The sequence below is a fragment of the Metopolophium dirhodum genome, chromosome 4 (assembly GCF_019925205.1).
Source record: "Metopolophium dirhodum isolate CAU chromosome 4, ASM1992520v1, whole genome shotgun sequence".
Taxonomy (NCBI): Eukaryota; Metazoa; Arthropoda; class Insecta; order Hemiptera; family Aphididae; genus Metopolophium; species Metopolophium dirhodum.
Genome location: NC_083563.1, coordinates 27,086,279 through 27,158,367, shown reverse-complemented (window position 1 = coordinate 27,158,367; position 72,089 = coordinate 27,086,279). Strand labels below are relative to the sequence as shown.

The following is a 72,089-nucleotide window of genomic DNA, read 5'->3' as shown; positions in this document are numbered from 1 at the left end:
CTACTATTTTTTATTCCCATTGTCATTTAAAATAATATTTATTCGTGCATATAAATTAGGAACACACGTTAAAATAATACATGTGTAATACGTTGGCTGTCAACATTTTACTATATTTTTTTTATCTTTTATATTGTTTTTTTTAAATTTCTGTATTATCTAATAATTTTGGGTCACATCATTGGTATTATAAGAAATAAATAGACAAATAACTGTATGAAAACCGTCTTGAAGATGGTTATGCAACTATTATTAATATTATGCGATGTATTCGATGATTATTGAAAAAAATAGAAAATATTGGAACTCTGTACCTGAGCTCATTCTTTATTAACAACAAACTCAACTGTTCTAATATTTGTTCTTTATTTAACACTATTATTGTACAGAATTAATACAAAACATTTTATTGAAATTCAAGTACAAAAATATATGTACATTTTAATATTGTAATATATATTGACTTATATGATGATCGATGTTTTATATTCAACACATACATTTCAACAAAATATTAGGGGAAATAGTAAGTTCCTACACGAGAGTAGCAGGTAAACAATTATATACCTACGTTAGTTCCTATACGGACATATGTAAGTTCCTACCCGGTAAAAACCAGGTACGTATGTTAGTTCCTACACGGAGGAAAAAGGTACATAATATGTAAGTTCCTACACGGCGGATAAAGTTAAATATGTACATACGAATTAAAAAAAATAAATATATGATGATTAAAAAATATAATAAAAATCGCATAATGCAAAATTTTATATTTTATAAAGCTTTATTTCTATAACTTAAAAATTTAACATCATCGTATTGATTAATTTTGTTTGTTGTATAATCTGAATTTTTTTCATTTATGCCACAGCACCAACAGGCGTATCGTTTTAATAATACTCAGTCCAGCTGTAGCTAACTAATATACAGTCAAATATACTTCATTTAAAGCAAAACATATACCCATGAAATTACGGGAAAATACGACAAGCTACAAGCTGATAATAGTATCCCGACTCGACGTAGGGCGAAAGATAAAATATCTTAATATCTATTTTTTTTGACATAAACAATATATTTTATGACTTTTCATTACTTACGAATAAAAATGATACAGAACTTGATTTTGGTTTAATAATCTTATAATTCGTTATAACTATAAACACAGTTAAAAGTAAATCTGATTATTTCTCTTAAGTTTTGTTAGTATTGTTCGAAACATCCGTGTGTCCGTACATCCGTATTTATCCGTCACAATGAGCGAGAATGTATCATTCATGTTGAGTAAAAAAGGCAAACAACTGCTAGTTTTAAATTTTTTAAGCATCATACATCTAAAAAAAATTAAAATACGTGGCGTTGTGTAATGCGCTATGACGATTTTTTTATATTTTTTAATCATCATTTTATTATATTATTTTTTTTTGTGCAATGCGCTATGACGATTTTTATTATAATTTTTAATCAACATATTATTGTACTATATTTTTTTTGTACAATGCGCTATAACAATTTTTATTATATTTTTTTAATCACCATACTAGGTATATCTTATTTATTTGTGAAAATGCTCTATAACGATCTTTCTTATATTTTTTAATCATCACATATAAATTTTTTTAAATTAAACATATTTAATCTTTTCCGCCGTGTAGGAACTAACATACGTACCTGGTTTTTACCGTGTATGAACTTACATATGTACCTTTTTCATATGTATTTTGTGTACCTGCTACTCTCGTATAAGAACTTACATTCGCCCAATATTAGGTACCTACGTATGTAATGTTATTATTTAATAAAAGGTTTTCAAATATCTAGATACAATATTTTGTTCATTAATATTGATCTGATGGATCTTTATGGATAAATTTAGCTTTACAAATTATATCATTAAATATTACGAATATTCTTTACAATATATATTTGATATTGTTGTGTAATTTGACTTCTCTATACAGCGCTTATAAGTTATAGTATATAAATATAACCATATACAGTGGCGTGTTTTCAAATATTTTGTGTGTGTGTGATTGAGAGGGGGTTACAAATTAAGTAAGTGTATAATATTATAAAAATACATATGCGTAGAGTTTAGGACTAATTGTTGCACAAAAATGGTCAAAATATCCAGTCTTAAATAAATGCAGCTAAATGTTTATATTACTTAAGAAAAATACATGAAACATATTACAATTTTGGAAATAAAGAACTCAAAAATAAGTATCTAGGTTAGTCAGTAGTAAAAATAATTTATACACGGCTTACTGATTCGAATATAATATATTGATTCATATTATGTCATTATTGCATGTTTTAGGCATTTTGAAGTTTGAAACTATCGTAAGATAAGGCAACTTAATTTTTAAAAATCTGGAACATTTACTGGATTAAGGAATAACGAATAACGTGATAAACGAACACGTAGGTATCTATACTGATTTTTATTTCTTCGTATAATCTAGAAGTTAATTAGTTTTACCACAGTTTTGTCCCAAAGAGACTCATACAATCTTAAGTACCACGGTACGCGCAAATAGGAGGAGATTTGGGAACCAAGACTCCACCATCAATTTAAACCACCTTCCAAAATATTTTCAAAATTTTTTTTAAGCTTATTCAATATAATAATAGTAGGACTTCAGCGCCCAATCTCAAACGCTATTTGCGCCTATACTACCTACCCCAACATAATTAATTTTAAGAAATTTTTTTTGAATGTTATCCAAATATCATTTTTCCCGACAATTTTACGCATACAAAAATATAAAAAAATGCAAAATATGCTAAAAACTTCTAAAATATGCAAAGATATGCAAACTCCAATTTTGCATTTAATTACATAATTTCATAAAACAAATTTATAACTCACCTAGAACAATCTACGACCACTACAAAAAAAACATGGATACGTCCGGACATACCTGGTTATTGCACCCAACAGAAATTTAAAAATCAGTTTTATCATTTTAATTTCATTACTATTCGTTGGACGTATTCAGTTATTGCACCGATCAATAGCGATTTTTTTCTGAATATTTCTATATTAAAACATGATTTTTGAAAAAATGTGGACGTATCTGGTTATTGCACCGGTGTCTTCAATTAATCAAACTTGACACGTTAATATAATATAATGACACGAAAAAATCGTAATAAACTAATATCGAAAAACTGTTGTTAATATGTTTGAATGTAACTAATTCTATAATAATAAATTTAACATGCAATCGAATTTCGTGGCAACGAAATATAATAATATACGAGGTCCGTGACAACTTCACAATGTCTAAATGTTGGCTCCAAATTTTGTCAATAATTTGTAAGTCATTTGTACAATTTGGTAATTTGTAAGTACAGCCGTTTTAAATTATCCTCAAAAGTTTAAATCACGGCTAACTTCCGCGAAACTTGGCCGTTTTGGCATTTAAAAGTTTTTGACTACCTACTCCAAATCGTCATGCGCAATTTGTAAGTATTTGTAATCACGAATTTAGAATTTTTAAGTCATCCCTTCCTTAATTATCCCTAAAAAGAAGTTGGCCGTGATCTGTCGAGATTTTTGAACTTTGACTGTTCCAAATTGTTATGCGCAATTAAAAAAATTAAAATTGAGTTCTTTTTTTCGCGTTTTTTTTTTCGTCATTTTCCCTTCGTTATCACTTTCGCCTTATCATATTATTCGTATTGAACGAAAATTTTACCTTTTTTTTTTTTTCAAAATTCGAGTTTTACCCCTTTCGAAGACGTCGGACCTTCCCCTTGATGACTTAATCGCGTTCCCCGCTAAATTTATTGACCGCCTGCGGCTGTACTTCGTTCGTGAACAGCGAGATTGGACGGCGTCGTTATTATTATATACAGGCATATATATATGCGTCGAAGCGTTCGATTTTATATTTTACAGACTTTTGCCTACTCGGTCTCGGTGACGCCGTTAGCTACTCATATCGGTATTTATATATTTGATACACGATATAGCCACAGAAGGTACTGTAGGTACATGCATACTTAATAAATAAACGCCTAAATGTTAAGAGTTGATACGGTGGTTGGGTTAGTTGAATTATATAATAATATCCTAGTTCGAGTAGACGATGGATGTGACGGAAACGTTCGAATACTTCAACGCAGAGTGTATTACAATACATATATCATTATTAATCGATTGGTCGATATGACTATACTACGGGTAGGTATATTTTGTATGCTACACTAAATTTTTGTTTACCAAATTTGACTCACCTAAAAACTGTAATATATTATTTACCTTTTAATTATCTATTTATTAATTTGATTTTATGCTCATGATTAAATACACAGTACTTACCTATATAAGTAATATCAAATAGTATAGCCATATCATTATACAATTTAACTTTAAATTTATGATTACCAGTTCTGACTCACCTAAAAACTGCAATATATTATGTACCTACTACATAGTAAAGAGCATAAAATCAAATTAATAAACAGTTAATTTAAAGGTAAATAACAAATTGATATACACAGCTATTGCTTTTATTATCTACATTTATTGAGTAATATTTATTGGGCTCGATTATGTGGTTAAATATTAAATATGAAATACCTATACTATGTAGTGGGTACATTATATATTACAGTTTTTAGGGCAGTTGATTGTTTGAGGTAATATAATTTGCTAATTATAAATTGTATGTATGATACAAAGCTGCTGCAGATACTATATAATACAATAATTATTATAAACTTATAGATCTACTTGTATTTAATTAAATTGTGGCAGTTAAATTGTATAAAGATATGGCTATACTATTTGATATTACTTATGTAGGTAGGTTTAGTTGTGAGTATTAAGTGATCAATTAAACTATTTGATAAATAATTAGCTACATTTATTAAGCATCGTTTGATATGTTCAATCATTAGCATAAAATCAAATTAATAAAATATAACAAATATACACAGCTAATGCTTTTATTATCTAATAATAACTAAACTAAATGTATACTATGTAGTACCCACTTCATTCATTACAGATTTTAGGTGAGTCAAATTTGTTGTAGCATACAAATGATGATACAGATTTTAAATAATACAATATTAATAAATAAAATAAAAATGTATGTATTTAATTAAAGTCTGGAAATTAAATTGTATGATTATATGACTATATACTATTTGAAACAACTTATATAGGTAGGTTTAATTATGAGTATTATATGAAATCAACTATAGAATAGACAATAATAACAAAACTAACGTACATGTATACTATGTTGTGCTTAATATACTACAGTTCAAGTGATTGAGGTAACTTGGTTATGAGGATACTATATAGGTAGGCCAGCCTAATAACCTCAGGAGTTGAAGGCTTATTTAAATAAATAAAAAAACTAATATATAGGTAGGTTTTGAGCCCATGTCAAACGACTATGTGGTTAAATATTAAATATATAATAAAATATTACAGTTTTTAGGTGAGTCAAATTATGTATATTAATAGACAAAATATAACTTATTATGTATTTAATTAAATTCTGGCAGTTAAATATTGTATTATGATATGCCAATACCATTTGATATTGCTTATGTAGGTACGTGTAGTAAATATTGTTTTTAAATAAGTAATTGATGAACAACAATAATTAATTTAGCGGCGTCACGTCGTTATTACTATATACAGGCTTGATTATATGCGTCGGAGGGATAGATTTTTTTGCGCATTACGGTTTAAGAGTCATAGATTTGCCATCAGTTTTCAACTCGATAGGTAGGTAGGTAGGTTTAGGCGTATGTGCGGAAGACTTGCGGGTCGTGGTTTCGATGCCGGTCGCCGGGATTGTCGTTAATTTGCGGCGGCCGTGATAATCCATATTTTTTTTTTCGTTATTTACCTATTGTTATCACTTCCGCATATATTATTCGTAATTAACGAAAATTTTACGATTTTTTTCAAAATTCAAGTTTTACCGCCTATTCGGACTCCGTACAGTTCCGTTGAAACCTTTTTCGCGTTCCCTCCTAGATGTATAGGCCGCTCGCGGCCGCACTTCGTTCGCGACGAGTCCGTAGGCCGATTGACATTGCGGAGAGCTCCGCCGTCGTGTCGCTATTACTATCTTATACAGGCTTGAATATATGCGTCCGAAATATTTTGAATTTATTACTTAATTTTGTGTTTTCGGTGACAGGAATGAACGCTGTCCGCGATTCGACGCAGTCGGATTGCATACCTGACGACGTGACCCAAACGTCGCACATTGCCTACCCGCACCACTGAGGTGACTGACCTGCTAGACACCCTAAAAAGACGGTGGCTATATGATTTGCATAAAAGCCCGAAATGTTTTGCATTTTTTTCACGTAATTTATTACTTATTTTGCGTTTTCGGCGACAGTAATGCAATCCTACCTGACGAAGTGACGACGTGATCCGGCCGTCGCAAATTGTCCGCTATCCGACTTCGACGAAGTCGGATAGCCTACCCTTATTACTACGGCGAACGTCATTCGAGGTGACTGACCTGCTAGACCAGCTAATCATAACCAGTGACAACGGATTATGGCAGACATCGTAATATCACGTACATGAAGCTGGCCCCCCCACTTTCACCTATCGACTCCGGATAAATTGTAAACAATTGTAAATCCATTATAAATAATTGTAAATATATTCCCCGAATTTGTAAAGCACCTGAATACTTAGAAATCAAAAAACATAATGAGGGGGCCAAGCTTACCACCCCCACAGATGAAACAGATAAAATGAATATGCTTATGTATTTGTGCCACTGTTGTATACTTACAACCACTTAATTTGCTCTTTGAAGGCAGATTTTTTTATATCACATCGAATAACATTAAAATAAAAAAAAAATTATTGTATTTTAGAATTGTTACCGAATTAATTTCGTAGGTACCTATCACAATGCGGTATGAACCAGGAAAATCGATAAGAAAATTGTCGATTCGTATATTACATATTCATCTTCAACGTCTAATGAATAATGTATAAAGTTTCTTAATCATAGGTAACATCATCAAAATTGTAATGAAATATTGTGACCAGCTGTAAGTAATCACTCATTGGTTTATCATTTAAATAGTATATTATGTGGCAAGGGAGGAAATTACCTTCCCGCACAAATCACACATACTATTTTTTGTTACGCTCCGCATTCAATGATCTCGTCATCACGATTCACGGCAAAGGTAATTCAGGCTGGCATCTATGCAACAACCAGACTACTAAATGAAAACAGTTTCATGAACGAAAAATTACCATTACAATTTCCATTACCATCACAACTTTCATCACCATAACTTTTTTCCTATTTTCCATTTTTATCACCGTTTCCAGTATTATCACCGTTTCCAGTATTATCACCTTTTCCATCACCCTTTTTTTCCAGTTCATCATCTTTTTCCAGTTTACATCACCTTTTTCCAGATTTATCACGATTACCATCACCCTTTTTCCAGTTCTTCACCTTTTTTTGTTATTTTCAATCACCTTTTTTCCAGTTTCCATCACCCGTTTTCCAGTTCATCACATTTTTTCCAGTTTAAATCACCTTTACCCAGTTCATCACTCTTTTCCATCACCTTTTTTTCCAGATCATCACTTTTTTCCACTTTTATCACCCGTTTTCCAATCACCTTTCCCCATCTTGTTCACCCTTTTCCACTTTCCGTCACCTTTTTTCCAGTTTCCATCACCTTTTTCCAGTTCATCACCTTTTCAAATTTCCATCACCTTTTCCATCACCCTTTTTCCAGTTCATCACGTTTTTTCCATCACCTTTTTTTCCAGTTCATCACCTTTTCCATCATCTTTTTCCAGTTCATCACCTTTTCCAGTTTCCATCACCTTTTCCATCACCCTTTTTCCAGTTCTTCACCTTTTTTTGTTATTTTCAATCACCTTTTTTCCAGTTTCCATCACCTATTTTCCAATTCATCACCTTTTCAATCACCTTTTTTCCAGTTCATCACCTTTTCCAGTTTCCATCACCTATTTTCCAGTTTAAATCACCTTTACCCAGTTCATCACTCTTTTCCCTCACCTTTTTTTCCAGTTCATCACCTATTTTCCAGTTCATCACCTTTTCCATCACCCTTTTTTCCAGTTCATCACCTTTTAGTAACTTTCAATCACCCATTTTACATCACCCTTTTTCCAGATCATCACTTTTTTTCACTTTTATCACCCGTTTTCCAATCACCTTTCCCCATCTTTTTCACCCTTTTCCACTTTCCATCACCTTTTTTCCAGTTTCCATCACCTTTTTCCAGTTCATCACCTTTTCAAATTTCCATCACCTTTTCCATTACCCTTTTTTCCAGTTCATCACGTTTTTTCCATCACCTTTTTTTCCAGTTCATCACCTTTTCCATCATCTTTTTCCAGTTCATCACCTTTTCCAGTTTCCATCACCTTTTTCATCACCCTTTTTTCCAGTTCATCACCTTTTCCTGTTTCCATCACCTTTTTTTCCAGTTCATCACCTTTTTTTGTAATTTTCAATCACCTTTTTCCCAGTTTTATCACTTTTTCCCATTTTACATCAGCCTTTTTCCAGTTCATCACTTTTTTCCTTTTTTATCAGCCGTTTTCCAATCACCTTTCCCCATCTTTTTCACCCTTTTCCACTTTCCATCACCATTTCAACCACCTTTTTTCCAGTTTCCATCACCTATTTTCCAGTTTTATGACCTTTTCCATCACCATTTCCAACACCTTTTTCATCTCTTTTCCACATTTTTTTCGCTTTATTAATTCCCCTATTGACGAATTCTTCACCATTATAACTTCTTTATGAATCAAATTATAACAACAATCAATAACATGTCCTTATAAATTCATATTAAAAAATAATATTTTTTACGAAAAGTGCTCTTAAATATATAAATTTGTTAACAATTTCGTTAAGCTATAAATATCAGCTATTGCGTACATGCAAATACAATTTGTCGGGCACAGTTGTGACTGTAAAAAATCACAACACACCTCTTTAATTTCTTTTAATTGCAAGAGATTTGCAGCTGGTAACAAAACCTAGAGAAATAAAAGTTATAAAGTATAAATAATTTTTTTTGTATATAACTAATTTTAACTATTACTTATTACTTGAACATTATCTTCAGTGACCAGGATTTTTCCCGAATAAATAAAGTTTACCATCAGCTGTAAAGTGGAGGAAATCGTTTTCGTATAGTCGACGAAGTCGGATGCCTACCCGCACCACTGAGGTGACTGACCTGCTAGACACCCTAAAAAGACGGTGGATATATGATTTGCATAAAAGCCCGAAATGTTTTGAATTTTTTTTCACGTAATTTATCACTTAATTTTGCGTTTTCGGCGACAGTAATGAACGCTGTCCGCGATTCGACGCAGTCGGATTGCATACCTGACGAAGTGACGACGTGACCCGGCCGTCGCAAATTGTCCGCTATCTGACGAAGTCGGATAGCACCCTTATTACTACGGCGAACGTCATTCGAGATGACTGACCTGCTAGACACTCAAAAAAAGACGTCGGCTATATGATTTGCATGGACGCCCGAAATGTTTTACATTTTTTTTCACGTAATGTATTACTTAATTTGCGGTATCTGCAGCAGTAATGAACACCGAGACATATAAGTCCAACGTCGAGGTAGGTGACTGACCGGCTAGACCCCAAATGGCCCAAATAAATCGAGGTGGCTATATGATTAGTTGGGCAGTCCGAAATATTTGAATTTCATTACTTGATTTGGCGTTTTTGACGGCAGTAAAAAACTTACAGCTGTCCGGTTAACTAATTTACCATCCTTATCACATATCCACCGTTCATATCATAAATCAAAAATCCTTTTTACTAATTTTTTTCACAGATCCCTATCACTAGACCTCTGCATCACCCATACACCGCGTCGGCTTGAGTTGACGACCAGACCACAAGATTACTGCGGCTTCCGACATCGACAACACTCCTCACCAACCTCGGGGGGGTTGGGGGTCTCCCCCAGCGACGCTCGGAGAGCTAGTTATGAATATAAAACAAAAATAATATACTTTTAGCTTATATATTTTTGCACGCTCATATAGGTACACCAAACGGCGTTATATAGAAGAAAATAAGAACATATTATACTATCTGCGTTATAATTGTCGAGCTGTAACAACTTGTTTAACCATAAGTGACATTACTGAACAGATTTAGTTTTAAGTTTTGAACCAACTCACAAAGACAATTAATACAGTTTTAATGTATGCGTATAGTTCATATTTTATATTATGTGTTTGGTAACACGCAGAGTAGATAATTAACTATAAATAACTTTTGAGCATATGTAAAGCAGATGGATTACAATAAACAATAGGGAATTTACAGACTAAGTTCAAAGTGAAACCTAGATATTATTATCTAGTAGCTGCTATTATATTAATCATAGCACAGACAGAGTGTAATAGTAATATATTACTAATCAGTATTACCATTCGCTGTGGAAGTGAAATTAAATTACAACTTAAATACTTTTTATAAATGTTATATTCTATATCTACATTAATTATTTCTGACGGATTATAATTTATAGTTATAGTATAGGTAGCATATTAGCTAGTTAAAAACTGATGAATATTATTGGAACCATTATTTGATACACCTAATTTGTTTAAAATCGTCGTATTTAAAATATAAAAAAAAAGACATTTTTAATCATAATTTAGAACAATGATAATTTTTAAACTATGTAGGTAGTACTGTATTATAATTTATATAAAACTTTTTAACAGCATTGTAAACTGTTGATAGTTATATCTATAAATATACTGAAACTCTTGTATAATATACAATATTTTAGTGGCATAGTGCACTGGATTTTGAACTTGCAGGTCAGCAACCTGTCACCAGACAATATAAAACTTTAATTAGAGAAAATGTATATGTACCTACTCATATATAAAGGTAAGAATTTTAAACTTTGTAGATAATTTACCGTTGAATTTAGATTAACACAGTTATTATAAAAAAAATCAATACTCGAGTATAAAAAATTATAAAAAAATGTGGTGTTAATTATTAAATTGTATTTGTATGTACCTATATATAAAATGACTTAAGATAATTTAAATTATAATACATTATTTTTTTATAAATTGATTTCTGTATAGGTTTACCCATTTTTTTATAATTTAGTCTTATTTATATACGTGCGTTAATATTTTTTATATTCTGAGAAAAATACTGAAGCGTGAATGTAGCTTTTTTGTATTTACTTATTAATCAATTTTCTTTTTTCTGTTTAGCAAATAATATAAAAATCGATCTCTATTAATTATTTGCTTGTTGTTCGTCAATATATATCAAGCAGAAATGATTAAAATTCACATTATTTTCCACGAAAACTTTATAATGGAATGTTTATTTTCTATTTTTATATTCAATTAAGTTTTTTGTGATAATAATTTATGTATACCTAAAATCAAAGTAAATTGAAATGAAATGATATATTTACGTTTGATGGTTAGTGATTTCATGGAAAAAAATGCATGTAGAATTTGAAATGTCTTTCAAATAAAAAAAACTTTCCTACGTATTTCTTATTAGTATTACTAATAATATGCGTAATAACTAATAATTTATTTCATTCATTGTAATTATTGCAGTATACAAATTAAGAAATTAAAAATGTAATTTACAATCATTACAATATTAGTTATAACTAATATTATTATATTATATAATAGTGTCTTATATAGTTATATTAAAAATTAGGTCTCAATTATAAGTAATACATGATAACGCGTAGATGTTTTTACGGCGCCGTGGAGGAAAGTAAACTTGTTTTTAAGCGAATTGTAGCGTAGTAAAACAGAAATCATTTAACTTTTAATACTAATTTATAGCGTTGAAATTGGGGAGGTAGATAAGTGGAAAGAGACACGAAGAAATCTTAATGGTGACCGAAAAACAAACATATATAACAAAGTGTTTAATATAAGAATATATAGACTGAAAACAAGTTTGCTCATTTCCTTTCAACTATTTATTCAAGAATTATCCATCTGCTCAGTAAATACAACAAATTAACTGTCGAAAATAATAGTTAAGATGTTATTCTATGTAAAATAGCAAACCATACGAATAAATTGGTGTGTTATTTGTACTGTTATTAGAACACGATCTTATATTAGTAAAGTTTAAAATATTGATTGCTAATTTTATTTCTAAATAATATTATTTTATTTTAAAAATTATAAACTTATTTTTAAAATGTTTTTGATATCTATAGGTTCGTCGTTTCAAATTTTAACGATACGTGTATAATCGTTTTTTTTAAATTTTTTAGTTATTCAATTGACTTGTTATAATATTATTTAACAACGCGTATTATATATTATATTAATATTTATGTAATGTTGATAATCATTTATCAGGTATATATTTTTTAACTAGGAACATAAAAAAAAACGAAACAAAAGTCTCTATATAAAATTTAATATTTTGTGATAATAATTTGAACGACACTTTATGTTGCCTGTCTGAACTTAAAAAATGTATAATAGTACCTATGTAATAAATAATATTATAACTAATTTACTTTTTAGTTGGTTTAAACTTGATGATCATAAATACATTTTATAAATGCATGAATGATTATAATCATTTATTGGTTGTATTTGTATACGAATACATGCATATTATAACATACTATATTATAGTACTTACCTTAATAAATAAATCTATTGTTGTAAATACACCTATTCAACTAAATACCAGATTTTTCTACAAACGCATGTATATAGGTGCATAGTACATAGTACATACCTATAATTAAATGAATTCAGAAAATCCCCATGTATATAGGACTACAGAGGTGATGGCTTGATAGTTTATGTGATCATTATCATTTATCGTACCTATATATAGTCGTGTACGGTATACCTACAATTATTATTGAGGGAGTTACTCTAGCGAAAATGCTAATAGCAACAATGTAATATAGTGAACATTGCTGTTCTAAAACTTTGTAGATATATTGTGTAACGAATCTGTGTCAGACAATTTTAGGTAGAGTTCACCTGCACGCTTAAGGTATAATATATTCGAAAGAAAATAGCTCCTGGTAAATAAATCCCTTGTTATCCGTGTACAACTATCGTTGTAATGAAATAGCTACAGTGTTTGGGAAGAAGTAAGAACGCGCGTTCATCGATTTCATGTTTGTACTATGGAAACTTCACTCACTTACTTTATACCTACCTACCTGTAACCCACATCAAATAGAACGTGAACAACGAAATTGGCTTCGGTTTCAATAAACTTGATACGTCGCAACGGTTATATTGGATACAGGATAATATAATATAAGTAAAGGTATTTTATTTTATAATTGATTTTTGTTATCATAATAATAGTCCAATTGTATGTACCTACCTACTTCTATAAAAGAATAATTTAAATGAACAACCAAATAAACGTGTTTTTTTTAAAAGAAAAATCAACTTTCCGAAGACGGTGGAAAAGTAATAATAAGTAATGATAATTAATACTATATTATGCTTTATTATGAGACTAGAGATTTCTGCAGTTAGTATGAAATACGAAGATCAATTATTATTAATTTTAGTGGTTAGAATAATAAACCAACTGTTGAAATATTAAGAAAAAAATTCAACCCCCGTGGAAATAGAACTTAGGTATACATAATATTATATAATACGTACATAATATAGAATAGCAAACTCAAAAAATTATTTTATTTCATAATATTAGATTTTTGGTTATCAAATAGTTAACTTCGGGCATTGTACGGTCTTATATGTACATATATTATAATTATTATTGTTAGATATATATAAATCGTATAAAAGCTGAGTGTACAACGTCCATACATCAACATTTGATATTACTTAAGAGCTAAGTAAACATAATGTAATAGTTGGTTAATGTATCTAAAGTCAATGAATTATGGATATATTCACAGACCCTCATAGCTATTATTCATATACTTCACTATTAGAGGGAGTAAATCATTAGGTAAACAAATATTATTTTGAAAATATGAATAAAACATCTTATTTTGTATTTTTATTTAAAATAGCTATTGATTTAATATTTAGAAATCATAAACAACATTACAACATATATTTAGTTTTATTTGTTGGTAGTACCTGTGTTTTTTTTTTAAAACACTTTATGTCTATAAATGTTTTTATTTGTGTTAGAAAATTAAATTTGTTCTGAAAATTGTTTTTTTTTATTATTATTTCTTAGAATAGTGAATAGAAAATATCTCTTAGTTCTGAGACTTTTAATAGCATTTTATTAGTTTTATAATAATGTGTTTATCTTTAAACACATTTTCAGGAAGACGCGAAGTGCTTTAAAGTACCAAAAGTTTCATATAGAAGCCCATTTTATCTTTATAGTCTTTAGATATTAGATTGGAAATTCAACACATATCTATACACGATTTTATATTATTTAGAATTCATAATTTATGTAAGAAAACTGTAAAAACACTGTTACCAGGGACGGATCCAGGGGGCCTAGGGGTCCAGGCCCTCCAGACATATTTTTTTATAAATATAAATATTAAGTAAATAACAAATTAACAAAATCTAAACTTCTTTTCACATTGTTGTTTTATATATTAAATAATCAATAATATATTAATCACATTAATTACCTATACCTACTATTATGACATTTTTAAATTAAGAATAAAGTATAATATTTTATTATAATTATATTTGTGTTGTAAAAAAAATGTTGTGACTGAAGCCAACCATCACGCCACATCAGGCCACATACTATATAATTATTGTAGTAACAAATAATAACTCTCCCATAAGTGTTATTTATATAACAGTTACTTGTTATAATTAAACTATAGTACTATATACAATATATATATACTATCATATTTCGTATGCATAAAAAAAATAAACCTATTCAAAATATTTGGCGAAAATGCATTTAGTCCTAAAGGGAATAAATATTAATTACGACTCAATTATAATATGAAGAACTTAAGTTTAAAAACAAAATTAGCAGGCACCAGGTACTAATATTATGCTTTAACCATTAATAATTCATTAATGTAGAACATCAGAAAAAAGTTTTTTTACGACTAAAAATTTCATAACTTTATATGATGACAAATCGGTAGTAGTCTATATTTTCGAGTAGGTATTAATCGAGAGATTATATTAAATATTTAACATAGAATTCTTGATTGAACCCACAAGTTGAGCCCCATGAGCATATACCGCGTTTCCGTAAAAATAATTAATTCGTGGACAAAAAGAAATGTATTTTTTTATTTTGGTCATGCGTTGTAGACCCACGGGACCAAAGACGCCTCGACACAAATTCATCACCGTAAGTGTTCGCGTGTCTCATATAAAAACAGTAAACCGAACGACGGTAACGCATAAGCTATATACATTTTCAGATGCATATATAGGTAGCAATATAATAATAATTGATCAACCAATAACAATGCATACAGTTTTATACATAAATAGGTACACATAAAAGTTATACATTTTAGCTGTAAGCAAGTGCAGAGTTTCTTTTCACTACCTGTCGATAATAGTTATAAAAATAATTGGATGGTTTATCCGTGTCCCGTGACGCTTCCAAATCCTGAACTTTATACAATACACCTATACAGTATACACCAATCGACCACTGTATAAACCAATAGTTCTGGTGAGAAGAGCGGCCACCGATGAAATATGTGACAAGTGTATCTTTGAACCGTACACAGAACGTAGTTTGCACACAGTGCGATAATGACCTTCCGTGGTCACTGGTGAGTGGCGTTATTTTAGGGTGGTGAGGTACAAGTCGGGGGTAAACCGTTTTCACAATACTGCATTAATACTGCGTACCCCCATGCAACATCGTTTATTGAACAAAAAAAATTCAAGTCTTGGTCATAGACACCTCAGACGTTTGGTCGGTCCAGTATCTTTTGGCGCTGTCTCGTTAGTTCTTCATTTTGTTTCGAAGACATTATTGTCTCTACCATGTGGTAGAATAATCTGTATGATTCTTCTACGTCAACTAGAGCCGTTGCTTTTTCCGCCTCGTCAGTTGGGAGGTCTTCGAGGGCCGGCTCACAATTAGTGAGAGGGCGTCCCAGGCGAGTATAGATTTCCGACCTCACTGCGTCCCCCATGTAGGGAAATGAAACACGGTGTGTACAGCAGAGTCAGATATGCAAGGACAGTGCATGCACTTGGGGCTCGAGGCCTTGCCCATCCGATAAATATAGAACTGGAAGCATCCATACCCCGTCATGATCTGCGTCATATTGTAGGTGAGTGGTACCCTGGAGAGAGTCCGAACAACCCATCTCCCAACATCCGGTAAGGGGTGACGGGTCCAATGCGCTTTCGGTGAAGAACTCCACCTTATCGGCCACTGCGTTATTGTGACCTTTCTCTCCATGCTTTTAATTTTTTCGCGTGTTACCGAAGGATTTCCAGTGGGCAAGACGATGTTGAGCGCCGCTCGTATCCTGCACCTTTCAGCCGATAGGAGGTCCCCTAACATAAGAGCAGCATCGTCTGATACTGTCCTGTACGCCCTGATCATCCTTAGCGCGGCTAACTTTTGAGGTCTTATTATATCGGCTCTGGTCCTCGCTACTGATATGGGCATATGGCGGTATGGACCCATACTGGGGAGGAGCGAATTTGTTATTTTCCCCTGTCTGATTTTAAAAGCATCCCGATGATGGGCTGGTTGTTGGTTAAAATCATAATATTTTTTTATGATTTTGAGGAAATATATTATTGCGTAGTTAATACCGATAGTAGAAAATTATTGTCCCGATAATCTATATTAATAAAAGACAAGGTTTTTGTGTGTATATGAGTGATTTAATCGATCCACAGCCACGTCTATCACACTAATGGTCTTTAAGTTTGGCACACAGCCTCTGTAACACAGTTAATCTTATACCTACCCGAGAATTTTCACTGTTAAAGAGAAGCCCACACAGGTGTTTGTCAACTCACGAAAAATGAATATTTTTAATGTCATTAGTTACAGAATATAAAATAGTTATTATAATTGTAGGTAGGTACATAATTTTAGACCTGTATTTTAAATTTTACCAAAATCGTCCAAATGACTTTGTTAAACATACCTATGTGTATATTTTACATTTAACGGAGTTTAAGATAATAAGGGATCTACCCTACTGACATTATTTAATTTGTCACGGGAAACGCTGCTCTGCGCAGGACCAGCTTGTAATTAATATTTATAGTTTTTAAGTTCGAATAATACGTACACTCGTGGCCGTGTATTTAATAGTTATACGATGTGGTATAACATAATATTATAGTCAGGGGTATTCAACCCGCTGTCTCTGTATAGCATAGCATGTATTTTTTAACACATTTTTTTTTTATAATTTAATACTTACATGTTTTTATTATGAACGTGTGGGCGCGTGCATTTTTTTTAATTTAAGAATTGACCCGAAAAGGTTGAAGGCACCTGGTGTAAGTGGGCTGTGTTGTGTGAAGTAACATAATATTAGGTACAACTGCCTATATTATGTATTTTTTTGATTGAGAGCTATTAACCTAACCTAACTAGCTTTGTTTATTCTTCTTCTGTTTAACGGAAATAAGACGTAATACAGGTAGGTACGCACATTTCCAAAGTTTTTTATGCGGGCATAGCAAAAACCATAATATATTATAATCCCACGCAATTTTATTTCCAACATTACTTTTTTCATTCCAACGCTAGAAGCTAGTTTATAATATCGACTGGATACAATAAAAATTCTAAAAATAAAACAACCACTTAAATTTATCCTATAAACTTCCTATATAGGTAGTATTTGTAATTTTTCAGTTACTTACCTTGTAGCAGTAGTGTTTAGTATTGTAATTTATTTTGTTAGACTCTTCTCGAAAAAATTTAAATGATGCCACTAAAGTAGGTGGTTTCATAGTTATCACGTCTCCTGAAGTCTTTTACGCCATATAATTATGATATTATTGCCTATAATAATATAAAGAAAGTTATATAAGATTGTAGTTCTATTGAGATAAAAATGTAAGTATACAAAAAGTAACTTGTGAGCAAAGCGATCTGTTGTTTTTTTCAGTTATATAAGTGCTATTGGGCTGGTTAAAAACTTTTGCCGCTTCTATTAAAATCTGAGATGACGTCACAGGCCATGGTACCGTCTGTGTTATATTATTTTGTCGGGATTAATTTATTTTCTCCAACGCATATACAAACATTATATTGTGTTGCTCAGTTCTATACCACAATAACCGTAAACATTCTTTGAGTACGACCGACAAAGGCCGCGGCCGGCATACCACATCTACAGATTCAACCGGACTAAAAGTTCCGGCATCAAACCATGCCTGAATTCAGACGTAAAGTCAAATTGATAGATTAATTATAAGAGTAATTCATCAAGAGCTTACCCCAATATTTTATTTATTAATGAATATATTCAAATTCTGATTTTGAAATTTTTAAGTATACCTACTATAAGAGTATATTTTTTAATTTTTAAGATTTTTTAAAATTTTTTTAGTGTTCTGTACTCCTCTACAAACTTCTGTTTTTAAGACGAGAACCTTATTTTTTTACTGTAAATTATTTAGTTAGTTACTTAGTAATTATATGGTTAGTACCCATTTTTTTTATGTACCTAATTCAAAATTTAAGCTTATAGATTCTCAGTTATTAAAATATTTGTACTAAAGATAATAGTTCTTAAAAATGGTTTTACAAAAATATAAAATAAATTTAATATTGGATATTTGTTATACTTGGACCATTTTAACAAATTATTAATGTTGATGGATTAATATTAATAATTAAAATGTTCAAATCATTTTATCCCTCATATTTTGCAAACTCATTATCATGATTAATTATGAACCTATTATCCTTAGTAGGTATACTAACTTAAATAACTTAATAACTATTCGATCGAATTTTATTTAGATACGTTAAATTTTTCAAGAAAATATAGTCCGCAAAATAATCTACAATAGAAAAAGGATTCTTATTTGAAAAGTCCACAGGACTCTCCTTATGTAGTACAAAAAACCTTAGGAATTTTTAAAATATAGTCTTTAAGAAGTATATATTTCAAAAATTGCAAAAATCTGGCTTTGAATAACTGAATTATTGAAGAAGAAAACGCGTGAACGTACCTATAGTGAATCACTCTCTATATAACTAATAACACTGCTAATCTGTATGACGTACTACGTAGTAATGGCCATTGGCGCAACTAGGGCTGTGCTTTGGGCCTTTAGCACCCCCTAAAAAAAGGTTTACAACTTTGAAATGAAAACAATTTATAAATTTTTTTATAATTTTCGAATTACAATTATAACACAATAGCATTGTTCATAATATAACATTGTATCACACCAAGCATGAATTTTTTCTGTTTTTAAAAATAATTTGGACTATCCTGTGTGGGTCCAGAATTATGGTTTTTGTTTTGTTTTAGTGGTCGTGTTTACTTGTTTACATATAGGCAAATAATGGTGTTAGGTCCCATTGTGTCACAAGAAAACGTAGAGCTAAGCACCCCCTTGTTCAAATGTCTAGTTGCACCTATGGTAATGGCCGACGTGTAGTAAGCCCAGTGTTGGGAATAGATAACTAAAAAAATATCTAGATAAGATAATTTTAACCAAATATTATCTAGATAAAAATAAAGATAACATAAATGTAATTTATCTAGATAAAGATAAATACAACAATACATTTATCTATATAAATATCATTTTTTTACACTTATTTTTATTGTTTTTTAGTATTTTTGTAATATTAGATTTATATCAATATAATGACATAATATTTATAATAACAACGAATTGAGCCTTTGAAATACAGTTCTATGAAGTTAATTTTAATTTATTTTTACAATGGATGGGGAAATAAACCTATACCTAATTAATTTTAATATGCTTATTATGGAGGTGCGTCGAGGACGTGGGATTCGGTTTTGTGTAAAAGGGAAAGGGGTAAGAAAAAATGTAGGGAGGGTTCAAATGGGTACAAATCGGGTACAAAAAGATGAGATAGGTCCGAAATCGATCGATTGACTTCTGGTGTATATATTGCAGGATAAAAGTACGATACGTGTCTATTGAAAATGGTAGCAAAAATGACCGCCTCATTCGTCGTAATATTGGATGGTGTGATATTCGATCAACTTGATCACGTCTTCGGAGGTCAAAAATATAATTCCCGAAATATGTTATTTGGCTTAACACGCGGCGTGTCCTCGAAAACTGTTAAAAACGGAACTCCCGCTACATCTCGCGGATTAAGAATTTAAATATTTATTTAAATGTGTATACAGAAATGCCAATTTTTATTAGTTAATGCCAATTTTTTTATTCGTTGAATATACATATTTATTTTCAATAACCACAAAAAGGAGACCACCCCTCTGCGTAAAGACGCAAAGTTCAAAACGTTTGGACTTTTGGTGGATGAGAAATCACAAGACGTTTTTCTAGTTGAATCCTAAAAACACGTAATGCATGATAACATTACTCTGCAATACTGCATGTCTATAATGCACCGATTTGGCAACTATCGAAATTAAGAAATTTTCTTCTCAGAAACCTGATATGATGCAAGTGTTAGGTAATAATTAAATAAGTAGAATGACACATTATTCAATAATACATATTATTTTGATACTGCTTATCTAGAAATGACACATTCAGAATACTATGGAAGAAAAGGCTTTGCCTATTTATCATGTATAATCATGGAATTTTATCAAACGAGGCCATGTAAAAAAAAAACATTTAAATGTCATATTATATAAAAAAGAAAAATTATAATTGTATGCTTTGTTTCCTTTTATAGAGAGTTTTTACTCTGTATGTTCTGAAGTGTTGAGTAGGTACCTAAATTTATAGCAACCGAGTGTAAAGGTGTGAAAATAGCTTTATTGATCCGTTTTGAGGCACGGGAGGAAACATAATTCAACTAGCTAAAATATGTGACAAAAGTACTAATGTACTATATAAATGCTATAAAAAAAATACCATTTTCATAAATATATAACGCAAAAATATTACATCTACCTACTTTACTGTAGACTTGTAGTAATCGATTTTCAGCTAAGCATAATGTATATTATTAATTACCTATGTAGTATGTAGGTAAGTAGCTTATAATAATTGTAATATTCTGTGTTTGTACTTTGAAGTATTTGTGGTTCGAAAAAAGTTGATAAAAAAAACAAAATGGGACGTCATTGTTGTATACAACAAATAAACCTTTGGACCATCGGTTATTTTATTAAATATAAAATCTATAGACGGTGGGAAGAAGAATATCATCAACAATGTTATTATGTTTACCTAAAAATCTGAGTAGAAACATAGTTTGTACATTTTGTTCGGCTTAAATGTTAATTAGTTATATATTATATAGATCAATATTTAATATTTTAAATGTCTACAGTGTATACAGGTTGGCATCGAAATTGAGTTAAAGACATGTAAAATCTAAGATGTTTACATCAATAAATATTATAAAATACTGAATGTTATTTAATGAGGATAGGAGTATGGGACAGGGCCGACTAACCACCTTACAATTTATGTACAAATCAAATTTCTTGATTGTCATCTTTGTAAGCTGACCATAGCTGCACTCCACCACCTTGGAGAACTCGTCCTGTAGAGTGTCGTCTCCACGAGCCAGTCAAAACCCGTCCGTGGTGCCATTATAGGAGTGGAATATAAAAAACGTGGTTGGTGGCATCATAGACATATCGCACTTACGATCCGATATTCCTATCTTTCTTCTTGAACCAGTTCACAGACCACAAACTGCCACTCTAGAATATCCGTAGTCGACTTCTATAACCGGTAACCAACGTTCTGGAGAACCAAGTATACCATTACCTGCTGACCATTTGTCTGGCCCTTAATTCATCCTCCTCAGGCTCCCAATCAACAGAATTTACGTTGTTATTTTTATACAAAATATTGTATTTATAATATACCTATATGATGTAAATAAACGTATTACGTCTAAATGTTGTACCTTATTTTGTTTGTAAACTACATTCTTTATTTTGTAAACTCATAATAATATACCACTTGTAAACAATAAAACATATTGTTACCGAATTTAATTATATATTTTATAGTATGCATACATCTAAACTTTTTTTATATTTTTGTATACTTAGTTACAATAAAATGTTTATACTTGACATTTTTACTGCTAGTTTTTATGTGATTTGGTGACTGGAAATCACATAATATAATATTTTACATCCAGGTGATATAACTAGGCCTTAGAATGTTTCTTAAGCTATGAACTGAGTTGATTTGCATACAACTAAATTTTTATAATAATTATAACAAATAAAAATTGAATTTTCCATTTATAGCTAATTCTAAGTATATATTATAACATTCATATTGAAATAAACACACTTTAAAGCAAAATAAACTTTCAAAATTAAGTTTAAATTTATGAAATATATGAACTAAATTAAAAATAAGTAAACTTAAACCAAATATGAACATAATATTGCAATAATTACTAACAATTCAAAATGGTTATCATTAGCATATATTAAGACTATTAAATATGATTATACGCAGCAGCATCCCTTTCAGATATTTCAGCGTTTCTAGTTTATCTATTTATATAAAAGCCAAATACCACTCATTCACTCATCGCTACATCTCAAAAACTACAAAACGTACGAACTTAGAAATTGGAATAGTGGTTCCTCTTTAATGATCTAGATGTACAATAAGAAAGGATTATCCGATATTTGCATTTTGAAGAAGTGGTTCAACAGATATCTTGAGATTAGAAATTTGTTTTGCTTATAAATGGTTTTATTGGTTGCAGATTATAATTGTAGTGGTTGAAATAAATATTATTTTTTTTGTATATAAATCAGGCACAAGCATGCATGGAATTGTCCCGCACATGGGTAAAGAAACTAAATCTTAAAAGTTAAAAGCAAATGTATGCGCGTAGCTTATAATATACTCAAAAACTACTCAATGAATATGATGAAAATCTTGGAAATTGTTTTTAGGGATGACAGAAAAGTTTAGAGGGTATAAGTAGTTTCAACCACGTTAAAAAATATACCAAGTGCTAAATCCAATGCGTGACTTACGGTAGCACATCTAGGTCGAATTATTTCACAAAGTTTGGTACACTGACGACCGACGAGATACACCTATATAGCCATAGCGTATAAACAATGTAAAATTTGCCACAAAAAGAAAACTGCACACGGGCAAAGCCAGGACTTTCAGCTAGTATTAAAATACAATACCTACTATAATGGTGAAACTTCGATGCGTTTTGTTGATATTATTTATGTGTACTGTTACTAATAAACACGCAATATACCTGAAAGTTTCATCGTTCCACAATATTCCCATATATTTTTACAGTTATACACACGAGAACGGTGCACTTACGTCCTACGGCAATACGAGAAATGAGAAATTCTCATAACGCGCGTAAAATATAACATCATCATAATATATTCATATCATAATAATATAATATCTTGACAAGTGTCAGATAGGGGAACACCGATGATTGTGTATACTGTGTCGTTTCTAACGGCGGGAGGGAGGGGCGTGTCTCAGCGGACTTTTCCCGTTTTCCTAGAACGGGTACAGCAGTCCACGGTAATGACTCTTAAACCGTTTGCAGGGTCGGTCGTGTACGTTTTTAATTCGTTTATGTGTATTGCGCCCGTCGTTATATTTTATTACTGTACACATATAGTTCACAGATGTGTACCTTTTTCTCCGCGCTATAATAATATAGACATAACCGCGTAACGCCATGCAAGTCCGACGAGGGACCGAGGCCAACAAGTGGCCACCGGCCGATCGATACGCGTTTGCGAGCGGTCGCAGTGGGCGGCGAGGGAGGCGGGCGTTCATTGATAATGAACCGGACACCCACGCACACCGAAAGTTGCGCGAGCGCTCTTGCGTATCCCGAGAGCAAATAAGTACCTATATGTGTATATATATATATATATAAACAGTATATAATCCATGGTACATATACCTATATATATATACAATATACATAATATACCTATATATACCTATATATAGTGCGAGCGTAAAGGTGAAAAAAGCGGCAGTGGCGGAGAAAGGATTACTTTTATATACATATATATATTATATAATATATACAACTTGTATACGTGTATAATATATAGACGGTGGGCGGAGCGGTATATAAAAAAAGGTAACTGCGCGCATCGTCGCCCGGCCGATGGTAAGTCGCGACTGCGGCGGTCGCGGAGCGGTGGATGAAGAGGAGCGCTACGACGGACGGGGTTGTGGGAAAACGGGGAGGGAGGGGGAGGACGAAAGCTCTGCCGCCCACGGCGCGGACGAAAACAAAACATTACATCCAGTCGAACGTCGTCGGGTCGCGGACGTGCAACACATTTCACTGCGGTCCGGTGCGCCGGCACACCATGTAAATTACCCACATAATATTATTATATGAGCGTGCGCGTCGTCGAACATTATGTACCAGGTGAGTGACTGCATAATAATAATAATATTATAATAATTATTGGTCGTATATTTCAAACGATAATATAATATGTATTATAACGATTGTCGTGTGGCGCGTCACCCGTATACGCGATATTATTATAATATTACAACAGGACGTCCGTGTTGTGAGTTATTATAGTGTTGTAACGATGTCGTCGTCGTCGTTGCCAATACAATAATAATAATAACGATAACCGTTCTCGTGTCCGAACGACAGTCGCATCGATAGTGCACGTAATATTATTGTATTTCTGCGCACACGCACACCGACGTCGAGTTCAGATGGCCAGCCTACATAATAACATAGTGATCCTACCATATGGCAACGGCGGCGGTCTGAGACGCGCTACGATATCGATCCCGAAACCGATTTATACCATTGACAGTTAAATTAATGGTGCACTTACACCAAAACCCATTTTAGCCTCCTGAATTTTATTAATATTATGTATATATTTTTTGTTTTTTGATTAACCTTAGATCTGGTTAGTGGTTGGATTGATCGTAGTTATTAATACTTGGTTGATCAGATCAGAAATATTGTAATTTTTTCTATTCTCTCAAACATTGATTTACTAAGAGGTGACTGCCATATTATATTTTATGTACTGTACAGTATATCTTCATATTATGTATAGACATGTAGCCACTAGCCATGGTTATAATCGTGCGTATCGGTGGCCCGACCACTCGGTGTTATTTTCTAAGGGGCTTTAATATGAATGATATAATTTGAAGTGGGCCACCCAACCCCCATACGCTATTGTGTCTTATAATGTATGCACTGCGACTACCTCTCGGGCGCACCTGTTGTAGGTGCCGGCTGGTTATTGGTCTCGCACAACAACAATAACAATAATGTTTGGAATTATAAAACCTAGTCGCGAGTTCGGTTCGTTTTGCTCGACGGTTTTCGGTATATAGCTGCTGTTATCAGCTGAACTACTTCTACGATAGACGGACGCACACCACGGTCCGTTTCTGAGCTCCAAACGCTGCACGGCGGACCTTCCTGTGCTACTGTTGCGCGCATCCGGTAGAGATAGCCACAACGTATGTTGTCGGCAATTCAAATATTTTTCACGATAACTTACACGCCGATCGGACTTGCTATATTATCATTAGTTTTCGTGAATGATTTTTTTTACAATATGATACCTACCTATTTTTGATACGATTATGATATTTATCTAGTCCCTTTCGGTCGACGTGGTTTTTGTAACTGTAGTATATACTTTATTATTATGTATTCACTATATTTATATTCAATCTTAGTACACAGTGTACTCAACAGATTCGTAACCAAAACGTAGTATGAAAGGTTAGCACCGTGATCGCAGTGTTAACTGAAGTGCGTCAACAACGACCAACTGTTGACGTTAAACAGTACTGCGCAGGATTGGTAGTGTATTTTTTCATTTTAAAAATAAAACAAAGAAAAACTTTTTTAAATAGTTTTAACTTTTAATTTTTTTAAATCATTATATTATTATCACAAATCGCAAATTGTATATTATATCTATCTTTGATAAGATATTATGCTTCATTTTTTTACTTCATTTATTTTTCCATTCAACGGGAGAACTAAAAAAGTGTTTTAAATACCTACCTACCTTACTTACCTATTTAACTAGATTTTATACTGTTTTAAACAGTTCACAAAAGTTTAAAACAAATGTTTCAAGTATATGTTGTAAACATGTTTAAAATATAACAACCCTAAATTATTGCAGCACTTGAGTACTTATATATTATATTTTATAACATATTATAAGTTTGATAAAAATATTTATATATTTGCAAAACTATTAGCTTAACTCGTAGTACTTATAACGGTAACGGTATCGGTGGATACGGTTGCGGACTTCCAATAATAACAAAAATAATAGTGGCAACAATTATAATAATCGATCAGAAACACTTACATACCAAAATATTATTTAGAAGAGCTCATTATTTTATTGTTTACTCAGATTGTTCTTTTTCAAGTATTTCTTGTTGTTTTAGTTCAATCTCATAAATGTTATGAATTATGATTAACGGTTATATTTTATTATTTCACTTTTAGTGATAAATGCTTGATAACTAAACTCTCTTTTTGGTAGGTACAGAAACGAGCATTTTATGAAAGTATAGATTATATTATAATTTATTATAAATAGTTTATTAGTTATGCGTAAGTATAGATACTATTATTCAATTACTTTTCAACACTTGTTTGGGTTGAAATAATTAACAGTTTAATAAATGTTTAAACTATACAATAATATGCCGTAGTAAAGACAACTTTCATTTGTTGAGATTTAATGAAATCGGTTTCAATCAACATATTTAAATTATTTATTTGTGAGGTACAGTAAAATAATTTACAAATTCTACAGTAAGTTGTGTCAATACATTAATCTGGTCAGTAAAAAAAACAACTCTCTTAAGATTTAATAATTTAATACTAATAAACTTTAATAAATCATAATATTTTGTTATCTCGTCGGAAAATAGTATTCAAAAACAATTTGTTCATCGTAAATTCGTATAACTATTATTTAGTTGCATATTGATTTATCCAAAATGGTGTATTCGTTGAAGCTGATTAATTTTAATTTTTTGTTTTATAATGTATTTATTTTTATATCCGAAATCCGTACACTCTATATTATAAAAACTTTTGATGATGATCATAAATCTAAAAGATTTGTCTATCTTTTAGAGACTTTTGCCGCCCTATAATATGTATCTGTGAATTGTTCTGTTTTATTATATAATGCAGTTAATAAAGTGATATTTCACGAATAACGATTTGTAGATACACCGAAAAAATATCAGTGACCATTAGTAAACCATGTACCTATTGTAATTTATACTTAGTTAAATGTATTCTATAATCTGATAGCTCATAATGTATACCATTGTTATTTAGTTATTAAAAATACTAACTTTTTTTTATTTATTTACGCCAATTGTTAGTTGTACAAGTAAATAACCCAATATTACAAAATATATAAGTATTTAACAGAATTAAACTTAAATAATAATAAGTATAATATTGCAATTTAATGTATACAATAATACTATTAACAATAATGAATCAATATAATATAATTAATTATTAAATCTTTAAGATTAAGACAGATATTATGAAGTATAAAGGCTCATTATTAATGGATCAAAACTACGATATAGAGGATGAATAGGATGATTATTGATTATAGGCTATAGCATCATATTATTATTTTTATATTGGTCATGTGAGGTTGATTAGTTCAATAGAGTCATTGGAAGGTTGAAAGTAGAGGTAAAATGTGTATTGAAGAAATAAGCAAATGAAGTGAGTTGAGGTATATAATCGAAAAACTGAAGAAGAAATAGGAGGATTTTTAAAAATGGTCATTAAGAAAATGTATTTTGAGAACTTAATTTCAAGTTCATTAAAAAGTAAAATTAAATAAGAAAACTTATGCATTATGTAATAGGTATGTATCTATATCATATATAAGACTTAATTATAGAACATTATAGATAAATAGAGCAAACCCTTCTCAAAATATAAATTCATCCATATATTAATGTGAAAAAAATTGAGTTTAAGTTTTTAACTCTATATACTCTAAAGTTTCGTGATGGCCTCAATAACTCAGCATGAGTTGTGTTAATATATATATAAATATTAATATACAAGAAACTCAACATGACCATCAAATTAGTTCCTGGAAAGTTCAGTGATTTATACTGGGTTTTATACTATTATCCAATTCAAGTTTAAAAGTAGTTTAATTTAGTAGATACTAGATATTTTTATAACAAAAGTATATTGTATCTAAAGAATAAATTAAAATATATGATCAATTATATAAGTACGAGTACCTATTTATATATAAGTTGATTTTAACTATTTAATGTAGGTAACCGTATACGTTATATTATACTATATTACTATAATATGTATATTCTCAATTATCATACGAGTGATTATTTTAACGGTTAGAAATTAGAACTCATTATTAAGAAAAATATTAACTTTTTTAAAAAAAATTGTTTGTACATTTATTTTTGAATTAATTCATAGTAAATCAATTCTTGTTTGATGATATTTTTCTTTATATAATATGTTATCGGTTTTTTTCAATATTTTTATTTTTTTGAATGATAGCACACATTTTTTATTTCATATTCCGATTACAAATTATTTTCTTAGAATTTTGATGCGTAAAAATTTAATTTTATATGAGTAGGTAGTTCATTAGTTATTAAAGTTTAAATGAGCGCGAGTAGTACACCACATATTTAATGTCATTCAATAAAATCTAAGGCTTAACATATTATGACAATTTTCTTTTTAAAAAAATATTCTTGAAAACTTATTTAGATCAAGATACTTGAGAAAATAAGTGTTTACTATTAAAAAAATCACTTGTTTATTGAGAAGGATAAAAAGCTGATATTGTTTGTTTCATATGTGTGCTGATGTATGAATGAATTATCCGATACACATTTGTTTTTAAACTATAACGAGTTCAAAGACATCTATATACATTTATCCATTATTTCAATTGTCTTATCCGTCTCTATTCTCTCTGTCTTCGAGTAAACAATCAATCTGTATTGTATTCGTATTGTCCTCAAAAGTTAACATATACCCCTTGTCCCATTTATATAGGAAGTGTATGTATCACTGCGACAAAATCGATCAATATTGTCACACACATATATAATATATTTATATACAAAGAATATTGTCCAATTTCAATCGTAATTGGACAAATATATTGTTCTAACTTCGAACTGCTCGAAGCCATATTTCAGCATTGCTACAAATGCATTACGAAAATCAAGTGGTATTTTTTTGTTTATTATTTTAGGTGTCTGTCGAACAGCATAAAATACGTTTTCACATGTGAATTTATACATCCTCATTTATACTAAATTTTTTTTTATCCTGCAATGAAATCTATATTTTCATTAACCGTGTTCCAAGGGTATTCGAGCGAAGGATTTCAACGGAATGTAATAACAGGTGGATATTTCTTGCTCGGTTTTGGCTACATATCTTATCGCTACAGTTCAAAATACACACAACATTAAATGCGTTGTATTTTATATCACCGGTAACTTGCAGAACAAGAGCCTTAAGTTATGATGACATTTTGAGTATTTACGAATCGCAACCACATTGTTAATTCTTTTCACATTTGTATTTAACGTTACTGTTTATATTAACATTTACATAGTTAAATTTAGTAAAGATGCATTTAATTTAAAACTATCTACATATTTTGTTATTTTTAAAACAGCTATATAACTATGTATTTTTGATTTAATCCACTTTTTAAATTGAATTCTGACTTTTTAGAACGAAGTTGTTTGTTTATTGTAGACAGTAGACTGTAAAGGCATATTTTTTTAGCTGAAGTGACGCTTTTACAACATGTATATTGAATATTGAAAATCAGATAATATGAAACTCGTAAATTGTAAATCGAAAAAATGTAGACAATTCACTATACCTATACATATTATTCGTGCGTTCAAATGGGTTTTAGAAATCTTATTCACATAAACCTCAATACTCTTTTGAATAAGATTTTTAGGAATATATACTTTACACATGTTGAAATATTTAAATTGTCTCAAAAAAAATACTATTTTAAGTTATAAATACGTAAAATTATAATAGAAATGTAACACTTTAATTCTAAAACTAATATGTTCCTATATTATATATAAATTAGTAATAAAATTACCAATAGGTAATATCAGTTAGCACAGCTGAGATACAGCCTATTTCTGTACATTTATATATTTTCTATAATTTTATACAAAATTAAATTGATAATGCAATAACGGTGTAATAGAGATAATTAATAATATTACCTATGTACGATTCTTGAATCATTAAGTTAGTTGAGTTATATTAGTATCTAAGTTTATATACCTAAATATAAATATATATATTACCTATATACCTACATATATGATATCAGATATATTATATATTTATTAAAAATTACAGTCCTTTTGAATGGCAATGTTTGGACCCAGGAAGCTTATAATAATAATAATAATTAGGGCCCAGATGATGATGCCCTAAAAAATACATCTAGGACATAAAAAATGGTCTAAAAATGTTATGTGTTAATGACCTAAATACTTAAAAAAAAAGAGGTTATAAAACTGTATGGTTAATTATTCATTTTAAACTAAAATTCAAAAAAAAAATAAATACATTATAATACCAAGTTAAACTAAAAATGTTTAAATAAATATTAAAATATATTTTTCGTATATTTTTTTAGTTAAACAAATTAATATATTATAATAGCTATCTGCTATTGATTTTAAATATTTATTTTGATAAGTTTCATGTGGCCTATTGGCTATTATAGCAGCATTTAATCACTCGTCCAAATGTTTATATGTTTGTCTTATTTTTGGTTGAGGTCAGAGGTACTCCAGCTGTTTGTTGTTCTTGCAGTCAATGTTCTCGTTTTAAAATATTGATAATTTTTGTATAATAAAGGTTAAAATTTTGAATTGATATTTAAACCAGATATTTTGTTGTGGAATATTTTTGCGGGGATATTTTGGTTTTGAGTTATTTTGTCGGGGATATTCGAACGTGTCACCACGTCAGATACGTATGAAAAAAAACATCATTGTAAAACATACACCTGCTTTCATCGTTTCGCTCGGAAAATATTAAATTTTGGTATGATAGATGATTGATACATCTATAGATTTCTGTGCTAACTATAGTATGTTTTACTAATAACTTTGTATCCTTTTCTTCCTTCAAAACTAAGTTTCACCTAGGAAATTGTACTGTTTGTCCTTTGATTGCTTTCCAAACTACGTACTCTGTTAAATAAATATAAGAAATTAAAAGTATATTATAATATGATGTAATACATTTTAATTTTAACTACTAGTTAAATGTTAAAACTAAACAACATTGCTGAAGTTTAAATACTGGTTTTTACTGTTATGTAATGTAAGTTTTAGTACGAACATTCTAGAATCTGAATATTTGAAAAATGTAAGAAACTTTCATTTTTTAGCTGTATACAAATTTCTCAACATTTAAGGCAGTTGTATGGATTATAAAATGTTATGAAACAAAACTTAGGGAAATTAATTATGATTGATTTTGAATAAATTTCAACGAAAGTTATTCTACATTTTCAAACTTGAATTTAATTCTTCTTTGAAAAAGCTACCCTTTTAGTTAAAATAGCTTTCAAAAAACAAATAAATAAAAAAAGTTAACGCGTGTTTAAAATAAATGATTGTCCAGTCACTCCAATGACCACTAAAGTTTTTACGGTAGTAGGTATAGGTAACTAAACATAATTTGGTGAAAACCCTATTGTTTTACGATCACATGTTTTTTAATCAATAGGTACACCAAAATTGTATATCAGCACTTGTAGGCTTAAACGTATATAATCTACCAAACTTTCATGAAGTTAGCTTTTTTAACGTATGTTTCAGATCAATACATTTATAGTTAAATACTATCTACCTAGCGTATAAAATATTATTGACAAAGTGTCCACGCATTATCATAATGGAACCGTTAGTGTAATTAAAACCACTGTAGATAATTTATAAGTACACTGTGCGCCTATACACCGAGGGAGTTAATACCAGTGTCTAACAGTAAGAGTATGTAATTATATTGAACATAGGTACCTATAGTACTACAGTAATGATGTAGTCTGTATAATTACTAATATTAGTTTACAATCTCAAAAACGGCACACAAAAACAGACACATATACAGTTGGGAAGAAGTATATAGTTGTAGGAGATATGGCATTTTATTTTTTATATCGTAACGTTGTCCTGTCTTAGTTATCTAAACTTAGTAGTTATAGTGTTGGTAATTAGTAGGCAAACAATTTTAATAAATATATTTTTCAACATTAAAAATGAAATATAACAATAATTAAAAATAAATCGTGATAATAATAACAAAAAAGTTAGATATTTGAGGTTAAGTTTTCCTATTATTATTATTATTATTTTTATAATAGTATAGTAACCTAACGATTTACATTTGTATATATATATTTTTTATTATTATTAAACGAGTGCTTGAATGCCCATGTTTAATTTGGTCAAAAAATATGTTTGATGTAGTATTAATATGAAGTTTGATTGGTGATGGATTTAAGTCGGTGTGAATTACGTCGTTTCTTACGGACCCGGAAGAATTTGAAATTATTCTCAATATTTTTTTATCGAAACACATAAATTAAATGAGTTTTTCCACAATTATACACCAAATTGGTGTAGCATAAAATAATAATATAGAATGACTGATATGTTCGTATGGGTATATAGATACTATATAAAGAACATTTCTAGCTTAGAGAGGTTTAGCAATTAATTAAGAGTTAGAGATTAAAATATGGCATAATACTTAAACCATGTAGATACCCAATACACATACACAGTACACACATATATTATATTAATTAATAATAATATAGATATTATATTCTACAGATAAATACAAAATACGTGTATCCCTACCATATTGTTTGCATTAAAATTATGTTAGGTATTTATTTATTATTTTATACCATTAAGTAATACCTACAGTTATGGATTTATATAATAAACAGTAAACATGTTGTATGTAATATACTTAGAATAACTGTATTGCTATAAATACAATATATATTTATAATGATAGTTTTTAAGCCACAATTTCATATAGAACATAATACCTATACAAATAAAAAATCGTAGAGCGGTAATAGGATGTTAGGTTAATATAATATATAGGTAGTCGCACTGGTCTATAACAAACCCAAATGATCTAAATAATAAATCAAAACGGTAAATTGTAAATACACCCGTAAGCATAATACGCACTACGTATTACATTGTATACGTATAATATCACAATTAATATTAATCATTTGTCCGATCCATTTTCCAAAATGTACCTACTGTTCAGTGCTTACCGTTTCTATAGTTTGAAAGGTAGTAAAGTTGTGTTCAAGTAATTTGTGTAGTTTTTACCAGACTTCAATTAATTAATAATTGAATGTGTATTGGGTTCTTTTATTTGCTTATGTTTTAAATATTAATAATATAATAAATGGTTTAGTATATTGATCACAAGTTGGGATATTACCAAAAGAAATATAAATACAATTATCATTATTTGTATAATAGTATAGTTTAGTTATTCCGGAATTAAACTGATTTAAGATAATAATATTATAATATGCGTTACTATAATATGTAAGCAGAGATTTGAGACTTAAATAATTTTTTTTTTGGTATTTTAGATTTAAACATCTACCTAGTTTTTAGGTTAGTAGCTCATAATATTATTCGTGAATCCTTTTAAACCAAATACAAAAATGTCGTTTTAAGCAAAGTCCCTAGCGGAAACACTAACGATAGGATTTTTAGAAAATTTTCTCTAAGCTTTAAACTTAAAGCTTTCCAGAGAATTACTGCATAAACGAACTCTAAACGACTTTAGTAATTAAGTTAAGATAAATTATTGCTGTTGCGATGGTTAAGAAATCTAAGTGATTAATTTTGAACTAGATTTACAATAAATTTACACGGGATTGTGCCCGTGAAGACGACTTTAATATTTATTAACTAATTTCTCCTTCGTTTTTATAACTCATAAAATCCAATCCATTTTTAATAATCTAACAATTTTTTTATTTGTATGGAATCTTTGGGATATAACTATAAATGTTAACGAACTTTTATTGGAAATAGGTATGTATTCAAATGTATAAAACATTAAGAATAAGTTTATTTTTATGTTCATAGTTTCTGATAGAACCCATCACCAATAAAGTCAAACAGACGCGGTAAAAACTAGGTCATCGGATATTTCTATAATATCTCTAGACATCGTTTTCAAATAATAATTTCAGGCAACTTTTGACAGTTTTATGTTCCGTTTGGTAAACTTGACGCAGGATGATGCTTTATATGATCCCAATATGTATCAAGTGAAAACCATAGTAATGTGGTTATAGGTAAAAAATGTACGAGTTTTTACCAGTGTTTCTTCTGACAACAGACATACATAATGCATTATGCACGTGCACCTGTATAAACAATAAACAGCTAACCGTGCAAGCCACGCACGCTATCTCACCTGAGTAAAATAAAATAACGTCACGAATTGTATAACACGAAATGTATTTCCTTGCGAAGTACTTATATTAAAAAAATAAATATGGGTTAAAGGTTATATTGATTTTAAAAGTTGAAACATATGTATTTATAATATAGATAATGTATAAAATGACTTCGACTTCGCTATAGAATATTGATAAATAAAACATTTAAGACATATTTTATACAATTGTACGTATAATAATATTAATAATTATTACTGGGTTCTATTGAAAGTATAGTAATATATGCTTAATAATGAATATGGATGGATATTAATTTTAGTTTTATTAAGTCTATGAGGTCACTTTTTGTGGTAATCGTTGTTGTCGTGTCGTTGAAAAATTATCTTTAAAAAATAATAAAACGTCCGCCGACTATCGTCATTGTATTGTATAGTGTACAATACATAACTTGGACCAGACATGTTCATAATTTTTCATTAAAAATATATCAAAAGCTGTACATTTAATTTCAATTTTTAAAAATTACGCTGTGTAGAAACTCCATACATATTCATAATATCCTTATTTATATAATTTGTTTCTTATGCATAACTTTATGACGTTGACAGTTCTCAACTGGCCATAAATGACCTATATTGACTATTTTACATCAAACACATCATTAAAGATTATTATTATTATTATTATTATTATTATTATTATTATTATTACCACATTATTATAAGCCTACCTATCTTAGTTATTACTACCAACATTTAACTTAAGGTAATTCTATTTAAGATATATTATAATATCTTATAATACATTTTAATTTGCTATTATTCACAGGTGTCAAAGCCATGCTATAATTAGGTTAGAAAATATATGGTTTATATAACATAAAGTCTTTTTTATTTTAACTTGAATGTTAAGCTCAATAAAACTCCTAACACAATATAGGTAACTGGTATTGATTTCTCTATACTGTAATTACATCTCAAGTTGAAAAATGTTGTGAAAGAATATTAAGCTAAACATGTTTGAGGTATCTATCTACCTATATCAAAAAAGAAGTAATTGCTTATTTAATTTGATGTATGTTCTTGTCAGTCGTCATTTTACTTAATATAAATTTATCTATTGACTCATTGTAAACATTATACTAATATAAAATCAGCGTATTGAGATTTAATTGTACAAGTTTTAGAATTTTAGATTGTTAACTCTTCATAGCATTAAAGAACATAAATAGCTTGTAAATAAGCTTAAACCATGGCAATTTTGTTTTTTTCATGTTTAAGAGTTTTTTTATATACTATTTTATATTCGTCATAACTATGAATTCACATAAAAAGAAATCTTATTATATATACTATGTTACACACTCACATGGTTTGAAAGTAAAACAACCCAAAGTTAAAAAACAAATATTAAATAAATTGTATAATATTTTATCGTCAAGAACGTTTGATGTAGTTATGGTAATAATATACATAATTTTCTGCTCTTTTAGTTTTGAACGAACTTAGTTTTTTAAACTAATATTGGAACCACATGATTTATTTTTATTGTCTTTGCAAGAAAAGTTAAAAGTAATCTATTGTTTAAGTTAAGAAATATAAATACAAATGTCTATAGGCATTCAACTTTGTTTAAAATTATTTACATCTACGCAACAATCATTCACATTCATAAGAACACATTTCAAACATTGGCTAAAATCTAAAAAAAATGTATTTTAATTTCATAAAATTTATTTCAAATTTTTAAACAAATTATAATAAAATATATCTCTTGAATTATAAGTTAGGTACTATATACCTTCCAGTTTCCACTAATTTAGTTACAAAATTATATTGTTAATCAATTCCATTTAACATAATTTGTATAGAGTACGTTAAGAATATTTGTATATATATATTTAGTATCTGACTATATATTATTAATATTATTTATAGCGTAAATGTCACTGTAATCGACGTTAATTTAAATAGTGAAGTCGAAATAAGCCTAAATGTAAGACGTAGAACTATAATAACGTGGAGCAAAATTTTTCTACACTCTTATAAAAGTAGGGCTTAAAATTGAAAAAAAAAAATGTTTTAATTTCAACTATCCAGTGTACTAGCACTTTTCACAACTTCAATAAGGCAGTCAAGAATTACACAATAAGTGGACTGAGTACGACGGACCTATTAAATAAATTGAAAAATTTGACATGGCTAAATAGTGACTTGTTTTTAATAAGAAGTTGATAAAACTCAAAACAAATACAAAACATAGTTTAAACACCATAATAAAAGTAAAAAAGTGCCACCAATCAATAACGTAAACATTCCAGTGTTAATTTCTAACAGTGATGTACCTCTATTGCCTATACATTACGCCGTTCATACATATTTTGTATTGACAACCAAAAACCTAATATTTGGTGGAAGCAAACTTTGATCGCTAGCTAAACAATAATCGTATTCAGTGTTGAAACGTGACTTCGTCCAACAATATAATATAATTTAATCAACATTGTGTGATTGGATATTTTGTCAAATTAATTGGATCTGTAAACATCCAGCTAATATTTAACGGACTGATAAGTGATTAACGCCTTTATTTTGGCGATCCGGCTCCATTCCTTTTGTTTTAGCCAAACACTTTAACATAAAAATTTAAACGGATAAACAACATCTTTATACGGATATCACGTAAACGATAGTAATATGACGTTTAAAATATTATTAAATTGTATGTTAATCGTATAATTAATTGTTCAGCTGTAATATTATATACATTCAACGTAATATAGACATTATGAAAACTATTTTTGAAACACTTAAACAATATAACATTATTAATGATTATGCGTTGTTGATGTTTATAAATATAAAAATTGTTTAAAAAGCTATATTGTGAATAAATATATTACATTATGTTCTCGGTGATTTATTAAATTAATTAAAATATTAATAAAAAATATTACAACTTATATTGACATATTAACTATCACAATAAACACAATAAGCAAATTTGATAAAAGTAAATTATATACAAATAATAGAAATATGTAGTAAGAGCAATATCATATAATATATTATATTAAATTAACTGACGGGAAAAATAACAGAAAGGGAGGCTATGATATAATCCTACAACAGAAGTTCCTAATCATTTGTGTTAATTTTGTTTGAGATATCGAGGTCTCTTTACAATAACTGATAGTGATATTATTGTAAGATTTTAAATAAATATGTTAGGGTGAGATGTAATTCCTATGCAAATTTTTATATAAATATTCAATATAAATTTACATTTATTTTGGTACTAATTTAAATCAATACATAATAAATAATTTTTATTTATATATTTCTTCAATTAATTGTTTGAACATACTTTACATACTAAATGTTTTTACGAAGTTAGTAAATAGTTTATAAATAAACATAAATAAACAAAAAAATATATCTTCTGTGTTAGTCCAGTTGTTTGTTTCGTTTAAATCAAGGGACGTTGAGTGCTATTCTTGGGAATTTCGTTCTGAAAAATGTGCAACTTTTTTTAATTTTAGTCATGGAAGCAGTATCCCAACTAAGTATGCATAAGTTAGTAAGTTAGTCTTACAAGTGCCGTAAAATAGCAGTAGAGAGCATTTCATCTGAATGGTTGAGGTGTGGTTTAACTGACGGTACCAAAATTGGTTGTTGATCTTCGTGAATCCTATTGATTTAGTGCTTTAAGGATGTTAATTTTCCAAGTTAGTCTTTCGTCCAGATATAACCCTAAGTATTTAACAGAGTTATTCGTGCTGTTCCATTGGATTTGTTGGTTGTTAATTTGTTCTAAGGCTGGAATTACGTATTTCCTCAGAGTAATTTGCTTGGATTTTAGGGTAGTAAGTTACAAGTATCAATCTTGAGAACCACAGGGATAATTTGTCAACGGAGTCTAGTAGATTTTTATTGACATGCAATTCTAGGATTTAGTTTTGAGGTTATAATAGTTGTGGTGGCGTTTTTCGATGTTTTTTTTCAATAAAAACAATAATTTGTACAAAACAAAATATATTTAAAATTGGCTTGGTTTATATTATAATGAAAAAAAAAATATTAGTTAAAGAGACTTTAAAGTTTAAAGTCAATATTGACTGATTAGGTAGTAACTGCATATCATGGGAAAAAAATTAACTACCTATAGTTATGGAACTTGCAGACTTTATAACTTGAATTCAACTTTTTAAATCGTTAATGCACAGCTTTAACTACGTTACACTGTACACAGACATACAGTATTATCATAACCTACACGCGCGTAATATAGGTATGTATTTTAAAATTTAACATGTAACAAATATGTAACATGATATTATTATGTGTACACGATCACCCGCATGTGTAGGTGTAGACTGTACAACTATAATATTATGAGAACATAAATATTATAATATATATTGCTTGGCGGCAGCTGATCAATGTAAATTAGAACAATAAATTCGCATTGTATAATGAAACCTATAATAATTACAGTGTATAATATTATAAAGTATACACAGGTATATATTGTTGGATAATTTAATTCACATATTTATGTACGTATATTATAAATAATACATTACATGACACGGGCGTGCGAAAGACCTGATTGCTCGACGTGTTTAGGTACACGACATAAAATACATATATCTATCGACCTATAATTATATACAGGGTGATTTTGTACCTATAATAGTAAATACTTATCGTTATCTAGAAAGGTAAATATGTTTTTGAAAATATTTTTTTTTTTCATAGATAATTTGAAGTTATGACAAAACAACAAATAAAGAGTATAAAAGTTAATATTACTTTTTACTTTTCTGAATGACAGCTTACATTTTCATACTACGAACCAGAATATGTTTTTGAGAATTTCGATGAATAAATATTGAACATTGAACGAGGAGTTATACCTTTTACATGTTGTATTTAAAGTTTTTATGAGCCGAGTAGTGAACCCGCATTTTGCGGGGGACCCTTGTGACTTACGCCACTCTAGTCCACTTATCAAAACTTGAAACTTATTACTTACTATTATATTTTTGTAAAAATTCAATTTGTATACTTTAAAATTCTCAGAAAACCTCTCCATTTCGGATTATGGTATAACACATTTAAACAGTTTTTATTCAACAAAGTAAAAAAACTTAATAATCGTAATGAAAAAAAAAATCATTTTCAAATATTTCATTTTTGTATCGACTAAGCTATACAACATTTTATTTTCCAAAAACGTTAATACAATTTCGGGATAATCAAAGTTTAGCGTTAAAGGAATTGCTTAGTTTCATAATATATATTAGAGTGTTTTTCGATGTTCCATAATACTGATATTGTAATTTATGTATACACCACGGGTGCTGTGGACAATTAGTCCAGCGCGGGTGAACAACAATATTCACCTATACAATCTGTACCTTCCCCGCAATGCTTAATTAGGTACCAATTTCGTTGTGATTACAATCAAAATGATTAATTATTTATATATTTTTGAGTTCGTCATCATATGCATATTATGGCGGTAGTATGTGATTAGGTAGATTTTGTTTCCATTGGGTAGGTAGGTATTTAATTATTATTTTTTTAATGCTAAATTCAATTGGTTCCCAAGTCGTGTTGAACACTTCGCGGTTTTACAACCCTCTGACGACCAACTCAACTACCAACTAAACAACATTCAGAGTAATATTTAAATATATTATCAAAATATTTCTCTATTATATAACAGACTATTCCTATCAACGAATTGAAGTAGGTACTCGTGTGGAAATTAAACGACCACGATATTATTGTAATTTCTCGTATTATTGTTGACGTATAATAATATGATGTCTAGTCATCATAACTCATAGACAAAATTTCCCAAACGCCAAACTTTAGAGTATTTCAGAGAATAGTCGATATAATTTGAAAATGTATTATATCAATAAATTAATATTCGTCCTTGAAAATCTGTTGCGGATAATGAAAGTAGTCAAACTTTCGATACAGCGTCCAATTTACGAAGCCACTGTGCCGGCGTTATATTAACACTTGCTTTATTAAATTCCAAGTATAGGTATTATACAGTACCTACTTTGGAATATTTGAAAAATACGAATAATTTAAACATTAAATATAAATACATTTTTCAATTTTTGTACATTATTATTTCTTAACAACAATATAACATTAAACTTAAATTATTTTTTCTAAAAGAATCCGCCTCGACTGCTTGGTATTTCAGGTTTATTTTGAAGTTTGAAAATTACATTTGACGTCTGTATAAATTGAGTTGTCTAAATTGGTTACATTGATTATTCTGGCTATTTTTTCTCCCATTTCTTCTTTATTTGCCAGAGCTTCCTTGAGGTGTACTAATCATATAAGGAGATCCGAGTGGATGTATGAGTATAGGTGTTTTTTGTAATTTGTTAGAAAATTTTTCGTGACGGTCAGGGTTGCGTTGCATGTATTTCACATATGGGCATTTCCTCGTTTGCCATTAGGTGTTTGTGCGTTAGCCAAGTTTTTCCAATTCTAAATTTATATATTATTCATCAATTAGGGAATAAAAAATGTCCATCATGGAAGACATTTTATTAGCTATAATAGAGTAGCCATATACAATACCCATTATTATGTCTTGACGACGACGTCTGCGTCGTAAGTCGTAACCCAATGCAGAATGCTTGACAGTGGTGTAATTAGGTCATGTTTTTTCTGGGGGCAGGATGAAATTGTTGTACATTTTACCTATACTACACTCCAAAAAATATTTGTAAGTATCATAAGTACCTCACTACCTCTCAATACAACCATTGTGGATTGTGATAAATACCTATGTTATAAGTACCTACGTGTATTAAATATGTACGGAAACAAATAATTACATAATATTTAAATATTCACATACAATTGATATTGTTATACATTATACATGATGTACCTACATGGCTACATCATTGCATTACGATAAAATAATATTCGACTACTCAGTTTATTTTCGTATCCAATATGATGTAATATAATAATAATATATTTGTGCAGTAGTGTTTATCACGATTTACGAAATAATATTGTCTTAATTATTAATTTATTTATTCAAGCTTCAAAAAGGCCAATTACATAAATTAAATAGTAATAACAATCGTTATTCGTAAATAATAAAATGAAAAACAATGAAATACAATATACAAATAATATCAAATACTAATTATTATAGCTATGAATTACCCAACAATAGAATGAAGTTTCAATATATTATTTTAAATGAGTCGAAGATTGGTGATAATATGTTCTAACTTCAACTGTTCGAATTTTAGATAGTCTATGGTTTTCATAATTCTGTTGTGGGGGTGTATTGCTTCTATAATTAGTTATTTCTGTGTTAAACAAAATTTATTTTTAGATCTATTGTATTACGCGCGGGGAAGGAAAAACGACTTGAAAACTCAGTACAGTCAATATTTTCGGCGAAAATACGTCAAGTATAAACCTTAATCGCAACCGACGTTGTTCTACCGTTTCGAGCTTGCGAATAATTGATAAAAGTGGGGAGTGCAAAGAAGGCGTTCTTGTGGACCCGTGTGTTTAGCTAGCATAGGTGATTTTTTGTATTATTTCTAAAAAATACAGTATGATAGTGTGGCGTGTGACGGTCTTTAAAAAATAAAAAATAAGTCACCATACTGTTCCCCGTAATAAAATTACGCTTCTGATACTCTGCACGACCCGTAAAGCCGGCGGTGGGGGGGTGGGGAGGGTTTATATATTATTCGCCGCGGGCACGAATTTCCGTTCGCCAAGAAAACGTATCAATCCCAATTTGTATGTGCGCTACGATTATTTGTTTCGCGTCCACGGCTATAGGGTCAAACACTATATATTTATATTACGTACAGCTCGATAGCTGCCATTTGCCAATAATAATGGCTATCCAACAGCAGTGCTGTATATTATGCACGCGAATTCGCTGCAGTGTATAGGTAGGTTCTGCCATAGCGTTTGCAATATATAACTATTCGCAGCCGGGCCCGTTAATCCTGCGAGATTACAATTTATTCGCGGGTTTACGTTGTCACTGACCGATTACCGGCCGTCGTCGATCCCTTTTTAATATTCATACACCGTATATTATACACGTCATGTAGGCGCAACCCAGAAGTGGATAATATTATATAATATTATCGAAATCGTACGACTCGAATGGAAATTACATTTCAATCCGAAAAAACTGGTCGAAAATAATGTGTATATATTATACCATAAAGGTATTTATAATGGTTAGGTATTATTATTATTATTATTATTATTATATTGAATTGCGAACGACCGAAAAATGCATTAATCGTCAGAGATGAATCGCTTGTCATCATCGAGTTTCCACTTGTACACGCTTAGATATGTATACGTACCTATGTGTAAAAGAATATATATATATATAATATAATACGTTAGTATATTTTTATCGCAAGCAAATTCTATTATAACGAAAACATTGATAAATTACGGAAAAAATCACTACATTTGCAGTTTAATAATTGAAACATGTTACAAAAAAAAATGTATACATTAAATTATTACAGGCGGTGTGTAGTATACTAGGTACCTATACACACATAAATCATTTTTAAACGTTGTCATAAATAACACACGGAATGTATGATATTATTATACGTGTCGTGACAAAAACCTATGCAATTTTAAATTACTTGCCGAAAAAAACCAGATGCATGACTTTTAATTTTTTAAATCGATATAATATACCAAACCTATATATCAAACATGCGTTCTAAAATATATATACTAAAAATGTATTGTTAGGTATAATATAAGATAACCTATAGTTTTCGCGTAAGAGTATACGTATATAGGTATACACGTCCCGATTTATGTGTTCAGCTGTTCGATTGACTTTGTATCGCCAGCCTGCCAATATTTGAATATTCGAAAATCGTTTTTCCGCCGTTCGGTGAGACACGTCGCCGAAATAACGGGAACACGCGTGGTTACTCGTTGCGGTCGTCTGTTACACCGAGATGGATGACACGTATGGAAATGATTTTAAAATAACAAATTTTGCGACTGTGACATCTTGATTTTTCACATACCTATATACGTATAGGTGTAGCGATGTTTGTTTTTGATTTAAAAAAAAAAAAATCGTTCCTCTTATTTCGTAGTTCTAAACTTCTAAAATCAAAATATCACAGTAATGAATTCTCTCCATGGTTTAAATCCGTAGATTGGTTTGCAGCCATCTTCCATTCTTCTCTGACATCCGCTTTCCTTTTCATGTCTACGTATGAGTTGCATCCTTGGTCTTTTATTATCTGTTGAATATATTCTAATCTTGGTCTTCCCCTCTATGCTTCCTTCTATATATAGTATATTTAGTAATGCATTACAGTATATGTTTAGGTAGTAAGTACCACATACGGTCATATATTATACTCATATTCATTGTAATGCTAATACGTTAATCTCCATACCGTATCATGCTGTATGATGGCCGATAGGTAAGAGTTATAACTTTTAAGTTTTATTTTCTAAAACGCACATACAAGATACGTCACTATCACAATACGCATTACGATAAAAATAAATATTTTATTTTTACGTTATAAATTGCACTTAATAATTGAAATGAAATTTTCAACAAAAATAAAATAAAGCAATTTCGGAAACGTGCTTTATTAACAAAAACTGCTGGTAACGATTTAATTAAAAAAATACAAATCCGCAAGCTTTATCTCGATTACCCAACCAACTTGTTTATGATGGCCTGTCACGTTGTTCAAACTTTGTAAATAAAAACACACGCATACACACACAGAACGGAGTTGTCTAAATTGTAGTGAAAAATCGAAAATGTTCACATTTCCATTATTTCGTTTCAATGCGTTTAATAACGTAAATATAATATATTCCTATACACATTTTAATATAATCCATAAATATAAAAAAAAATGATTTTTAAATAAATTGCTTATAATATTTATTTATTTTTTCAGCTATATAGATGCTGAACAATTAAACCGATCATGATTGGCCCTTTAATAAAAGTGGCTTTCATTACCACGGTTGTGATTTGTGGGGTACACTGTGAACGATACATAGGTAAGTAGTATAATAGGTACTTAATTTATTTTATGCTTATTTTCAATATTTTTATCAATCACTTACTTTGTAATAACAGATTTCCTTTCTTCCTATTTACTCATGCTTACCTACAAATTTCATAATTTGAATAAATAGAAAAAACAATATCAAAAATAACAGTTTTTTTTTATTAAATTTATATATAAATATATTTTTAATATTCAAACTAAGATTATTTATAGGTATAGTACCATTGAAAAAAAGAAACCTTGAAAATATTTACGACACTTGTTGTGCGAGCAAGGGTGTCCTAGTGTTATTTTCAGGGAAGGGACAAAATGAAACTATAGATTCCTAAACCTATCTATATCATATAGGTACTAGGTTGATTTTACTTAAAAGAGAATAAGGAAGAAAAAGTATGTAATAATGTAAACATTAACTTTAAAAAAACTTTTAAATGCTACAAGACATTATATAATAATATTCTACTATGTTTATTCGTTAAATTATAAAATTTGAGTAGACAGTTAGGTAATTTAGTTTTTTAATTTGTATATAATAACATTTAACAAACAGTAATTTTATTAGGATTATATCATTATATTAAAATCATAATGTGGAAATAAAAATTACAAATCAAGCCATAATATTGTCAATATATTCAGTTTGTTTATACTCAATTATTTTCCAATAAACCAACACTTATTGTGCATAGCCCATCAACCTTTTTATCACTCGTTGACCATTGTTGACCTTATGTCTCAACTCTGCACAAAGTACTGAATGACCTTTCTATAGTGCAAGTTGTTGGTGACAATGTAATGTTTATTAGTAGGTATATAGTATATACGGCGTTTGACTTCAAGAAAAAATGCACTCATCTAATCTAATCTATTGTTATATTATTATTTATCTATGTAAGTTTTTGATTTTAATTGCAAGTAATTATACAAAATTAAACCATTTATTTTTAAATTTATTATCTTAAATTCTTAAATTGATTTCCTCGGAAGTATTATTATTTAGTAAAATGACTATAAAATTATTATTTTATTTTGTTGGGGGTCAGTTATTTGTGGTCATAAACTCATAATACTGAGGACCGAGACAACTAAAAACATGAAAAATTAACAATCCATATACACTTTGTATTTTACAAACTTTAGTTGCAAAACTTAAAAAACATAATATTATAGATTTTTATTTTTAAAACAAAAATAAAAAAACAGGCATGCGTTGGTCTCAGACATCAATAATCAAGAATTGAAAAGCATATTGTGTATTGAATTTGTTTGCATATTTTATTATTATCCAGAGTGGGACATGTCCCTACCTTGCCCCCCTACAATCATCAATTGGCACCCATGTGTGCGTGCTATTATTATTTTATGTAAAATAGTTATTTCCACTTTATCAATAAATAAATATAAGAACCTACCTACCTGATTAGTTTTTTCAACTAATATAAGGCAATTATATATCAAGTTACTTCAATTTAAATTTAATGTGTTTAATTGTGTTATTTATTTTGTAAACTGTTGGTTAGTGGGTCAATTAATTTATTAGAATTACATTTAATAATTATGAATGCGCTTGGCTATCTAATGTAAAACATAAAAAATAATATTACCAAATTTTGTTTTTATACACCTACATAAAAGTTATGTTAAGATTGTACTACGTGTATTCATACAACGAAGCACATAATAAGTATAGATGATATGTCATCATACACAACGGTATTGAAATATCCAAACATTCAATATGTAACTATTTTGTTTATATATTTTATATTTATTTGCAATTAATAGACTTTTCTATTAGGTTGATAAAAAGTGTTAGATCAAAAATCATTTAAAACGATATTACACATTGTCTAATATAATTTATTACTATAATGAATAATATCATGATTATTTTCAATTTATTGCAATTAGAAATGTGTGTAATAATAATTCATTATATTGGAAACACACTCATATTATATTTATTTATACATTACCTAAAAGCCTGGTTATAGATCCACAGATGTTATCACATTTTGATGAATAATATTTTTCGGATAGGTAGGTATATAAATTCATAAATATACGTTAATAATATGCATAAATGTTTTCAATTTTCAATATAATGTTGATATACACATTAATGTAAATACATTTTTATTTTCAAGAACATTTTATAATATTATGTATATAGTTTTGCGTACCCATACGAAAGAAAAGGAAAAGAAAGATTAAATATGATAAATTAGTTTCATCTCAGCAGGTGCCTTATATATACTGTTTCATGATTTCCTTTTTTTTTTGTAATTATTGTGATTTTTCATTTACTTTTAATGCAACCGTAAAACTGACAATTAGGACGGACGTTGGAGTGGAAGAAGAGAACAGGTAAATTTATTTAACAACTTCGGGGTAAATTTCATTTAAACTTTCACTTAATAATAATAGACTCCCAACAGTTTATAGAAGGAAATGACTTGAAAAGCATGTTAAACCTTTTTATTTTTTATTTACAATATTAGCATGATTGTGATGATTGATATAATTTACCTAACAATTAGCTATTAACAAAACTATAATCTCTACTAGCTAAAGGTTTGCCTTTGTTATTACCTTATTATTTATTATTCATGTTTCATAAGATCACTTAATAATTAATTTACTTAGTGATCGTTTTAATTTTCGAGGTGATTAGTATTAAAATATAGAAATTATATTTCAATAACTAAATGAAAATTAAATATTTATGGTAATCAGAGGATAAGCTTTCGTCAATTGTTATATAATGTTCTCAATCTATTTAATTTAAACATTTATGGACTTTAAATATTAAACGATACTAAAATCATTGAATCGTTTTTATTTGTTGAAACGGTAAATATAAACCAATAGGTACCAGTACCTAAATCCAATCACTTTAAGCACTTATATACAAATATATCAATAAATTGGTTGTCTAGATAACACATTCTCTCACTTTAGTAATAATCCGAAATAGTACAAAAAATAGAAATTTTAATTAAATTAAAATTAGTAAACTTATAATTATATATACCTAGATACTTTTACACTTATACATAATAATATATATATATAGACATATAGTATACCTTTTAGGTACCTATTATTATTATTTTTTCTTTTTGTTAGTTTTAACTTTTAATAGTAAATAAAAATTAAGCTTACAAAATCTAATTTGTATTTGATTGTTATGTGCGAATTACTATCGAAAGTAAAATTAAGTGGGTATATTATTAAGTTTTCATTATTTAAATTTGTATTGTTCCAAGAAAAGAAACGAACTCAGATATATTTTTAATGAATATTATTTCGTAATTTTTTTTTGCGAATGAAAAACCTCTTTTTATTTATCACTATTAACTTTAGTAGGTATTTTACTTTAATTCAGTTACGTTTTTATTAATATAAAAACTAACAAAGATAAAAATAATTTTCAATTTTAAGTACCCAGCCATTGAGTTTCGTAAACTGGGGCCATATATAAGTACAGACGTACAGTGCTCAAAATAATATTTTAAGTACCTAATGCCCAGGTTAGCTACAGGATTAAATGTTAATGTAATGTACCCATATAATACGCAGCTATATATAAAATAAGGTACAACTTGTAGTTTACCTATGTTATATATTTTAACATTATAATAATCTGCGCTCTGACGGTACCAAATAAAGCTGTAAAAGAATAATTGGAAGTGAACACAAATAAAATGTGAGAAATTAAATTAACGAGTACCTATATTATATTATAGTAAATATTTTTTACACTGAAATATCACATTTTAACAGCATAGGTAGCTGTTATTTGTCCGGATGGCTGGATGTGTTTTTTGTTGTTTTGAACAACACACAAATAACACTCAAAATAAAGCTCTCGGTGTGACCGTTTCCTTGGTATTTGTAGAGTGGTGAAAATTCAATTACTTTGGGAACTCCGCCAGGTATACGCAGTTACCAATTGTTTACAAAAGAAGCAAAAGGTGTGTGAGTCAAATAACAACAACAATATCTAATTACGCGGTGCAGGACGATTGAAAGTTGTAATATTGTATTATAGTCACTGCGCACGTAGATATATATGCAGTATTATAGGTACCTATGTAATATATATTGTAGGTACGTAGGTATATTATATCATACAGGTGATTCAGTGATACCGTGCATGATCTTTCTTTTAATAATGCTGACATCGTCATGTGACGATACAAACTTGTATTTTTCAAATTAGAACCATATTTTTTTACTTTAAATTTCACGACAGATGATTTTTTTTAAAATTGATGTACCTGCTTAAGACTTAGTATCTAAATCAAAATTTGAACGAGTAGTTTACTAGTTATAATAATAAAGGTAATAGATACCTATATGCTTAAACACATAACATATATTAGATTGCGTTTTAATATGGGTTTTTTTATATTTACGAAAATGTTAGATAGGTAAGAGATTCGATAGAAGGACAGAAAGGAAGGACGGATAGGTATTTTCCGCGTTTTAATTGATTTGCAAATGATATTATAGGTAAGTTATATTCATCAATTTTAAAATTTTAAAATTTATAACAACTGTCTGAATAATAACTATACCTAATAAACATGACTTAACAAATATTAAATTTACATATATTTTAATTGTTTATATGACCATACCGGAGACCCTTGCTAGTATCATGGCCTATCCATGGTGTATTAAGTTTAATAAATCGGAAACTATTCATTCCAATTTTGAATTAGATAGGTACCTACATATGTACCTTTTTTATGTACCTACATACAAATTTTCAAAAAATCAGCCTGTTAAATAATTTAACTTAAAAAGGGGTTATCGTTTGAAAAGCAAAAGTGTATGTATCGTCACACGAGTACCTCGTCACGACACTCCGTAAATGATAAACAAAACAAATATTTGAAAATAATAACATAATATGGTCTCATATGGTATAAGTGTATTTAAAAATTCCAAAAATCGGATTTGAATAACTTCAATGATGAAGGGGGATAGCACATCCTCATCGAATCCCCTGTATTATACAGGCGTACTCAGTGCACTGAGCCCAAGTAGTTTGTCCAAAATTCTACCTATATACGAAATTCAAGTGTCCTCGGGTCCTCTCCATATATCTGTAACCGCGGTATTCGGTCTACGCGTATAGGTCTCATTATAAACGCCACGAGGACGTACATGTTGAACATAACATAGTGTGTCGCTTTGAAGTTATCTGGAACTCAGCGTATACCTATAGAATTGTATGCACGTGCCGTAATTAGATATTGTACGCACGACTGCACGAGTAAAGTAGGGTCAATTTTATGGGACGGTATGGGCACTGGGCAGAGCCAAGGCCACGGATCATCGTCGTTTCGATTAAGGAGATACATTTTGAGTTTCACATTTTGTGAACGAAATTTAAAATATACACTACAGAATTGTGTTGGGTACAAATATTTAATCACTGTAGGTAGATGATACCCACTTACTTGAAGCAAAAATAAAAAAAATAACGAAAATGTTAAAAACAACGTGTATTTACAATATTAGTGTTTGGGTATAAAGTTCGCCCGAGTCAAAATAAGAATATATACATTATACAAATATTTTCAATCGATTTTCATCTTGTAGTATGTGATAATTAGTATGCACCCAGACGCGCAGTAGTTTGTTTTCTCTCGAAAAGCAATTTCCGAGGTACCTGATTAGATAGAACGTTTCACGAAGCCCTAAGACTATCATTTGAAAATTGGACACTGGTAGGATAAACAGACAGAAATATCGAAAACATTTTATGGTACCGATGATGGTAGAGTACATTTTTCAGGAAATCGTAAAAGTGTCGAATTTTCACATTATTAATCGTTCATAGTTGTGATGAACATTTACTAACATTATTATGTTCCAATACGTTTAATTATTGTTATTATTAAGTAGGTACCTATTTGGCTATTATATAATATTATTGAATTGCAAATGGTTATCATCGCAATGCCGTATTCGTAATAATATGTGAAATGCGTGTACATGCGGTCATATATATATATTATGCGACAGCTATTATACCAGTGACACATTAACGCGGAAATAAATTATACGCTTTCAATCTTTTACAGTGTATAACATTCACATTTTGATCGAATGGTCTTCATCTGTATCCTCGTTTGGATATGTCCATGCGTACATATAATATATACATGTGCAGTGTGGGTGTGTGTGTGTGTGTTTGTGTATTTGTATTTTATAGCGTCGTTTTCAATTTGAGGTCTAGGGGTGGAGGGTAGAAATGTGGGTGCGTGGGAATCATATTCCGGCGGCGTGTCGACCGGGTGGAGCCACGTATAGAGTTACGTAAAACCTCCCTCGATCAATATGCCGTATACCACTACCCCCTTCGTCGCACCCACACGCCTGGGCAGCAGCATCATCACCACCCACGTTCTATCCTCATCCGAATCGGTCTCGTTTGCCGTTACGACGTAGTTGTAGTCGGCCGGGTGCAGAAGGAGGGTAGTTCTCCGCTCGTCCTATATTTATGAAACGCGAACGTCCCAGGCCGGGGGTTACTGACCATCGCTTTGCCCTCCTTTCCCACTACCATCATTTATGTCATGAACAAATGATGGGTATTTGTTATTCGTGCGAAAAAGAAATAAACCCATAATAATACGGGCACTAGCAGAGAGAAAAAAAATAATACTCGCTAAGTACGCAGGTCAGACGATTTCACCTGATCCAAAGACATCTGATAGCCCATACTTTGTAACAATAATATCTATCTATCTCTCTCTTAATCTTTTTCACTTTATATATATATGTAACTTTAAAGCTCGTTAACGTTAGCAGTTTACAGAGCCAAAATATTTATCTACACTCATTTTATTATTAAACACTAAATCCACTTTTCGCTCGTCTCGATTATTTTGCAAAAACGCAACCGATTTCTATAAGAAAGCGCTCGTGTTCTATATTTAATCATAATAAATGATTGTTGCCTGTTGGCCATAACATATTAAACATTCGTCTTAAATTTCAGCATTGTAGAAACTATACAAAGGTACATATATTTTCAAAATTTATTTTAGAAAATAATTGTTGATGCATTCAAATCTATATAGGTATATAAAAAATCGTGTCCATTTCATATTTCCCATTAAAAAAACATTAATTTTACATTATATTCGAAAACGTTTAGGGTCTTATCCAGCTTTATACGCCCTATTCAGAATCCTAGAAAAATGACAAGACTTGTTTAGTTAAAAGTAACACGTCGTCTGTCGGATGAAAAATTCTCTGAAAAACGTATAAGTACACAGATAGGAATGAAATGTTAAAAAAATATATTTACATACAAACTCCATTTATAAACAAATTATAATTCTATTTCAGTCCATATTTTTTACATTGCTCCCAAGTTGGAAATTACATTTTGTCAAGATATTAATGACCGCAGTACGAGTCCCTGCAGGATATATTATTTTCGCAGGAAATTTTTTTGAAAACGGAATAGGTATTTATATAATATTATTATAACCATTATACTGTCAGTATATAAGAATATAAAACTTAGTACACGTTCTTATATTTTATAAATACAATATAGGTACGTTATGCTCTGATCGTATAGGTTTTATTGTTACCTAGCGAACGTTCGCTAAACAGATTTAAATTATATTAAGTATATCTACATCAATAATAGATAATAATAAACTACATTAATTAATATTACAAATATATAATAATATCATGTTTTTTATACATTTATACTAAATCATGTTTTTCTGACAATCGTCCATTCTACATTTTAAAAGGTATAGAATCATATCCGAATAGAGTAGTATAATGTCCAAAAAAGGTACCTACCGATATACAATAGGTTTATCAATAGCATTTCGCAAAACGTGAGTTTTTTTTCCAAAGTCCATCACTTTTTGGTATCTCTAGTACCGTGAAAACATCGTCTATCATTGCCGCACACACGTACAATACGCGCTACTTTCGACATAAATTCTTTTTTCTGTACACTGAAACGTATTCATGGCGATATCTGATTGAATCCCAACTGTCTGCTTTACTTCGCTGTAATCTAGTATATTAAGTTGTTTTCTTTAAATTTTACACGGATCACAAAATATAAAGTATTGAATAAATACTGTAAGTTCTACAATCTAATATTATACAATGATATATATAATATAAATATATTATACATTATAAACATATCAATCGTTAAATTAAATCACAATTCATCAGAAAAAAATTTAAGTTATTGGTAATTTCTTCATTCTGTGCTACTTTAAATTGTATTCAGTATTTATAGAAATATCTTGAATTTACTAATTTCACCTAAATTGTATACATACTCGATTATATTGCATCGTACTACAGATACCTATCTATGAGAAATCAAGAAAATCATTAAAATATACCATGTACCTATTAAAATAATTGATATTGTTTTTTATATCAAAGTTTACCTATATACCGATAAGGATAGGTAAATTTAAATACATTTAAAAATACAATATGTAAATATTATCATAATATTGTATTTAAAATTAAACGAATCGTACCTATAGTTCGTCAACTAGTTATTATTCTAAACATTTTAATAAATTACTATGCGCATATCAAACGTGATTTACCGTTTAAAAGAAGTGGTCTGAAATAACAACACGGATAATATATTTCTTTATAAATTATATTTTATTATTATTATTTTGTTTTTGTTTTACAGTTCATTATTTTAACATTTTAAATATAATTTGAATTTAAAAAACTGCACGGGTCAATTATTTAAACTTGATGAACACTATAACAAGATATAATTCAAGTGACAAATATAAATAAGTCCACACTCAACAAACAATGTAGTATATTATAAATAATTTTACATGTGTATATTACTATAAATAGGTAGTAATTTCAGTAATTGAAAAATGAGCCTTAGGCCTTAAAATATTATGAGTTAAAATTTAATTTAAAATGCATTTTCTCGTATACAAATTTCAAATGTTTTTAAAGGATTCTTATTTTTATACCGCATCCTTCAATGTTCCAACCACACACACTCAGACAACACACAGACAACACGCAGTATTAAAGAAAAATAAATTATAAATTATTCATCCTCACAAATATACTAAAATTGTATACATGATTATACAAATATGGATATGCATTATATACCTAAACAATATAATATGTAATATATTACTTTGTGGTATTCATATTATACTACGTTGATATCTGTTCGTGTTTTCATAAACTCTAGTAGTTGAATAACGATATAATAAATATACTGCTTTATTACTATATTAATAAGCGATATTCTTTTTCTTTATTTTGAATTGTTAAAACCTTTGTTTTTTTGATTAATGTATTTCTTTCAAGACACCATTAGAGTCATTATTCATTATTCAGTGTACATCATCTAGTCTATAAACTATTGCATAGTTTATCTTCTATAAACAATCATGCTTTTTTTACAAATTATAAATTATTTAATTTCATGCGTTTAATGCCTTAGTACAAATTATTGAAAAATGAGATTTTGCCTAACTTAAGTACAGTTTTTAATATTTTACTATAGTTTTTAATACAAACCATTTATCCACCGCTCCATATAAAGTTATTTTGAACCATTTTGACTACTGTGTATTCATATTTATTATATATTTATTTATCAAGCATATTTATTCGTGAAAATTATTCTGATATTCATAAAGGTTTAGTGTTAGTTGTACATAAAAATAACCACATTTTTACACCAAGAATACACTTTAAAATGTTTAGAATGACTAGGGATTTTGTTAAAAGTCTTTTACATGTGTCCTTATGTAAAAATCTTGACCATGGTCATATATCTCCAATCTGACGTTTTTCTGTGTTTTCTGGATTCGATTTATGCGAATCTTCACAGAGTTTACCGTTGAAAAACATAAATTTTTCCGATAAATAAGGGACAAGGGAGTGCAAGAAGAATTACATTTTGAGTCCACTGAGAGGAGATAGTCTCTAAGAGAGTACCTAACAAAAAAATGATTTAACCTTCAATTTAAAATAAAAGGTTTTTGACACTTTATTGACGTGCGAATTTTATGAATAAAAATAATAATTTGTATGAGAGTTTTGACCTTATAGATTTTACAAAAATAGTTTAGCCTTGTTAAAAATCAATAAAAATTCTGTTTTTATTTTACTTTTTGTCGAATAGTTTTGCCGTTATTTTCATAGTTCTTCGTTTAGTATTACATCTTTGTCATCTTCGTATAGATATATTTTTTCCGAGTAATAAATCATCTGTTAAATTTAAAAGTTGTACCCTTAACATGAAATGATATACATATTATATTTTGAAGGATGTCGACTGCAAAGTGCAAATTATAAAATGGGTAGAAAATACAAAGATGTTTTTTGTTATTACTTTTGAAGTGTCTTTGGTCAAAAGACTTTCATATGAAAAAGTACTTTTGAAAAGCTCAGCTGCAAGTTCTTTCCAAAATGGAAAAATTATAAGATTATGTTTGTTAAAGTTGTCATAAAAGTTTATACAAGATCACGAAGCTCTAGGCTTGGAATAACGGAGAAGGTTAATTTTTTTTCAACATTAAGCTATACTATAAATTTTGCCTTATCAAACTGTGAATGTTATAAATATAGCAGTGTCATCAAACTGATGTAATATATTATACTGATTATCATAAAGCATTCAATGGCGTTGATCGTAATAGTATATTAAATATTTAAATATAAAATTACGATCAACGATTCACCTCATCTTTTCTATCTAATCGTACAAAATTTAAATTTTTCAAAAATAGGTGTAATATTAAGTCCTTAATGCAATAAAAAAAAACAAAAATTAATTCAAGGTCATATACGATCGAAATATTTCGTGTTGCCGTTGAACACAGTAGCCCACTGTATATCTTCAGGTCGATATATCAACAGAACGCTAAACGATCCTTCAGTATCTTTAAATATTTTAAATCAAAATATAGTCTGTGTATTCTTAAAACTTAAAAAACCAGAATTCGAATTAATTAATTTTTAAAGAAAAAACACGGAATTTTGGCTAGCATAACGACGTGTACCTACATAACTCGAATTAGGTAGATAGTTAGCTGCTTCGTTTAGTGTACATATGAATAAAATCAATTATTATATTTCTACATTATTTCGAATTTTTCTGGCACAGACACAAGTACACAACATTGTGATTTCCTAGATCGTATTATACAGAGTGCTTATACAAGCATGTCCACCCCCATTGTTTTATTCGATATATTCAATTAATCAATTTAATTCTGTTATTTTAAGTTCCTATACGTTTAAATGAAATTACTTTCGAATAGATATTATGTTAATATTTCTGTTAAACGGTTTGTTACTGTGCCGTCCACTCACCTTATCATGGACCGACAACACCACCTGCAGCTGCCCCTTGGCTTGCCAGGTCACTCGTTCAGCATGTTGCAGTCTACACATGGCCCGTCAAACAATGCTTTCACCCCTATAATAAAGTCTCCACCAAAACCAACTCACTGGTTCTCCGATCCACTGCAGTATAGTGTACAGTCCCCTCAACGACCCATCGACTTCAAGCTCAATTATCTCTGTGGCTATTTGCTGCACGGCCAGTCACCACATCGTCTTTAAGGCCAATTGCCACATCATCTCCGTATCCAATCACTGAATAGTCTCAGCGGCCTGTCGCTGATCCTATTCCACCAGTGGACCAGGCCCGCAGTAATAACCACCACCACCGAGGCGGGCGCAGAGAGCCGTCTTCACACTACTTCAGACATCGTGTGCGACAAGTTTGATCACATGGTTCTACGACAGCAATGCGTCGGCCGATGACAAGGCGCTTCAGTTCGAGGTCGACACTGCGGAGGCACGCCGCTTCTGGTGGGAAATTGGTGAATCCATAATGCGGGTGAAGGAGGAATATCATTTAGGGTACCTATGGCCGATAGACTGGATGGCACGATGCAAATTATAAAAAGTCGAAACCACATTAAATCGTATGTGTCGCAAGTAACTTGAATTACAAACGAGTACCTAGGTCTGGTATCGCTACCGCGTCAATTGTTTTACGAAAATACAGAAAACCGGAGCCTTATCATGGTGATTAGTTACGTTCGATATTCCGTCTAAGAGTTGTTAAATCATTAATCATTATAATATGGTAGTATACCTACGTTACGTTTTTTTAAAATATAAGAGATATAATTTAGTTGGATATAATTTACCTAACCTAACCGATATAGTTGTATGTTTTTCACCATATTTTTAAGTTACTCTACACAACTGTGATAATATAATTATGCATGAATGACTGTGATGCAGTGCGGATAGCAACAACAATTATTTATTAAATAGTTTTCATGGCGATTTGTTATGCGAATCGCATAACGTTTCACGTAGGTATGTCAACCTACATAGAAGCTATGTGTAGGTATAGAATCCGTGTTCAAGATATAAGTAGGTAGGTACTTTTTTTTAACTATAATTTGTAATACGAAATTAACCTAACCTAATACGCCTTACCCCCGTACTCTCTAACTAATGACACCATCTAATATAAATTAGAACGGCACTGTTAACTCGTGAGATACGTCGATTCTACGTTCGTTCCTTCTAAGCTGGATTGACTCAAAGATTAGGTACATATACCGTGACATTATTCAGTTTGATAAAACCTCATTGACACATAGTACATAATATCCCGGCGCTGTTCCTATAAAAAGTAAGAACGTACAATGACAGAAATAATATTCAAATGCGGGTTTCAGGTCGGAAACACTATTATTCAGGAGTAAAACAAACAAAAAACAAATTACTAAATCAAAAACACTTAGCTCGTAATACGGTTGTTATTGCTTATCGCGTACCATATCGTATACCTATACGTTCTCGCTGAATTACTCGGCGACATCAGCGACCTATATTAATAATTAACTGCTTAAAATATTTCCACCGATTCTACATAATATATAATAAACAATATTATATTGACAACTGTCTACCATATACGACACTATAATATCAAACCGTCCCGATGGGCGATGACAAGTACCTATAATTTTTTTTAATAACTAAAACAAAAATATTTATTCGGAGTAATTTTTTTTATGAATAATTCGAGCATTTATTCAAAATAATTTTTTTAATTATTTTACCCAAGTCTGCTTACTTGAACGTAGGCGCAAATCTACAATTCTGAACGAAGGTGCTTGAGTTTCTGTTTAAGTAAGTAGGTACCAATTTATTTTATTAACTTTTAACATTATACTCGCGTCAGAGTAGGTATTACAGATAACGTTAAATGTTGAAAATAAAAGTTAAAACAGTAATAATTTCGTAACTTTTTATTTTCTGATTTGTATTTTGTAAGCCCCAAGTAGATGAAAGAGTATAGCAGAAAACGGTAAAGGTTTAACACATGATACACATTAGAAATAAATAAAAACTTTGAAATATTTGTCTGCGTAAGTTTACTGCGTTTGTAGTAAAATATTATATAGGTATTATAATAATATGCGTAAATTTAAAATGTAAATTGTATCTGCAAAGCAGTAGTATAAACAATATTTAAATATATTTGCTATGGTTCTCGCAAAAGTATCGACATGAATAATTCCAACAGTTTTTTAATTAGGTGCACCTAATATAAGCATGCTTATATAAAATACCGACATGAAAATGCGGTATGGATACAATATGAACTAAAATCAAATTAAACTTAGTTCTGTAAACGTGACTAGACAATCAATACGATGGACAATAATCCTATACAAAGTAAAATTGTATTATTGTAATCTTCTAATTATATAAAAATCTCGTGTAACGGTGTTTGTGGCCGCACTCCTCCGAAACGGCTGGATCGATTTAAATGAAATTTATATAAAATATATAATTAGGTATTAATTTCCAATAGTAAGTTGCATCCGTTTTAAAATCTACTAAACCTCCTTATCTCCAGGAGGATCCGGGTGTACCTAATTAGATATATTATTATAGAATAATAACTTGCGTGATGATAAAAGTCAATGAAAAATTTTGATTTGTTTAAGGAAAAAACAGAATATATATGCCTAAGAAAATATCAGTGTAAAATGAATACAATATAAACTTGATAAACTAAAAGAAAATTGTATTTAGTTTTTTGGTTAGCGTGGTTTTATATACGCGTATAATACAATACTCGATGATTATTATTTGTTTTATGGATATTATGTAAAGAATGAATATTAAATATTGTAAACTTTAAATAGGAACTTAGTAATTCTGATAAGCTTAACGAACCAGATGTGCTTAAATTTCAATCGCGGTAAAGACTATATTATACTATAGTAACATGAGCAATATATATATATATATATATATTATATAATATAGTTATATAAAGAAGCTTTAAGAAACTTCAAATGCAAATTATTTACTCACACAAAAAGTGTAATCACCCGCTTTTAATTTAAAAGTATAAAATATAATAAACATGGGAGGTATTCGTTTTTAGAAATATATTAAATTAAAAGTTTATAATTATGTCGGGTGTCATATTATATGTATTTTAGTAGAAAAATAAGGATAAATTAGTAATGTATATAATTTCCATATGTTTCATGCAATATTATAAATAATATTTAACGTAGAATAAGAAAACAGTATTTAATAGAATTCTAAACTTCTTAAATTAATACACAAAAAAAAAATTATTATAAAATTGGAATAAAATAACAATTTTGACTTAGGTCAAAACAAGGTGACACTTACTTCTGTTAGTGATATTTAGTAATATTAAAGCTTTTATTTAATGACAATTATATTAACAAAATATCTTGTTTTAATTTTCAGGTTGCTTATTTAACCGTAATGTTTGTTCTCAACGCGAATTGTGCTTTGATGGTAAGATAACTAATTATATATGACTTTAACAAAAGTTACTATTAGTTTTAGTAGTATAATTGAATTAAACTAATAAGTAATAACTATAACATTTGTATTTAATAATAGATCATGCATTTGGCAAATGCATTCCAAAATATGATAATGGAGCCGGAGAATACACGTAAGATAATATTCATATACTAGATTTACTACCAAAACATAACTCGTAGCAGTCGTAGCTATCTTAATACCCACTTCCACCGAAATAATTGGTTTCGATTTATCACGTGTTTGCATAATACGATACCTATTAATAATTGAAAAGTAGCCTCCCTTCTCCCCTAAAATATTTTCAACTTTTGATATAGTTTTTACGTTCCGCTATCACATAAATCCAGCTGATATTAATGTGGAATAACTCTTACATTAAATAATAAATAATAATGTGATAAGCAACCAAATATTTTTATTTTAGGTACAAATTAATAATGAATAACCTTATGATTCTACGGGAAGATATGAAATTCCTCTATTACAATGGTTATAGTTGGCCGCATCCTTTTACACAATGCGTACTTCAACATCGATTGAAATTGATAAGATATAGTTTACCACCAGTTGACAATTCGATTTGTAATCAATACTTAAGAGTATCTGACGGTAGACAAGTAAGTCGCTTACATAACTATCGATTTAACGGATTTATTTAATTGTATTATTTTTTCTATTCCAGAATGATGAGGGAGATTTTTCGGACTTCTACAAACAACCTGATGTGTATGTGGGTGCTGAAGATATTGGTCAAGATCGTGAATACTATCCCGATATAGGTATTTAAAGTTAAACATTATGAAACATATCAGGTTAATGATGGTGTTTGATTTAGATTATGAATATCGTCGAAATATTATTAACCGAAATAGACTTCAAGGAACTCCTTTGTATTTACCGTGGATGCCAGGCAATATATTATTACTGGTTACACTTGTGAAACAATATATTATATAACGAAGTACATTACTTTTATAGGCTCTAAACAACAACAGTACGAAGAAGATCCAAGTGCGTTAGTTTATGGTCAACCAAGATTCCGCCCGGATTACAATACGCCGGAAGCATTTAGAGCAGGCGAAGAAATGAAGGATAAGATGGACGACGAGTGGAAAAAATTGAGACAAATGGACATGTTATCAAAGGGTATAGACAATTCCAATAAAGCTTATACGGAAGGTGGTTTAGTGTTCTTGCCGAAAAAGGGTAAGCAAACGATAGTAAGCAAACAACTAAAACACATTATAATTTAGGATGGATATTTATAGGAGCTAATGGCGAGGAGGATGAAGTAATGTTTAGTGATTTCATTAATAACTATGATTCAGAATCGGGTTGGGCCGGGTTCAAAAGACCCGAACGATTGGACGTTAAAAAACCAGGACCATTCTTTAAATTAAATAATTTCGTAGTAAGTTAATCAAACCTTGAACAGAAACTGTGGACTAAAATAAACTGCGGTGTTAATAATTTCAGAAAAATGACGAAGCGGGTGAACCAAAATCATCCGAGGATATAACGAAAACTGTTGGTACGTTATTTCTAACATGATGTTAATAGCTTAGAGAAATAATTTTTTTTTTATTCTTGCAGACGCAACAACTTTGTTAGGAACAAACCGAAAAACGGATTCAGAGGATATTAAATCAACTAATCCCAAGACCTCAACAAAATTAACTCAAGATGATTTCAAAACCATTTATGTAAGCAAAATTACACCAGAAGAAGAAAAATATGGACAGAAAAAAGAAAAGACTAAGGATAAAATGGATGATACGGATAATGATAATTATGAAGTGGTCGACACTTCTTATGTTTGCATCCGACTAAAAGACAAGTGAATTTATTTTTGTTATTCAATGTATATTTTATTATTATTGTTTATACATTTTTATAGGATAAGTAATCCAGATAGAGGAGACAAACTACTTAAAACGCTGGCAAATATCATCAACGTTGAATTTAAATCTATGGTGAATGCTCGGTAAGTGGTATATTACATAATATAAACAATTTTTTTTAATATATAGTGATTTAATACTTGTTATATAGGTATTAGAAAATAATAATTTATTGTACAATTAATAATCTTAAATAAAAGTTAATAATATACCTAACATTATATTAGGAATAGGTACCCGAATACCTTTGTTTTTAATTACTAAAACTAGTATTTAGAATAAATGTATGATACTTTTGACGTTTGAGAATTTTTAATTATTTATTAAGACAGTTTCTATTTTCTAATATTTTTTCTAGTGCATAATTATTATTATTTTTTTTTAGTTTTGACGAATCTGAGATTACATTCCAAATACTCCCAAGCGCTGGAATTAATATTACGGAATTAGTGAAAAAAATAGAAACAATGAAGAACAAATTCGCAAAGAGAACGGGTTATACCATTGACTTTGTGAGCATTGGAGATAAGGTAAATGTACCTATATGACAGCGTTGTATTAAATGTAGAAACCTAAGTTAAACAATATACATTTAGGCCAAGACACCATCAGTGATGATGAGTTCAACATACGAAGACAGTAAAAATTTCGAATGGATTTTCATGTCCGTCGCAGCTGTGTGCGCGGTAGTAGCTTCAGCTGCGGCGTTATTAATAATTAGAAGACATTCAAGATATAAAAACAAATTTGAAGGGTTGATTGGTAGTAGTGCAGAAGTCAGTAAAGATTATCAGGTAAATATTTTATCGAGATATAATGATATTTACTTAACTCGTATAGTAGGTAAATGGTTACTGTAATACCTACCTACATTTGTTTGTATTTTTTTTTACCTAGGAATTATGCCGAGCACGAATGTCGAATAAGAAAGAAGAACCGAATGCCGCGTCCCAGAGGATAGCAAGCTTGTCAAAAGATCCAGACAACAGTCCTTCTTCAAGGTCAAGCACGTCTTCGTGGTATTTTTTTGTCATAATTATAAGTACAAGATGTATGCTTAGGCGTGCGTGGGGGTGTAGTAGACTGGGTAAAAATATCATACCCACATGAATATATGATACTCATATATAATATATATACTGCCATTATAATGGTTGCACCCAAAAACCACACACTGATCTATAAATAATAAATTTTACATTTTTAAGCAATTATAAATTCATTATAAAGTGTGCGGTTATATCCTACTAAATATAATATAGGTACTGTTTAACCTTACTAAGTAGGTACACGGTTTTTGAGATTCAACGATTACAACATTTAAATATAGGTATGGCAGGTATAGTTTAAGTTAGGTACCTACCAAATAAAATTAAATATAATGGATAAGTGATGGAAAGGAATATTTCAATATGGTAGTTTCTCGTTGCATTATAGCTGGTACCTACTATTTTATTCAGTACGTATTTTTACTTAGTTTTAAAATGACAAAAAGGACAACTTATATAAATATTCTAAAAATGTATGAAAGATTGAATAGACAAAATAAAAACATTTATCCGGTATTTAATTAAATTGATCAGTGACAACAAGTTAGGCAGTTTATTTTTTGATATTTACATTTGCGATTGGTACCGAGATTCCACACGTTGCACGCCTAAATGTATATAGATACATACACGCCGACAAATTATTTCAACTTATGATGATATTCACTTTTAAGGGGAGAGGAACCGGTCTTGTCGAACATGGATATATCTACCGGACACATGGTTTTGGTAATAACTTTGAAACGTATTTGTCCTCTGACATCGAAGTACTGTTATAATGGTGCGTTATGTATTCTAGGCGTATATGGAAGATCATCTGAACAACAAGAACCGATTGGACAGCGAATGGGCAGCGCTATGCGCGTACGAGGCGGAACCTTGTGCGGTGAACGTCGCAAGAAAGGTGAGTAAAATTTAATCAGCCAATGACCACCTTTATCACGATATATAATGGCAAATAGGCAAAGGTGGACAAGTTAATGAAAAAAATTAACTAGATTCGGTGAACTTAGTTATTAGTAATCAGTAAACAAATAATGATAAATATTTAACTCTGAAAGTTTAAAGTTAATATTATTAAATAAGTATGAAAAAACATATTTACTACTTAATCTCAATTTTTAAAAATATAATTATTTACGCCACCTGGCTGGGTCATAAGTCATAACTCAAAAGTTTCAGTAGGTATCTCCCCAAAAGGACCAAAATGATTGTGCAGTGTAAGTGTGCAACATTAAAATTGTATAAAATATTAATTTTTACTACTTAACTACCTTACCTATTTAACGATAATATTTATTGCAACAAGCTGTTTTTAAATACAGACTGGATTTTTTTAATTATCATCATAATTTTTTTTTTCATGCATCCTCGTCTTAATAGCCGGACAACGCCAAGAAGAATCGTTACATCAACGCACTTCCATACGATCACGCCAGAGTCGTGATCAACGAGTACGCCAACATGAACAACTCGGACTACATAAACGCATCAACAATAGTACGTCTGATCGGTGTATACTGTATACCATAGACCAACAAATAAATGGACTGTTGCCTAGTACCCAATAAGTAATAACAAATCAGGATCAAAGTGTTGGCCCTAGGGCTATCCTTAGTGCCTACTGCCTAGTGGTGGCCATTATGTTCCAATCATACGTAGACATAATATACGAAAATAATATTGGGATACAACATATCCCCCCCAGTTTTTAATCGTATTTAAGTTTTAAATATTTTCAATGGGGAGGGGGTGGGAGTTATATAGTAAAATATGCATGTATGTTGTATGTTTTAAAAACCAAGGAGGACGAACACCCACTCCCCCACGTGGTGTACGATACTCCACGGCTGTCGACGGATTTTCATGCGATTAATATTTTTTGTTTACTGTGTACATATTGTGCAGACTGACCACGATCCGCGTAATCCGGCGTACATTGCAACACAAGGACCGTTAGCCGAGACGTCGGCGGACTTTTGGCAAATGGTGTGGGAACAAGGGTGCGTGGTGATCGTCATGTTAACCAGACTGGTTGAGAACGATGTGGTGTTGTGTCACCGTTACTGGCCGGAAGAAGGATCGGAACTCTATCACATATACGAGGTAAACTTTAGGATTATATATAGGACATGGGCAGATATAAACCCTTAGGTATACATACTAATATGTAGGTATACCTACTTATTACTTTAATAAATTCACACATTCGGCTGTTATAGTCAGTTTGAAATAGAATCAATACACATATTTTATATAAAAAAAAAAAGGTACCTAAGTATGTAGCTACTTAATATTGGTGTCCGCTTTTCTCGTTTTTATTTTTAGGTGCATTTGGTGAGCGAACACATATGGTGCGACGATTACTTGGTAAGGAGCTTTTATTTGAAGAATTTGAAAACCGGAGAGACCCGGACCGTTACTCAGTTCCACTTCTTGACATGGCCAGACGGAGGCGTACCGAACACCACTAAAGCTCTTTTGGAGTTCCGCAGGTAATTTACGTGGGTAGTTCGATGGTAAAGTGTATAGGAAGGCTGCCAGTAAGTGCATATGTGCCGTGTAGACAGGTGCCCGGGTGCTAGAGAACCCATTGACATTTGTTCGGGGTACTGAGCCCCATAAAAATTGTGATCAAATTATTTTAATAATTAGTATTTACCTAATGTTCTTAAAAAAAAAAATACGAACTTTTTTTTTATTTAATGATAACATGAAATATAGGTAAATCGATGGATAATCGATCCATATTATGGATGGAACAACAATTTATATAGGAATAAAGCAATTATCATTTATCCGTATGTTTTCGTACTGTCAATGATAATTTAGACGTAGGAATCGAATAACTATCCGAACATGGTGATCTGCTTTTAGGGGTTTTTAATACAGGTTTAATTAATTCTCTGACTGTTTACCTTGATTTCTAATGTTTTAACTATATTTAAACTAAGGATCAATAACACATTAACACTATAATATAGACTGTCATAGTGTCATGGTCAGTTTTAGGATAGTGTTGCAAATGTAAGTGGCCATTATTACTATTATTAAGAATGGATAATCAAAGCATTTACACACTATATTTTAATGGTGGTTCACCTAGAGCACCCAATGACTTTTTGAAATCTTGGTGCCTATGCGGGTGGAAAATTCTGCGTTTAAAATGTTGTATAGATTAATACAAAAACGTGAAAAACGTATGCTGCAACTGGCGTTAAGTTACTTAACACATTTATCGCACGCGCATTACAAAAGTTTTTTTTTTTAGGAAAGTAAACAAGTCGTTCCGTGGCAGATCTTGTCCTATTGTCGTGCACTGCAGGTAAGTCTAACTTATATTTGATATTTCTCACGCAATCTGAATGTAAATGGAACAATATTGTGTACTTATACCTAACCTATTTTATTATAATACGCAGCGATGGTGTTAGTCGTACTGGTTCGTATTGCCTATTGGACATGGTGCTTAATCGTATGGCGAAAGGAGCTAAGGAGATCGATATAGCTGCTACCCTGGAGCACATCCGAGATCAGCGTTCGGGTGCGGTGGCGACTAAGGCGCAATTCCAAATGGTTCTGGCCGCCGTGGCCGAAGAAGTGCAAGCCATATTGAAAGCTTTGCCCCAGCAACAGACACCTCAACCTTTACCTCCGCCTCCACCACCAGCCCAACATTGAATTTCTTTTATCCTGTTACACATACACGATTTAAGCTCTACCCTTTGCTAGTGTTTCCTAAACTATAGGCTCAAAAAATCTTTTTTTGATCTCATCGAATATCTTCTAGACCTCAACATAATAAAACATTTATTCGGATGCTTGAAACTCCAGCATAATATTATATAAATTTAACGCCTTTCGTTTTCCTATTCAAATGTTGTTTTATGTTATAATATTATATATTTTACCGGTCAATTGTTACCAATACAAAAATAACCATAAAACAGGTTAATTATTATGTATTTTTTTATTATATAATTTTAAATGTTTTTTTATTTGTTTTTATTTTAAGTATGAATTTGTTTATTTCCTCTTCAAAATTCATGAACTATTAAGTTAAATTTTATTTAATAATCACACAGACATTTTAACATTCGTATAATATTTAGTCATATACAATTATAATCAAATTATCTATTATTACTTATTAGAGATCATATAATAATAGTTTTCAATTTTTAAAATTAAATTTATTATATTAACAGACATACATACAACATATTATACCTACATAACATAAACTATATAATAATTTTGTGTTAAAAAATATATAATATATACTTATAAATTATAATAAACAATTATTAATATTAATAGCTATAGAGAAGTATTTAAATTATATTTATGCAAAATATTATACCTGTCTAATGTGAAATCTAAATCATCCGAATAAAATCTGAACTGTTCCCTAATGATTAAGCAGTAGTTTAATTTATTTGTTAATTTATTCATCCAGGAATCGTTAAGCCTCAGCACCTTGTGTTTTCATTGATTACGTAATATTTATTTTATTCGCTAAATTAATAATAATTAATAGCTGAATAAATCTATAGTACTGTAAACAGTCAAAGGTTAGCACTCATCTAGTCATCATTGGCACTCTAGATGTATTTAAATTTGGTTTAATGTAATTACATATTACGCATAATACATTAGATTTGCCTAAAATAATTTTGAATAATATTATGGTCAACAATATCCCAAAAATAATAAGGAATGCGGATTAAGTTAAACTATGAATTAAAATAAATGTTTATCGAACAATTTTAAAAATTGCTATATATTATATTGTAATATGTTAGGTAGGTACCTAGATTAGTATAGTATGACCAGCAAGATAACACGCCAATTCTGCTCATTCCCACGTATAACCCTGTCATAGAGACCAGTTCCTCGAGGCAGGATGTTACGTGGGGATGCACAGAAGAACCAAATTTTTGTCAGGCAAGTATGTGTTCTCTCGCTAGACAGAGTACAGTTTGGTATCAAATGTACTAAGAGTTGTGTTTAAAGCGTAAAGTACACAATCATAAATGACTAGTTTAGATTATATTTTTAATGCTTGAATCTTATAATTTTACATATCATAAAAATCAATTGATTACCCTTCAGTTATTATTTTACAAAAATGTGTGATAACTGATAGGTCATTAGAAAGATATTGAACATTTAATGCAAAACAAGAATAAAACCAATCCATTAATTCATTCATTGTGAGTTAAAAAAGTTTTTCAGCTCTTTAAACATCAATCAATTCTAAGAACTACAAGTGATAGATGATTTTTTTATTCAAACAAATTGTCAAAAAAAAAAAAATACAATTAAAAAATATGTGTAACAATCTAACAGCATTAAAATCATTTAAAGCAGTAGGTAGTCTTAATATTATATTATTTACATCATACAAACAAGATTTTAACAAAATATATTTTCCACAACTTACAACTAATAGTTTCTATTGTTTCTAATACCTATAATAATTATCAAGCACATATGGAAGTGGGTTAGTTTTATAATTGTACTGATAAACAATAAAATATGGCAAATTAAAGTTATATTATTAACTATATTTTTTTAGAAATATTTTATTGAAAAAACCGGACTTAAAAATATATTTTATTAATCTATTATTTTTTTTATTTTTATTATTTCATTTTAACCTGAAACACTATTCCTAAGCTAATAAAGTTATTATTTTATGTAGTTTCGCCCTTTTCAAATAAAAATTAAAAAATAATTTTATTCCATGTATATTATTATTAAAAAAAATAATTTAGTTCAATTCTGAAATATAAGCTCTAAAAATGTATGAATTATGAATCATGTTTGTATGAATCATCTTTGTTTAAGTTTGATTGGTGAATATTGTTTAAAGAATGACAGGCTAAAAATAAAGATTTATTTGATGTTAGACTGTTGTTCCAAGTTGAAACAAACTTCTGAATGCCAACTTTAAAATACTCTGGATCAATCACAAATTGTTCTTTTATCTTATTATGAACGGATTGAAATTCAGATAAAATGTTTTCAAATTCTTTTTTTTCAGTATTTAGTTCTTCTATATCATAATTAAATGTATTTAATATACAAGCATCACTATGAGCCGAACCGTTAATTCTTTTTTCATTCAAACATTCACTTAAAAACACTTGATGAACACACGGAGAACATTCATTATTTATAGTGCAAGAACATAGTCCAATATACATATCAACAAAAAATTTACCAAAATTATCACTTTCTACTAAGTACAAAGAATGTTTTTCATTTATACTACAGTAAGTAAAACCGTTCTTATCTCTGTACATTTCTTTGAAGTTATTTAAAATTATTTGTTGATTATTATTTGGACTATCTGTAGAAAAATTGTTGTAGAATAAGTCAATTTCAGCAATAACAAAATGAAATGTTTGTAAGATTGAAAGTGATTTAGTATGATAGTAAATAAGTTTCCGTTCTGAAATTGTAGAGCATGGATGAGAGGACATGGGTGAACAAAATAAAAAAATGTTTTTATCAATATTTTGCATAAATTGTTTGAAATTTGGATATTTTTCAATAAAAATAGCAAAGTTTGTATCTGAAAAATGGTCGGCAATATAACTTTCAGAACATACTATTTTTTTTAATTCAACAAAGCAATTTAACTCTTCAATCATATTATTATTTTTTGTGACACTAATAAGCCATTTCCATACACTCAGCAAAAAATGAAATTTAGAAACACATACAGTGGCTTTAGGAAAAACTGTTTGGAATGTATTTACATACACTAAATCTACTACAACAGTTTTGAAAGTGCCCCCTAATTTTTCCCACAAACATAAGCCCATTTTTAACAAGCAATCTTTATCATCAGTGGAAATAATTACACCTACAGGAATCATTATATTTTTATCATTTTTACTAAACATGAACCATGTTATACATTTATCAAAACTAGTTGAGCACATAAATACTGTATCAGTATCAATTGCTCCCATTAGTGGGGTTCGAATAGCAACCACAATATTATTTTTTATTAATTCAACAACAGCACTCTTTGTTCCTATACTGGCATTATAATATTTTATAGATTGCAATAATGAATCTACACGTTTAAAAAGCGGTGATGAAAATTTAGATTTTCTTATGTGCCTGTAGTACAACTCATAGACAAATTCTACATCTGATTTGACTCCTGAATCCATTAATTTCAAATAATGATTTTTACCTTTATTTTGTATTGTTTTAATTGTATATTCATGCAGTGCACCAGCAGCTGATTTACCATTTTTTATTAAAAGAGTTAATTGATTATAAACATCATATATATCATGGAATAATTTCATTGGTGTGAAACAATTCATGGGATGACAATGACAATGTTTCATTAATATAACAGCTTTTGATTGATGAGGTCTGTAAACAACAAATCTCACGTCTAAAAATGTACTTATAATTTCCATTACAATCACATTTTTACTTACAATTCATTATCTAAAGGTTTAATTATAACTGTTAGACTCGCTTTACAACTAGTTGGGTTCTGCAGCATACTATTAGACTTAACATTCCAATAGTCAATGTTTTTGCATTTATATACGATCTAAGATTATATAAATGCTATAAATATACTACTATTTACAAACTAATATGTTATAGTGAATGTATTGGCTAACTTTACTTACTCGATGGATATTTTTTAAAGAAATAGATGGTACGTTTTCAGTTATATAATTAACTTTTGTAATATGACATAAACTATTCAACCAATCTAAAAATGATTCTTTGTCGGTGTTATTAATCTGAAATTTTGCTTTGAACTGTCCATATGATAAATCTTTGAATGCCAATATTTTATAAGAATAATTAACTGGCAAGCAATCCTAAAGTAAATCATAAATTATCTTAAATGTATAGAAGTTAAATCAATGTTTGAATCTAACAGAAGACGCGATAAACTGTCCAGTGGCGTACCTGTAAAACATTTTTGGTGGGATGGTGAATTATTAATACCTCAATTTAAAAGGTTAAAACTATTAAAAATTCATATAGAAAGCAAAATAAAATTTGAATTATGCCAACAAATACTTCTTGGAGGTGAGGAGTTCTGTGAATGGGATGGCAAATGCCCCTGTTGCCATGCCTTCAGGTACGCCAATGATAAGCAGGTATAGTTTAAGTACACATATTTGCTTACTTTTAATGATAAATAAGCATTGAGCTTTTGAGAAACTCTTTTCTCCAATGGCTTTGAAGTGTCCTTGCTCAAATTTGGTATTGAAATATTGTGTTTTAAATGTATATGTTTATTCAACATACCTTTACTTTTAAACTGTTTGTGGCAATGTGAACAGTTTAATAAGCTTTTCAAATCATCATTACATATTGTAGGAATATTAGATTCATGAACAGTTTTCATATGATTTAAAATATGTTTTCTTAATGTAAAAGTCTGTGAACACAGACTGCATGGATACAAAATATCCATTATTGAAAAGGTGGTCTACCTATTGAAAATAAAATAATACCTACTTCAAAACTAGTTACAATAGAAATTCATGTATTATAAAAAAATATATTAATATACATACATATTAAAAATATGCTTAAACTTTAAATAATAGGTATATAATAATGTAATCATTAGTTTAAATTGATAAATACTTAATCTTTTTAAATTAAAGCAACAAATAAAATAATGTTAATCAAAAATAGTTTAAAAGTAGGTACATACGTCTTAAGAGTTGATAGGTAATATTTAATAACTTAAATTAGTTATTAGATTATTTTAATTTTGGTAAGGTATTTTCGAAAAAAAATTGGCAAGTGAAAAAATTAAAAACGTTAGTCGTTTCTGTAATACTGTGGATGTGTAATTAATAATTTGTAACAAATGTTTGTAATTTTTAATTATGTTAACAAAATATTGAATAGTGAACACAATATTAAACGATCAGAGATGGTTATTCGTAGTCATCATAATATTATAGTATCACAATTCACATAATAGAACATTTTAAATATTTTAATACAATCTACGAATAATATTCTATATTATATTATAGTTATTCCACAGATTATATTATATGAAAACAGATTGTGCACTTCCTATGCTGCAATGTGAAAAATGAATAAGGTGTTCTGATTGGTTGTCTCTCAAATCAGTGTGACCACAAATACCAATGCTAATTTATTGTACATACTTACATACCATAATATTGAAATTTGAATTATTGAATTAAGCTCAGTGAACTTTTCAATTGCAACAACTCAATACTCACAATATTGTACTTTGGTAAAAGTAATAGAAAAGTAAAAAATGCAAGTCGTTGACTCCAAAAATATATTAATTTAAATTTATCACAATATCAAACAATATTT

At 29.6% G+C, this 72,089-nt stretch overlaps 2 protein-coding genes across 4 annotated transcripts; one reads left to right on the top strand and one right to left on the bottom strand.

The window, feature by feature from the left end:
* Positions 1–24,439: 24,439 nt before the first annotated feature.
* Positions 24,440–66,935, top strand: LOC132943946 (receptor-type tyrosine-protein phosphatase N2). Of its 2 annotated transcripts, none has more exons than XM_061013124.1 (23): positions 24,440–24,572; positions 44,720–44,825; positions 47,174–47,203; positions 59,687–59,737; positions 59,846–59,900; positions 60,195–60,387; positions 60,453–60,549; positions 60,606–60,680; positions 60,749–60,976; positions 61,024–61,181; positions 61,247–61,301; positions 61,364–61,607; positions 61,668–61,754; positions 62,057–62,201; positions 62,268–62,465; positions 62,569–62,672; positions 63,395–63,449; positions 63,520–63,624; positions 64,104–64,220; positions 64,629–64,826; positions 65,049–65,215; positions 65,992–66,045; positions 66,143–66,935. In XM_061013124.1, the coding sequence occupies exons 2-23, from the start codon at positions 44,750–44,752 to the stop codon at positions 66,399–66,401; spliced, it is 2,751 nt and encodes a 916-aa protein (XP_060869107.1). In that variant the 5' UTR covers positions 24,440–24,572; positions 44,720–44,749; the 3' UTR covers positions 66,402–66,935. The 2 variants fall into 2 exon arrangements, with proteins under 2 accessions (XP_060869107.1, XP_060869106.1); XM_061013123.1 differs by having other exon boundaries at positions 62,569–62,690.
* Positions 66,936–67,169: 234 nt separating this feature from the next.
* On the bottom strand, positions 67,170–71,771 carry LOC132943947 (uncharacterized). Of its 2 annotated transcripts, none has more exons than XM_061013125.1 (5): positions 71,443–71,771; positions 70,906–71,215; positions 70,394–70,591; positions 70,193–70,311; positions 67,170–70,124 (listed from the first exon to the last, which is right to left on the bottom strand). In XM_061013125.1, the coding sequence occupies exons 2-5, from the start codon at positions 71,194–71,196 to the stop codon at positions 68,537–68,539; spliced, it is 2,196 nt and encodes a 731-aa protein (XP_060869108.1). In that variant the 5' UTR covers positions 71,197–71,215; positions 71,443–71,771; the 3' UTR covers positions 67,170–68,536. The 2 variants fall into 2 exon arrangements, with proteins under 2 accessions (XP_060869108.1, XP_060869109.1); XM_061013126.1 differs by lacking the exon at positions 71,443–71,771 and adding an exon at positions 71,300–71,314.
* Between the last annotated feature and the right edge of the window lie 318 nt (positions 71,772–72,089).

Coding starts and splice junctions, on each gene's coding strand:
- LOC132943946 (XM_061013123.1), top strand. CDS start 44,750: ATGATTGGCCCTTTAATAAAAGTGGCTTTCATTACCACGGTTGTGATT. Junction 59,738..59,845: donor ACGCGAATTGTGCTTTGATG/GTAAGATAACTA, acceptor ATTTAATAATAG/ATCATGCATTTGGCAAATGC. Junction 64,221..64,628: donor ACATAAACGCATCAACAATA/GTACGTCTGATC, acceptor CATATTGTGCAG/ACTGACCACGATCCGCGTAA.
- LOC132943947 (XM_061013125.1), bottom strand. CDS start 71,196: ATGGATATTTTGTATCCATGCAGTCTGTGTTCACAGACTTTTACATTA. Junction 70,312..70,393: donor CTTTAAAAAATATCCATCGA/GTAAGTAAAGTT, acceptor ATATAATCTTAG/ATCGTATATAAATGCAAAAA. Junction 70,125..70,192: donor AAACCTTTAGATAATGAATT/GTAAGTAAAAAT, acceptor TGTTGTTTACAG/ACCTCATCAATCAAAAGCTG.